The sequence below is a fragment of the Ursus arctos genome, unplaced genomic scaffold, assembly GCF_023065955.2.
Source record: "Ursus arctos isolate Adak ecotype North America unplaced genomic scaffold, UrsArc2.0 scaffold_15, whole genome shotgun sequence".
Classification (NCBI taxonomy): domain Eukaryota; kingdom Metazoa; phylum Chordata; class Mammalia; order Carnivora; family Ursidae; genus Ursus; species Ursus arctos.
The window spans coordinates 4,849,643-4,920,849 of record NW_026622819.1 but is presented as its reverse complement, the minus strand read 5'-3'; the positions used below and the strand labels follow the sequence as shown (position 1 = coordinate 4,920,849).

The following is a 71,207-nucleotide window of genomic DNA, read 5'->3' as shown; positions in this document are numbered from 1 at the left end:
CTGTTCGTATATATGCACCCCTGCTGTTCTGTTTCTCCGGTGCAGCCCTGGGGGGATGCACACACGATTGGTCCAGCTCTGGAGGCAGCTAGAGGCCACAGACTGTGTACATGGTCTTAACAACATCGGGCTGGATGGAAAAAGCAAGAAACAGCCCGAGACCCACAGCCCAACACACACTAATCGTGTAAGAACACAGGCACCCAAAATATCCACCATGTTTTACGGGAGTCTGCAAACAAAAGGTTGTGTATCACTCACAGTGGAGTGTGTGTGTGTGTGTGTGTGTATGAGTGTGTCTGAAGAGTAGGATCGGGGAGGAGGACAGTCAGGGATGAATAAACTCATAGAGCAGGACAGGTGCCTCCGTGAACCAGGGGTAGAGAGAGTGAGTGAGGATCCATGAAGGGGGCTTGGTGTGGGGATCGGGAGAGGCTACAGGGAGTGACGGATGGAGAAGCTCATGTGAGGACCTGTGGAGAGGACAGGTGGGAAGAGGAGAGGCAGTGAGGTCGGGCTAAGTCTTGGTGAAGTCACATCCAGTGAGACAGTGTTGGAGAAAGCTGTGGGTGGGGAGAGACAATTTTGCCTGCTCTTCCCGGCTTTGCCCAGGGGAGGGGGGGGGGGACAAGCATCTCCCAGCGTGGTCTCCGTGGAGACATCTGCCCCAACTATTTGCAGCTCTAATCAGTTTATTTTCTCTCTCTTGCTCTCTTTTTAAATAGAGCAAGGTCCTTAAGTGCAGGCTGACTACTTCATTTTGGGGCTCAGTTGGAGAAAAGTGCTTTGGTGTGGTCCCAATGGCTGGTTCCTCCCCTTTATCTAGTCTCCTCTTCTCCTACAGTAACAAACCCTGGTTTAATTTGGGGCATCAATGAAAGATACACATTTTTAATTTCCATTGCAGCCAGGTTCTGGACAATAAGATGTAAATCAAAGTGGTGTGTCAAGTGTCTGTTGACACTTGACCTATTTTTAAGAGACGGAAAGCATACCCTTCTTTCCTCCCATCTTCTTTCCTGTCATCTGGAATGTGAATGTGATGCCTGGAGCTCAAGCAGCTATTTTGGGCTATAGGGCAATGCACTCAGGATGGTGGGGGAGCTAGACAGAAGGAGCCTGGTCCCTGACATCCACGGGGTCATGATACCAGTCACCCAAATAAACCTCTGGTGGGAACCCCAGGCTTTTAATGCCAGGGACTAAGTCAGAACTTCTGCCAGAGATGACAAATTTTAAGTTGATTTTATGTGAGAGAAAGAAACCTCATGTTTAGTTTCTGTTGTTTGGAGGTTTTCTTTGTATGTAGTGGAACCAAATCCTAGCACCCCTGGGAAAGGTGATTAGGGTGAATGGTGATACATCCTGGTAGCACATGGCACAGGTCTTGATGATTAACTGGTACAGAAGGTGTGAGGAAAAGAGAGAGGTTGAGGTGTGGTGCCCCAGTTTGGGGCTTGGTAGCTGGGAAAGCGGCAGGAGGAGCATGTTAGGGAAGTTCGGTTGATTCTGGGCAGAGATCCTTCAGGCTGTTGGAAGTGGGGCTTAGTATTGAGGGACAGGCCTGGGTAGAGATGGCACCCATGGGTAGGGGAGCCACGATTAGTGAGGTGACCCAGAGGGTGCAGACCGTCAGTGGGTAAGCACTGCCGCCAGCAAGCAGGAGGGGCGAGGAGAGGCGGGATGGGGAGCTGGCATGCCAGGGTGGGAGGGACCGAGACCAGCCGGCCACCTGGCATAGAGCTGGTTGTCGTGCATCCAGTGGTTATTTATATTTTCTGGCAAAACCCCAGAGCTGAGGGAACTGTAGAGAGAAGAGGTGGGGACTGCAAAGCATAGAGAGCGGCAGTAGAAAGGTCCTGGGTGCAGATGGGTAGGGATGGAGGTGTAGCCCTAAGGGGCCCAGGGTGCCTGGAAGGGGCAAAGGTTGGGCAGAGGACGCATGGGGATGGGAGCAGGTCTAGGAAGGAAGGAGGGAGGGAGGGTGGGTGGAGGTGTTTGGGGTGAGGGTGGGGTCAGAGTTCCAGAGCTTTGCAGTGGACCAGGGTGTGGATACATGAGCTTGGGGCAGTGCCTGACCTCGAGGAGTGTGGGCTCTGGGGACGTCCTCAGGGGGCAGCAGGGCCACAAGGGGCCACGCTTGTGGGTGTCCGTGTGGGGAGATGAGGAAGGAACTTGCAGATCAGGGGCATTTGCAGGGGTGGCATCCCCTCTCTGGGGACTGGAGGCTGGGGATGCTCTTTCGTGGGGCTGCTGTCTGTGACCCTGGGAAGCCAGGGGGTCCTCCAATTCCCACCCACCAACCCCATGTACCAGCAGTGGCGGGTCATACAATGAAAATCAGGTGCCTGCTCACTTTTCAGACCTTACCTTATGGGCCTCAGTACATCATAAGGGAGATAAAGGTGCAGCTCTGGTTATAGCGTGGTCGGCACTAGAGCCCTCCCACCCCGCCGCAGCTCCATCCTGCACGGTGAGAGGGGTTCACACCCTCAAGCCCCTCAGCTTTGTGAATTGCAGTTGGAAAGATGCTGGCTTCATGGGCTGTTACTGAAGCAGCTGCAGAAGAAACAGTGACCAATAAAAGCACGTACCCTGTTCTCTCTTCTGTGTCCCAAACGGGGCTGCTGCTCCCTTCCGTTTCCTGCCTCGGTTTCTCGGCTCCTCCCTTCCCTAGAGCCCCAGCATCATCTTCACCCACCTGGCTGACTTAGACCTTCCGTCTGGGTCTCAGTACGGCCTTGGCACCTCCCTGGCTGGGCCTGTGGCCTGGTGGCTTTCCAGCTGGACCTGTGCCCCTACGGTCACGGCGTGCCCCTACGGTCACGGCATGCTCATGCCGAGCCAGCCCGGGTCACACCAGGTACTGATTCCGTGTGCCCTTGCTTTCGGGGCGGGGCCAGCATCTTCTCCCGCAGGGCTGCCGAGGGCTCTGCACGCGCTCGCTGCGGCCACCTGGACCTGAGTGGGAACTCCCGGCCGGGCTCTTGTTAACAAGAGCGTTATTGACATGTGACTCACACACCACACAAGTCTCTCACTCCATGTACGATTCCTCGGTGTGATGGACAGGGCTCTGTGTCAGCCTGGCTGGGTTACCACGTCCAGAGAGGAGGTGAAGGATTATCCTGGGTGTGTCTGTGAGGGTAATTTTGGGATGAGATTAACATCTACATTGATTGAGCAAAGCAGGTCCCTTAAAATGTATCTCTTTCCTTAGATACATGTATCCTCCTGGCTCTGAGTCTCCGGAGAACCCTGACTAATACAAGCGGTCTTTGGTATATTCACCAAGTTGTACGACCATCACCAATTTTAGAACGTTTTCTTCAGCCCAAATGAAGTGCCGTAGCTTAATCATTTATCTCCCCAGGTCCCCCCTTCCCCAGAGCCCGGTGAGCACTGATCTACTTGCGGTCTCTTTGGATTTGCTCCTTCTGGACCTCTGATATAATTAGAACTGCCTGATACGGGGTCTTTCATGACCTTCACTGAGCTTAGTGTCAAGGCCCATGCATGTTACAGTGGGCATCAATACCTCGCTGCCCTTTATCGATGAATAATACTCCATTGAATGGACAGACCACATGTTTTATCCATTCATCATTTGGTGGACGTGTGGGTTGCCCACACCTGTTAGCTATCATGAATGGTGCTGGGAAGTTTCTGCACGGACGTATGTCTTCATTTCCCTCGGCTGTATCTCTGCATAGTTTAATTACCTTCTTATAACTCTAACCCTGGAGATACTCTGGGGCCATGACTGGAGGCTAGGCTGCTTTCTTGCTGCAAAGCCACAGCTGTTTCTCACGCTCCGCCCAATGCAGTGCCATGTCTTGGCCACCTTGTCGCTCTGGGAACCACCGCTTTCCCACTCAGGGCTGTGTCTACACTATTTGCCTGGAGAATTGAAATCCAGACAGGCTAATCCAAAGACCAGAGACCAGAGGGTCTCCTGCACCCGTGACAGGCGGGGGTGGAGGGACGCTCTTCATCACCTATGGCTGCATAACAAATTATCCCAAACCTTTGTGGCTTTAAGCAACACCTAAGCAAGACCCTGCTTTGCTGGGTCCTCTGCTGCCATCATGGTGTTGAGGCCTCAGTCACGTGGAGCTTCACAGAAGGATTGGCCCCCAACCCTCTCGGTCATTGTTGGTGGGGTCCCCTTCCGAGTGGGCTACCGGCAGGCCGCTGCCTCAGGGTCTTGCCACATGAGTCCGTCCAGCATGGCAGCTCACAGCATCAGAGTCAGAGAGAGGTTGCCAGCAAGACAAAGTCACAACCTTTTGTAATCCAATCATAGAAGTTGACTTCCCTCAACGTGGCCGTGTTCCTGTCATCATCGGGGGAGGGGATGACACATGGCTGTGGACACCAGGAGGTGAGTACCCTCGAGCCATCGCAGAGGCTGCTGCCCTGGAGCTCAGAGCAGTGCCGTTCAACAGAAATGTGACACAAGCCGCCTATGTGTCATTTTAGTTCTTTTTGTAGCCAAGTGAAAGTAGTAAGAATAAGCTGGTAAAATTACCTTTAATGATACATTTTATTTAATCAAATGTATCTAAAATAGAATTCCAACACATAACCAATAAAAATATTGTAGAAATATTTCACATTCCTCTCTCCTTTCCGTACTCACTCTTTGACATTCGGTGCGTATTCTAGACTTTTTAGCCACGTCTTGATTTGGACAGGCCAGGTGAGACTAACAGAGGTTTCCTAGGTCCTCAGAGCCCGGGGGGATCCCTTCCTGGGAGAGCTCCTGCGTGGGGCAGCCATCTGGCCCGGCAGCCTGACCAATACCACTCCACTCACAACTCTCGTCGTCACCACTGTGTGCCCGCAGACCCTTCTTGCCACATTCACGAGAAGTTAAGATTCAGGCCCTAGGAGCACAAGATCCAAAACACATTTGCTGGTTGTTAAAGTAAACCATCCTCCCCTATTAGCACTGTGGGACTTCAGGTGTTTTGAAGTCTTAAGAAGGGATGACTAATTGTTGGAACAGGACTTCTGGGGGAAGGAAATCTCTCTTAGACTCCAGAAATGTTTTGTGTGTTTGTTTGTTTTAGTGAGATGAATTCATATTTTTCTCTTCTTCCAGTTTTCTGTCTTAGGATGTGACCATATGCCATGAACTTGGCAGATGGTGATGTTTCAAAATTAAATACCCAGTTTTCTCTGACTATTGCTGTCCAAGTGAATGGTCCGGTGGACCTCCCATCCCCCTGCCATCTCCCGGAGTGGCCCCGCCCACAGCCACGGCCACTCCCACACCTTCCCGCTGGCTGTCCCCAGCTTGGCACTTGCTCCCTCCCTGAGCAGAGATGCCAGGCTGGCGACAGAATGTGGCAGGATTGTTCCAGAATGTTTCTCTTCTTAAAACCTTCCATTACAGTGATACAATGTGGGGATTTTCCTTCACCACTTAATACCATGTCTGAGTGGCAATTACAGAACAATGAAGACAGATAAAACCTGTCAGTAGACACACATTTTAGTGGGGGAAAAATCCCTTTCAATATTTTGAAAGAAGGATAAACAAGCCTGGAACCAACATACACCCACATAGAGCGCCATCCACACGTCTCCGCTAAGCTGGACCGGGGGAGAGCTTATGGTCGAGTCCTGAGCCAGTGACATTCCCAGGGAAAGCAAGGACACCACAGGTGGGGTGAGGGCTCCGCTCGGTGACCTCATGCCAGGAGCCTGATGGGGTCCGAGGCTCATTACCATCTCTGGTCCTTGAAGTCTCTGGTCAAAGTTGTGGGGGCTTGAGAAGCCTCCCATGTCACCCACATAGAGATGCGTGTCTGGTCGGCGTGTTCCAGAGAAACAGAATCAGCAGCATACGGACACAGAGGATTCGATGTTGCGGTCCTGAGTGTCAATCCCGCAGGGCAGCTAGAGGGAAAGTCAGGCAGGTTTTCTCTGGTGCAGTCTTGAGGCCGAATTGCTTCTCCTTTGGGAAACCTCAGTGTTTGCTCTTGAGGCCTTCAACTGCTTGGATGAGGCCCACCCACGTTATGGAGGGTCATCAGCTTTACTCAAAGTCAACTGATTTCAGTGGTTATCACAGCTAAAAAATACCTTCAGAGCAACACCCAGCGTGGCATCTGGCCGAACAGCTGGGCACCACGGACAAGTTGACACATAAAGATAGGCCACCGCAGTGGACAGACTGCATCTCCAGACCACGGCCTGGAAGGCAAGGTTTCTGATTTCATGTCCTCTGCTGGGAAGCCTTGGGCGAGTCTCTTTGCACAGCCACACCTCCCTTATCCCCAAATGGGGTAATAGTCATACCTTCCTCGGGGGATGTGGAAGGGCTGGTGAGGTGGGGCTGGGGTGGGCTGGCTTTGGGGGGTGGGGTGAGTTATGTGACATGGCTGACAACAGAAGCAAGGATCTGCAAGGATCCTCCCTCCCTGAATTTGGGAAAAGCTGAGGCTGAGGATGCTCAGAGGAATAGGCCTCGAAGATGGAGGACTTGGGGTCCCTGGGGAGATGGCTGGGTGGCAGAGGGCAGAGCTGCAGGCCCTCAGGGGGACCAGCTCCAACCAGGGCCTCTGGGGTCCCTGTCCAGAGACAGTGGAGTCTGGGGCCCACAGTGACCAGTGTGGGGGGGCTGAGTGAGGCCTTGAGTCCGTGAGGACCCCCCAGAGTCTCACGGCCTTGGCTGAGACCCAGTGTCCTGCCCTCACAGCAGACTGGAGGCCCAAGTCAGAATTAAACAGAGTTAAAGACATTTCTGCAGAAGATGGCGGAGGAGTAGGGACCCCTTTTTCAGCCAGTCCCCTGAGTTGAGCTGGATAGGTACCAGACCAGCCTGAACATCCACGGAATCAGCCTGAGACGCAGGAAGATACATCTGGATCTCTACAAATGAACATCTCCAGTGCTGAGTATTGAGGTACGAAGCGGGGAGCCGTGAAACCTCACACAGATATCAGAAGATAAACAGAAGGGGGAGGGAGCCGCCGCATTCGGGCGCTGGGAAGCAGTAGGCACCTGCACGGGGGAGCGGGCGGACTCACGGACTGGCACCCGCGAGAGAGCAGACTGAGACCGTGAGCCGGGGAACGCGCGACCAGACTGAAACAGAGCTCCAGAGCTCCGGGAGGGCTCACTGGAACCAGACTGAGACCAGGAGCTCCGGGAGCGTGTGGGGGTGGCTGGCGGCTGGCGGCTGGCGGTGTTAGAAACACAAAGGATAGAGACGCGCCGGCCCAGGAAGTGAGGGCTGGGACGCCGGGTGTGGGGCGCACAACCCGGGACGCTGCAGGGTTGAGCAGCACCAATAGAAACAGAGTTAAAGTGGCCAGAACATCAACGGTCTGCGATCCCTCTGTCTGAGACAGAGGCTGAGATTCGGCCACTGCTGCTCTGACTCTCAGAAGAGGCACAGCAAACCGCCAGGGAAAGCCGCCAGAGAACAAAAGCCTGGAAATACCGGCTCACAGTGTGCCCACTGCCACCCCCCCTTGTAGGGGACACGGAGACTCTACCCAAACAGGGTTGCCTGAGTATCATTGCGGCAGGCCCCGCCACCAGAAGGCAGGCTGAAAAATCAAGAAGCCCACATCCCTAAGATCCCTATAAAACAAGGGCGCACGGCCCGGGTCCCGGTCAATAATTTGGGCTCCGGACAACCCCGCAACCTCTCCTTATCTGAATGACGAGAAGGAGAAATCCCCCCCAGCAAAGAAAAGACAATGAAAAAGACAAATTATCAGAAATGGAATTCAGAGTAACAATGGTCAAGATGATGTGTAGACTTGAAAAAAATATTAACGAAAATGTTAATGAGAATATAGAATCTCTAAGGGCGGAAATGAGAGAGAATCTGGCAGAAATTAAAAATTCTATGAACCAAATGCAGTCAAAACTAGAGGCTCTGATGGCCATGGTGAATGAGGCAGAACGTATCGGCGAATTGGAGGATGGGTTAGTAGAAGAGAAAGCTAAAATAGAAACTGGGCTCAAAAAAATCCAATCTCAAGAACGTAGGTTACGGGAGATTACTGACTCAATGAAGCATTCCAATGTCAGAATCATCGGCATCCCCGAGGAGGTGGAGAAAAACAGAGGTCTAGAAGAGATATTTGAACAAATTGTAGCTGAAAACTTCACTAATCTAGCAAAGGAAACAAGCATTCATGTCCAAGAGGCAGAGAGGACCCCTCCCAAGCTCAACCACGACAAACCTATGCCATGTCATGTCATACTGCAATTTGCAAATATTAGATCCAAGGATACAGTGTTGAAAGCAGCCAGGGCAAAGAAATTTCTCACGTACCAAGGCAAAGTTATCAGAATTACGTCAGACCTGTCTACACAGACCTGGAATGAGAGAAAGGGTTGGGGGGCATTTTTAAAGCTCTTTCAGAGAAAAACATGCAGCCAAGGATCCTTTATCCAGCAAGGCTGTCATTCAGAATTGATGGAGAAATAAAGACCGTCCAGAATCGCCAGTCATTGACCAATTTCGTAACCACGAAACCAGCCCTACAGGAGATATTACGGGGGGTTCTATAAAAGTGAAAAGGCCCCAAGAGTGATACAGAACAGAAAGTCACAGCCAATACAAACAAAGACTTTACTGGCAACATGGCATCATTAAAATCATACCTCTCAATAATCAGTCTCAATGTAAATGGCCTAAATGCTCCCATAAAACGCCACAGGGTTGCAGATTGGATAAAAAGACATGACCCATCCATTTGCTGTCTACAAGAGACTCATTTTGAACCTAAAGATACATTCAGACTGAAAGTAAAGGGATGGAATACCATCTTTCACACCAATGGACCTCAAAAGAAAGCTGGGGTAGCAATTCTCATATCAGACGGATTGGATTTTAAACTAAAGACTATAGTTAGAGACACAGAAGGTCACTATATTATTCTTAAAGGATGTATCCAACAAGTGGATATGACAATTATAAATATATATGCCCCCAACAGGGGAGCAGCAACATACACAAGCCAACTCTTAACCAGAATAAAGAGACATATAGATAAAAATACACTAATAGTAGGGGACCTCAACACTCCACTATCAGCAATAGACAGAGCACCAGAGCAGAAAACCAACATAGAAACAAGAGCTTTGAATGCCATACTCGACGAGTTGGACCTCATAGATATATATAGAACACTACACACCAGAACCAAAGAATACTCATTCTATTCTAATGCCCATGGAACATTCTCAAGAATAGACCATGCTCTGGGTCACAAAACAGGTCTCAACTGATACCAAAAGACTGAAATTATCCCCTGCATATTCTCAGACCACAACACTTTGAAATTGGAACTCAACCACAAGGAAAAATTTGGAAGAAACTCAAACACTTGGAGACTAAGAACCATCCTGCTCAGGAATGATTCAATAAACCAGGAAATCAAAAATCAATTTAAACAATTTATGGAGACCAATGAGAATGAAAACACAATGGTCCAAAACCTATGGGATACTGCAAAGGCAGTCCTAAGGGGGAAATACATAGCCATCCAAGCCTCACTCAAAAGAATAGAAAAATCTAAAATGCAGTTTTTATATTCTCACCTCAAGAAGCTGGAACAGCAACAGAGGGACAGGCCTAATCCACTCACGAGGAAGCAGTTGACCAAGATTAGAGCAGAAATCAATGAATTAGAAACCAGGAGTACAGTAGAGCAGATCAACAGAACTAGAAGCTGGTTCTTTGAGAGAATTAAAAAATTGACAGACCACTGGCAAGACTTATCCAAAAGAATAGAGAAAGGACCCAAATTAATAAAATTATGAATGAAAAGGGAGAGGTCACAACCAACACCAATGAAATTGGAAGGATTATTAGAAACTTTTATCAACAGCTATATGCCAATAAATTAAGCAATCTGGAAGAGATGGAGGACTTCCTGGAAACCTATAAACTACCAAGACTGAAACAGGAAGAAATTGATTTTTTAAACAGGCCAATTAATTATGAAGAGATTGAAACAGTGATAAACAACCTTCCAAAAAACAAAACTCCAGGACTGGATGGTTTCCCTGGGGAATTCTACCAAACATTCAAAGAAGAAATAATACCTATTCTCCTAAAGCTATTTCAAAAAATAGAAACAGAAGGAAAGCTACCAAACTCATTCTATGAGGCCAATATTACCTTGATCCCCAAACCAGGCAAAGACCCCATCAAAAAGGAAAATTACAGACTGATTTCCCTAATGAATATGGATGCCAAAATTCTCAACAAGATCCTGGCTAATAGAATCCAACAGTACATTAAAAGGATTATCCATCATGACCAAGTGGGATTCATACCTGGGATGCAAGGGTGCTTCAACATTCGCAAATCGATCAGTGTCATAGATTTTATCCAGAAGGAAAAAGCCAAAAATCATATGATTCTCTCAATAGATACAGAAAAAGCATTTGACAAAATACAGCATCCTTTCCTGATTAAAACCCTTCAGAGTGTAAGGATAGAGGGTACAGTCCTCAATCTCATAAAAACCATCTATGAAAAGCCTACAGCAAATATCATTCTCAAAAAAGCTGGAAGTCTTTCCCTTAAGATCAGGAACATGACAAGGATGCCCACTCTCGCAATTACTATTCAACATAGTACTAGAAGTCCTTGCAACAGCAATCAGACAACAAAAAGGGATAAAAGGTATCCAAATCAGCAAAGAAGAAGTCAAACTGTCTCTCTTCACAGATGGCATGATACTCTATATGGAAAACCCAAAAGAATCCACTCCCAAACTATTAGAAGTTATAGAGCAATTCAGTAATGTGGCGGGATACAAAATCAATGCTCAGAAATCAGTTGCATTTCTATACACGAATAATGAGACTGAAGAAAGAGAAATTAGGGAATCCATCCCATTTACAATAGCACCAAAAACCATACGTTACCTTGGAATTAACTTAACCAGAGACGTAAAGGATCTATATTCTAGAAGCTATAAATCACTCTTGAAAGACATTGAGGAAGACACAAAAAGATGGAAAAATATTCCATGCTCATGGATTGGAAGAATTAACATAGTTAAAATGTCCATGCTACCCAGAGGAATCTACACTTTCAATGCTATCCCGATCAAAATACCAAGGACATTTTTCAAAGAACTGGAACAAATAGTCCTTAAATTTGTATGGAACCAGAAAAGGCCCCGAATGGCCAAGGAACTGTTGAAAAGGAAAAACAAAGCTGGGGGCATCACAATGCCGGATTTCGAGCTGTACTACAAAGCTGTGATCACAAAGACAGCATGGTACTGGCACAAAGACACATAGACCAATGGAACAGAATAGAGAACCCAGAAATGGACCCTCGGCTCTTTGGGCAACTAATCTTTGACAAAGCAGGAAAAAAGACAGTCTCTTCAATAAATGGTGCAGGGAAAATTGGACAGCTACATGCAAAAGAATGAAACTTGACCACTCTCTCACACCATACACAAAGATAAACTCCAAATGGATGAAAGACCTCGATGTGAGACAGGAATCCATCAAAATCCTAGAGGAGAGCATAGGCAGCAACCTCTATGACATTGGCCACAGCAACCTTTTTCATGACACATCTCCAAAGGCAAGAGAAACAAAAGATAAAATGAACTTGTGGGACTTCATCAAGATAAAAAGCTTCTGCATAGCCAAGGAAACAGTCAAAAAAACTAAGAGGCAGCCCACGGAATGGGAGAATATATTTGCAAATGACACTACAGATAAAAGACTGGTATCCAAGATCTACAAAGAACTTCTCAAACTCAATACACGAGAATCAAATAAATCATAAAATGGGCAGAAGATATGAACAGACACTTCTCCAATGATGACATACAAATGGTAACAGACACATGAAAAAAATGTTCAAAAACATTAGCCATCAGGGAAATTCAAATCAAAACCACACTAAGATACCACCTTACGCCAGTTAGAATGGCAAAAATTGACAAGGCAGGAAACAGCAATTGCTGGAGGTGATGTGGAGAAAGGGGATCCCTCCTACATTGTTGGCGGGAATGCAAGTTGGTACAGCCACTCTGGAAAACAGTGTGGAGGTCCCTTAAAAAGTTAAAAATTGAGCTACCCTATGATCCAGCCATTGCCCTACTGGGTATTTACCCCAAAGATACAGACGTAGTGAAGAGAAGGGCCATATGCACCCCAATGTTCATAGCAGCATTGTCCACAATAGCTAAGTTGTGGAAGGAGCTGAGATGCCCTTCAACAGATGACTGGATTAAGAAGTTGTGGTCCATTTATACAATGGAATATTACTCAGCTATCAGAAAGAATGATTTCTCAACATTTGCTGCAACATGGACAGCACTGGAGGAGATAATGCTAAGTGAAATAACTCAAGCAGAGAAAGACAACTATCATATGATTTCTCTCATCTATGGAACATAAGAACTAGGAAGATCGGTAGGGGAAGAAAGGGATAAAGAAAGGGGGGTAATCAGAAGGGGGAATGAAGCATGAGAGACTATGGACTCTGAGAAACAAACTGAGGGCTTCAGAGAGGAGGGGGTGGGGGAATGGGATAGACTGGTGATGGGTAGTAAGGAGGGCACGTATTGCATGGTGCACTGGGTGTTATATGCAACTAATGAATCCTCGAACTTTACATCAAAAACCAGGGATGTACTGTATGGTGACTAACATAACATAATAAAAAAACATTAAAAAAAAAGGCATTTCTGCAAACAACTGTATCGGTCTTCCGTGCCCAGGGTCAGGGACTACAATGTCTGCCTGCCTTCACTCAAACGCTACCAATCACCGTGGTGTGCGCTGAATCGTGCAGACCTTGTGGCCTTGTTTGTGGCTTCCTGGGGAGCCCTGTGTCATCGGGACCAGCCCCAGCCAAAGCCGCATGGAGAGGCGGGTGTGTTCCGCCCACGCCACCGCCTCAGGGCCCCCGGCTGAGGGCCTGCACCTGCTCGCTCCTGCCAGGCAAGCCAGTCAGGGACAGGGCTGCCACGCTTGGAAGGAAGGTGGTGAACGCTGGGAAGGCAGGTGACCTACTCACCTTCCTTCTGCGGCCGCACCGACGGCTGGCATCCGCGGGAAATGAGCCCCGCTCCTCTGGCTTCTGGTCCATGCGTCTCTCTCTGAATCCTAGGCTCCCTCACCCGAGCTCCGTCTTCCCTGAGGCCGGCAGGTCCCTGTTCTTCCAGGGGGAGTGAAGCTGTGCCGGCTGTTTCTGCCCTGTTGTAGCATGGAGGCAGACGGGCTGTCCTGTCCTGGGTCCTGGAGGTGGGGGAGACCTGGGGACGCCCTCATCTCTCCCGCCTTCTCATTCAGAGACCTCTTTAACAGCCCTCCCCCCTTCGTGGTCTTCCCAAGACGGGAGCCTCCTGCGTCCCGAGGACATTTCTTCCTGGGCAGCTGCTCACTTCCTCTGAACGTTCTTCCTCACGTCGGCCGGGGGTTATGATGTGTCTCAGTTCAGAGGACACTTGATGCCGGCCAGGAGGATGTCTCTGGCCACGGCCCCGCTGCTGACTGGGGACAAGACCCCAGCTGTGCAGCGAGGGGCGGGAGGTCCCAGCGTCTATCCACGAGCGCGCCGAGGCCGTGCTGTTAGTTCAGCACCAGAGACACTTGATTTTCCTCTCTGCCCAAGCACACGATTAGCAGAGAGCAGAGTTTGGACACACAGGGGTGTCCCCGCGACCAGGGCATGGACCCGATCTGTGTGAGGCTCTGCACGTGCTCTGGAGGGAAAAGCAGCGCACGTGTCCGTGAGTGGAGGGACAGATAAGCACAAGGTGCTCGTCGGACCGCGGCCTGTTCTTCAGCCTCCGAAGGCAGGGGACTCGGACCCACGCCACAGCGTGGACGAACTCGGGGGCATCACGCCGAGTGCAGTAGGCCGGTCACAGAAGGACAGGTCCTGTGTGATTCCACTCGCGTGGGGGACCCCAGAGTGGTCAGCATCAGAGACAACAGACGGTGGCCACCAGGGGCTGGGGAGAGAGAACGGGGAGCTGGGGTTTCGTGGGGACAGACTTGTGGGGCGGGAACAGGGACCCGTTCTGGAGCCGGATGTTGGGGATGGTGGCGATTCATGCTGCTGAACCGGGCGCTGAAAATGGCTAACAGTAAACTTACAGCATACATACTTTGCCACGATCAAATTGAAATTAAATAAAAGGGAAAAAAAATCAGAAGTTAAAGAATAAAACAGAAGAGGAAACCTCACCAGAACGTCACTTCCAAAGCAGGGCAGAAATACTCTCCCTGTGTCCTGCGGCCAGTGGGTGAAGGCGCAGGCCCTCAGGTCCGGTGGCCAGGACACACGGAACAGGCTTCAGCTGGGAAGCAGTGGAACCAGGGCACCAGGGTGTGGAGATGGGGGCTCCCACCCCGCTGCCTGTGTGAGGGGCAGAGCGTCTGGCCCAGGGCTGGCTGGGGGGTTTGTGCCATCCTGGGAGCAGGCCCTGTCAGCCCCTCTCAGGGCTTCCTCAGGGGGCCGTGACCCGATGGGATGCTGGGGGGCTGCACTTTGCTGTGCTTTATTATTTTCCTCGGCACCAGGCATTCCCAGGGCCCACCCTGACCCCAGACCCTCAGCCTCAGCCTGTGTACAGACCAAATTGTTGGCCGCCAAGTTCCGGTGCTGAAGCCCTAACTCCCAGCATGACTGTAAGTGGGGGCGGGGCCTGGTGGGGGTTAGTTCAGGCTAACGTGGGCTCTGAGGCTGGGCCCCTAACCTCGGAGGACACGGGTCCTCCCAGGAAGAGGAAGCCACGGCAGGCACGCGTGCAGGGGACAGTCCGTGTGGGAAACAGGAGAAGGCCGTCCGCATGGGCCGCGGAGCGGCTTCCGCAGAAACCAAGCTGTTCTCTTGATCTCGGCGTCCAGACTCCAGACGATGAGAACATGAAAGTGTGTGTTGCTCATGCCGCCTGGTCGGGGGTGATCTGTTCCGGCAGCCCGAGAAGGCTTCCGGAGACAGCCGCCTTCTGGTGTCTTCCCGCTGGAAGCTTGCTCCCCATCCCGGGCTGGTCTGGAGGGAAGCACGCACCACCCCTAAAGCCTCAGACAGCCGCGTGGGTTCGAGTCAATCACGTCACGTTCTCAGCTCTGCTTCTGGCTCGAGGGCCCTGCTGGGACCAGGCCGGTCTCGCTGCTGCCCGGGCCCAGGGCCCCGTGCACTCCAGCCCTGCTCCCCATCTCCTCTATCAGCCCTGTCCGTGGGACTTGGCTCCCACTCGGAACCCCTGCGGGGTCGGCTGGTGCATCCTCTGTGGTATAACCTGGGCCTCCTGCCTGGGCCCCTGGCCCCGTGTTGAGCCCCACAGTCTCTTGAAATGAGATGCAAAGGTTCTTGTGAATGAGACCCTCGTAGCTTGGACATCACCTCTGTCCCCTCCATCCCTACACCTGCCGGTCTGGTGACCACACCTGCACCTGCTTCCTGCCTGTTGGTGACAGAGCCCTCGGGCCTGCGACCCCAGCGCGGCAGATCCTGGGGGTCCTCGCAGTGGCAGCGTGGCCTCCAGCACCGGTGCCCTCAGCCGCTGTGGCCGAGTACCCTCCAGGGGCTCTGTCCGCACTGCTGTCCCGCAGGAGCCTGCGCTCTCTCCTCCCGGCCCTCTGGCAGCTGCTCCCACAGCTGCTCAGCGTGTCCGTCACACAGCTTGCCCTCCCTCCCCTTTACCGGCGGGGAGTCCTTGGGGTGTCCCGGCCGTCTCTCTGGATGAGACACCTCTGGGGACAGGAATAAGCCAGGGTTCTGGCTCGGGGCCTCCTAACTTCTCTGGATTTGGGGTCTAGAACTTTTCCTTACTGTCTTGCAAGCTCAACCAAGCATTGGAAAGACACGCACCGGGCTTGTTCGGTGTGTTGGAGCGGGAGACGTTCTAGAATGTCACCCCTTCCAGACAGTGCGAGCAGAGAGGCGTGCAGCCTGCACTTCAGTCTCTTCGTGTGGCCCCAGCAATGCAGGCATGGTGGCTGCTCCCCCCGGATCCTCGCAGACCCGTCTACACCACGGCTGCTGGCATCGGTCCAGTAGCCATGAGCGTCTCTGTCGGATGCCATCTCCTTCCTCCGCGAGTTACAGAAGTATCCGCATCACCCAAATCCAGGAGCTCAGGCCGGCACCAGCTCCATTCCAGCCAGCTTGCTCTGCAGGCCCTTGGCCCGAGAAGCTGTCTCCAGCCTTTGCTCTGCCCCGCGTGGAACCCACTCTCCTTCCCAGTGTCTGCACAGCCCACCGCACACCGCACCTGGCTCCCTGCAGCCACGGCCGCACGCGCCCCAGTGACAGGCTTGGGGCCCCCGCAGCTCTGGAGGCGTCCATGGGGAGAAACACCTTGAGTGGACAGGGGGCCCTGGGGGCCCTGGGTCATCAGCTCTCCCTGTGGCTGGCCTGTGCTCAGACACTGGATGACACTGTTGTTCCCTCCGCTGGCCCAAACCTGGACACCGGGACCTCGGGACCTTGGGACCTGGGGAAAGACTTGGGTAAAACGCCCCTGAAGCAAAGGCGCCGTGTCGGCCTCACAGGACCTCTAGACTTGTCACTCAACAGAGGGAAGGAGGTCCTGTTGCTCTGACTTGTGGTGGAAGGACCACGTGGGCCTTTGGGAAATCATCAGAGACAGTCACAGGCAGGCCGAGGTTCCAGGACTGCGCTCTGGAATTACAGGGTGCCCGTGCCACACGGAAAGTGAGTGGGTATTTGTTCACTTCTGATGTTCCCAGACGGCCTCTCCCACCATTCCTGATTCTGGAAACTTCCTAGCAGTGACTCTGAGAAGACACATAGGTTCTTTAGGAGAGCCTCACTCTGTTACCCTCCCTACAAAATGGGTCCTGTTGAGAGGTCGGCAGGACAGAGGGACACGCTGGTCATGGGGCGTGGAGACCGGGGGGGAGGCAGGGACACACCGGTCATGGGGTGTGGAAGCCCAGGGGAAGGGGGGACATGCTGGTCATGGGGTGTGGGGGCCCGTAGAAGGGGGGGACAGGCTGGTCATGGGGTATGGAGACCCAGGGGGAGGAAAGGGACACGCTGGTCATGGGGTGTGGGGGCCGAAGGGGAGAGGGGACATGCCGGTCATGGGGTGTGGAGGCCTGGGGTCAGGCTGTCTGAGCTCAGGGACTGTGGGGCCCTCATTTTCTTCCTGAGCAAGAAGAAACACACTCTGGCTCGTAACTCAGCACTGCTCTACTGCTGACCATGGCAGAGGATTTGGGGTCCCGTCTTCTCCCATTTCCAGGGCCGGGTCTGGATCCTCGGCTGTGGGGAGCACCGAGGTGACCAGAAAGCAGGGCTCGTGCTGACTTGGGCTCTCTCTGCCAGGCACTCTGCTCCAAGCCCCATGGGTCACCTGCTGCCCCTGAGTTAGGCCAACCACCTGCTGTAGGCCCTCCCATTGGCCGCAGGTTTTTTAAAGGTAGGTTAGGGACTTGCTACCAGCCCCCTCCCTGCGCAGGGAGCAGGACAGCCGAGGGGCAGCCTGGGTCCAGGGCGGGGGTGGGCAGAGAGGATGGCTGCCGCCAGCCTGTGGATGCCCTCAGACCGAGCACCGGGACCTCTCACAGGGAGGGGAGCCCCATCCTTCCTGCTGTGCTAGGGAGCCAGGGCTCTGGGGTCAGCCGGGTGGTGAGGCGGGAGCAGGGGATGGAGGGAGGGCCAGCTGCCCTGTCCCAGCAGGGCCTGTGCTCCGATGCGGTTAGCCCTATGCTGTCACGGGGTTCTAGGGAGTCTTCCGTCTGCCCATAATCAGGGATGCACGGGGGGACAGGTGAAATAAACTGCCAGATAAAATATGGGGCACCCAATTAAATTCAAATTTCAGATTAAAGAATTTTCTAGTATCAGTATTTCTCATGCAATATTTACCCTGAAAAGTTACCCACTGTTGTCTGAAATTGAACTTCTAACTGAGCTTCCTGTATTGTCCCCCCCCCACCAAATCTGGCAACCCTTCTGTGGTGGGAAGTGCATCCCTGTAGGAAGCGACGTGGTTCACTAATCCAGGAATCCTTTCTCTTTGAGCTTCTACAGGGCCAGCCCTCACTGCGGCCCCATCAGAACCCCAGGGATTCACTTCCTTGGCCTCTGTTCATTCTGCTCACAGACACTTACTGAGCACCTGTTGTACGTTGGCAACTGGGAGCCCCCGAGGTCCCCGCCAGGGGGGACGCTGTGGCCTCCGGATCAGGTGGGACGATGGGCGGGTGCCAGAGGAGCCGGCGCAGGAGGGCCCTGGGTGTGGGGAGGATGACGAGGGCTGGAAGGGCAGGGCCAGCTAAACACCTGGAAGGTGGCTCATAGCCCAGGACGGTGGGCATGGAAGGAAGCCCACATTCATAGGGAGGCAGACAGCCAGAGAAGTGAAGCTTAGGGAGGCATCTCTGCAAGCCAAGCCCTGCTCTGGGCACTGCGGGTGCACTGTGGACACACCCCCATTCTAGAAGCCCCGGTGAGTGCCGTGAGGAGCACAGCCATCACGAAGGGCCCAGGAGTGGGGCTGGGGTGGAGGGAGATTGTGGTTACAGACGATGTCTGGGGAGGGCCTCGCTGGGCAGTTGAGTTTGATCCAAGGCTTACAGGGAGGGTCCTTGGCACTCGGGCAGCTCACACAGAGGTCACACCCTCCATGGTGGCTTTCTTTATCCGAACTGCTTGCCCAGGTTGGGGCCTGGGGGCTAACCGCTCAGGTGTTCTCGACGCGGGTCCCCGAACCGTCCTTGGGGTCCCCTACCCCCTGCCTTTCTCAGGCTTTTCCTGGAATCAGTCTCCCTTGCATGTTCCTGTGTCCTGGGAGCCCGGCTCGATGACAAGGAGAGCATCACGGACGCGCCTGGCCCTGGGGGCACTTCATGCATGGGCCGGTCTTGTGACTGTCCGGGCCCTTCTCCGAGCCGGCCACGCTGCCAAGGACACGTGTGGAACCTGCGGCTTCGCCCGCGGGCTCTGGTGCCCAGGGGCATTGGTCTCCTGGGGCTGCTCTCACAGGACCACCACTAGGACACGCGTCTGTTATCTCACACTTCTGGAAACCGGAAATCTGAAAGTCAGGACATTGGCAGGACTGTGAGTGCTAGAGGCTCTAGGGAGAAGGCTCGTCCTGCTTGTTCTGGGTTCTAGATGTCACCTGCCCTCCTTGGGCAGGGGCTCCTTCCTGTGTCACTCGGGCTTCTGCTTCTGTCAGCCCATCTCTGACTGAGGCTCTTGCCCCTCTTAAGAAAATCACACTCCGGTCCCACTGGACCCTCCCAGGTAATCCAGGAGCATCTCTAGCTGAAGGTCCTGACCCGATCACACCTGAGAAGTTGCTTTGCCATGGAAGGTCACAGAGTAAGAGGCTCTGGGTTTAGACACCCTCTGGTAGGTCTTCGGGGGTGGTGAATCTGTAGTCACAGTGGCTGGGGCTCCCCCCCAACACTGTGGGCAGGGTGTGCCTGACCCGGGGTACAGGTGTGTCCCCCGGCTTAGCACCGAGCCGTCTGTAAGCTGTCTTCTTACACGCCTGGAATTCCACTGGGGAGAGAGGGGAGGCGGCGACAGACCAATGGCTGCCTGTGTGTAAATGGGCCCTGTGACCGCGGTCTGCAGGCTGGCCTGGGCCTTCGTGGGGGGACCTCCAGGCATCCTCCCCATGCTCTCCACACACCTGTGGGAGGCGCACTCAGGACCGCTACATTCCTGCCGAGGCCGCTGGGGAGCGAGCAGGAAACACCCCCTGCTGGTGCCTTTATTTCCTTGTCCCTGACCCCTACCAGCCGCGGTGAATCCTGGGTCTCCCATCCTTGCTCCCCTTCATTGCCTGGTTCAGCAACAGCATGTAAGTACACCGAATTTCTTTCCTACCCTCCTCACTCAGGCAGACGCCCTCTGGGGGTTCTGTCTCGCCGTTTCCTGTCCCCATCTCCTCTCTCATTGCTCTGACACCTTTTTTTCTCCTTTTCTTTTCTTTCTTCTCTTTTCTTTGCTTTTGCTTTTAGTAAAAAATTACAGGAAATATATGCCGTCCCCCCCCTCCCGAAATGGAAAAAAGAAAAAAAGAAAAGAGAAGCCACGCGAATAGCAGCTTAGGAAGCTCCCGTGGGCACCGAGGGCGCATTCCGAGCGAAGGCTGTGCCTTGAGGCCCATGCAGCCTGCTCCCTGCCAGGGCTCATGTTCCAAAGGCCCCGCTGGGCCCACGTGAAGTGTCGTCCCAGCCGGGCACCCCCAGTGGGAAGCAAGCCTTTGTGGGTGCATCTCCTACTTTGTCCAACGTTTAGAATCATGGGGAAGGAAAGGAAGCTTTTGAAAGAAAGCAAATACAGTTCTCCGTACGAGAGAGGAAGTAATTACAGGGTGAACTCTGGATGGGTATTTCCGCGCAGGTCCTGCTTATGGGGCTGGTTCGTGCCCTGTGTGTGGTTGGGAAATGCCAGTCTCATGTGTCAGGCTTGGAACCGACGGGCCGGCGCCCTCCCACAGGCCCGTCTCACCCGCAGACCCTGCCTTTGCATCAGGTGCGTCCCTATGCCCGGGCCCCAGGGGTGGGCCTGGTCGCTGGGACCACCGGCTCCAGGGGAACCCGTCAGGGCCAAATCCAACCGGGGAGGCACTGCTGCTCCCTCCTTACCTCAGTGACCCAACCACAGGTTAATGACCTCACGTAGTCCTCGGGGCTTCATTTAGCAGCGGCCGGGATCAGCTTGGGGAAGACAAGTCATCAACGTCGCCTAGAGCCACCCACGCATTCCCACATGCCGTTCCGAAGCTATCAGCCCCAGAAAAGGGGGATGCCGAACCTCTCTCCTTCCTTGGTCCCTCTTCCTGACCTCCCTCTAATCAGAATGTTCTCTCTGCCTAGTTAACCCTTCCCCAGGCCTCCCAGGATCGACCGCACAATCAGGCCCAGCAGGTCTATGCACGGGGCCGAGTCCCGCGGCAGCTGAGAACCATGACGGCTACATGAGCAATGGACACGGGGTCCGCAGTGTGGGGGGCACATCCCGTGTGGATTCATCCTGGGAGAAGTCTGGACTCTCTGCTGGTGGAGAGAGGGGAGCGAGTAGCCAAGGCGACCAGGAGCACATAAGGGGAAAGGGGAGAGGGGCCTTTCTCTCTGGGCTGCAGGCTGCGCCATCCTTGGGGGTCCCGGGGCGTGTAAGCCCGGGGTGCCTGGGCCTGTCGAGGGCAGGTTTGCTTCTTAGAGGATGTCAGTGTTTCCTAGCAGTTGTTGGGGATGAATTGATAGGGCTGTTTTTTTCTTCTTGGAGAATTACTTTTTATAGCAAAATTAATGTCCTGCTGCTCTTTCTCCTGATGTTGTCATGTCCCCCAAGATGTCGTCTGTTCACAGCCAGGCGGGTGGCCGGCCGCGGAGGCACTGAGCCAGGACCGTGGGAAGGCATCTGCGGGTCCCCACGGCGGGACGATTGCCCTCCACCGGTGACTCAGGGAACACCTCCCTGCAGGTCTGCGTGACTCAGAGCAGTTTGCTCTGCTGGAGGAAAACCCAGTTAAAGCGAAGGCGCACTTGGGCGGCTGGTGATTCACTCCCCCAAAGGAGTCAGCGTGGGGTTTCACTCCCCCGAAGGAGTCAGCGTGGGGATTCACTCCCCCGAAGGAGTCAGCGTGGGGTTTCACTCCCCCGAAGGAGTCAGCGTGGGGTTTCACTCCCCCGAAGGAGTCAGCGTGGGGATTCACTCCCCCGAAGGAGTCAGCGTGGGGTTTCACTCCCCCGAAGGAGTCAGCGTGGGGATTCACTCCCCCGAAGGAGTCAGCGTGGGGATTCCCAGTGAAATGAGCTGAGTTGCCTTCGGCGGATGTTTACTCAGGCCAAGCTGAACCATGTCGGCCTCTCCCCCTGCTTCCTCCGCAGAGTCTCTCTTGAGGACGCTGTGGGCCCGTGTCCCTCCTATGGCAGGGCCTTGGGCGAACGCACGTGCTGAGTGGGGCAAGACACGGCCAGGCCTGCACCCCAACTCCCACCAGCGCCCAGATGCCGTGGAGATAGCCTCAAGCTTGAGGTTCCATGGCGGAGGCGTGATGCCTCCGGGGGCACAGGCACGGTCAGCCGTCTCCGGAGGAAGTGACCTGGGGATCACTGAGGAGGGAGGGCCTGCCCTGCCAGCATCACGACCTTGGACTTCGGGTCTCCAGAACATGTGGTTTTAATCCGCCCATGTGGTGATCTGTTGTGGCGGCCCCGGGAAACAAACACGGCGGCCAAGGACCCCAAAGAAACCACAACCGAACACCTGGGCAAGGCCCAAACTCCCCTACCAGAACCTTCTCTCCACCACAGAGTTCCACGTCTCCGGGTAGGGGCAGAGCAGGGCAGACATGTGAGGATCGACCGTATAGTCAATTTTTATTGCTGTGTAACTTCCAGCAGTTAAAATACACACACGTATTGTCTCGGAGTTCCATGGCTCAGGAGCCTAGGCCCGGCTCAGCTGGGTCCCCGGCTCGGGATCTCACCAGTTAGCGATCCAGGTGTCAGCTGGGCTGCATTCCTTTCTGGATCCTGGGGTCTCCTTCCAGGTTCAGGCAGTTTCTGGCAGAGTGTCAACCCTTGCACCTGTAGGACTGGGACCCCTGTTTCTTCTTGGGGTCAGCTGGGGCCTCTCTCAGCTCCCAGAGGCCCTTGCGTCCACTGCACATGGCCCCTCATGACTTGGCAGCTTACTTCTCAAGGCCGGCAGAAGAATCTCTCATTTCAGGGAAGGTCTAGACTCCTGGATTCCTTCTTGCCATGTAGCAGGACGTGATCGGAGGTGAGGTCCCATTATCATTACATATTCTACCGGTCTGCCCCCGTCATGGAAGGGACTGTGCAAGAGTGTGACCCTTCAGGCGTGGCTGCCTCAGTGGGAGCATCTTTGCTCCTGGTCTGCTCTCCGTCAGCCTTCAACTTTGTCCAGGTCGCTTCCTTCTACCCCTGGGGCCCACTATCACACCATTGCGACCTCTGCTCCTTACTTAAGAAAGCACCAATATCACTAAAATCTTGGTGCTTAAGTATTTTGGGAGATTTAAGGAGAGAAGCTCAAAGGGGTAGTCTCGGTGAGAGAGCATCAGCTAAGCTCTCAATCCATGAAGGAGGGCCACCGGTCCCAAATCTGGCAGAGTTCCTTCCGGAGGCTTAGAGGGCGAACCCATTGGATGCCTCCACCCTGGCCTCTGGCCTTTCTGTCTGTCTTTGGTATTGACTCATCCTTTCAGCCTCTGCCTCCCTATTCATATCCCCTTCCCTGTGTGTCTATGTCTCAGATCTCCCTGTGCCTTTCTCCTATAAGGACACCTGTCATTGGATTTGAGGCCCAGCAAAGGCTGATCTCATCTTGGGATCCTTACCTTAATTGCATCTGCAAAGACTTTTTTTTTTTTCTTCCCCAGATAAAGTTGTGTCTCCAGGTTCTGGGGCTTAGGACTTGGACATATCTTTTTGGGGACCACTATTCAACCCACGACTATATATGTATTTTTTCCTTCATCCTCTAGGACGACCCCTAGTTCTTGGATGCATCACACACGTGTGCATACGTAGATATATTTTACACTTGCACGGCGACACCACTAGAAGTAACAAGGCCCCCATTTCTGGTCTCAGCTTCATAATATATTAGAGAAGACCCTGGACTCCAAATGTAATGTCTTGCACCTTTAAACACCTTCCGAAAAATGAGGTCTCTGGGTTATAAAGAATCCTTTCACTACTAGAAGTCATTGCAATAACCTCATTTTAAAACCTCCGTGTGCTGGGAAGGAAGTGTTTGAACAGACTCTGAGCTGAGGACTCAGCCGGGGGCAGATGGAACCAAAGTAAATGACAGAGTTATTTCCAGTGATCTCTGAGGCCCTTTCCAGTTCATTTGTTAAATAAATCATTGGCATGAAGATTGGGAGTGGGAGCCTTTGCTTTTATTTCCGACACTTTCTAGAGTAGATTTAGCAAGCTCCAAGCCATTATTTACTAAAAACAGCATTTATCCCCCCATTAGAATGTGGTGGGAAGGTCTGACTCTCGATGCCATGAAGTCCAGGGCTCTGGGGACAGGACAGAGGACACAAGGTCCCCAGCAGGTGACAGCGGGGATCCCAGGGAGGCCCTAATCGCAGAAGAACGAGGGAGGCAGCATGGGATTGCATGGGACTGTATCTCGTTTGGGAAGGCAATATGTTTTGTGGAAAAGCAACACCGAAAAACGTGGAAACTGAGTCAAGTGAAAAGAAAAGCCCTGAAGCAATGAGCATCGGATTTCATAAATCAGGCGCGCTCCTGCGTGCGTGTGTGCGTGTGCACGCGCGTGGGAATTTGGTAGAAGTTAGAAGTCCTGTCACAGGAAGCGTGATCTGCATTACTTCAAAGGGGCAAACTCTGGAAAGTCGTAGCCAGAAATATTCCCTGAAGGCAGAGACTTAAAAGTTGTTTTAGGATTGACTTAATGTAATGTTTTAGTGACACTGGAAACCAATTGACCGCGTTTAAGTAAAATCAGATTAGAAAAATCAATTCACTCTTTTCACGCCAGTTTCCTAGCTCTCAGCTTGGCTAGTGCTGCCTGGGAAGTCCACCTCGCGGCCCCACCTACAGAGAGGATACGAGAAGGTAGTTCTAAAAGGTCTCTGAGAAATTAAAAGCGTGGCAACTGTAGAAACAGGAAAAAAACCCGGAATGGTTCCTACGGGAACGTTTATTCATGCTGTGTAGAGTTATTTAATTGGTTTAACCTTCAAGATGATTTATTAGAAAACCTTTCATGGCCCTCCCAAAAATCTTTTTGTAAAAAATGCTCTGGGAGGGACGCCTGCGTGGCTCAGTCAGCGAAGCGTCTGTCTTCAACTCAAGTCATGATCTCAGGGCCCTGGGATCGAGCTCCACATCGGGCTCCCTGCTCCGTGGGGAGTCTGCTTCTCCCTCTCTCTCTGCCTCCCCCCCACCACACCACTTGTGCTCTCTCTCTCTCTGACAAATAAATAAATAAAATCTTTTTAAAAAAGTATTATTGGGCGCCTGGGTGGCTCAGTCGGTTAAGCAACTGCCTTTGGCTCAGGTCATGATCTCAGGGTCCTGGGATCGAGCCCTGCATCGGGCTCCCCGCTCAGCGGAGAGTCTGCTTCTCCCTCTCCCTTTGCCCCCCCCTCCTGCTCGTGCTCTTTCTCTTGCTCTTTCTCAAATAAATAAATAAATCTTAAAAAAATAAGAAATAAATAAAAATGCTCTGGGATTAATTTAAACAAACAAAAAGTTATACTTTTAAAACCCCCGCATCCTGACCCTGTTTCCTCTCTGCTGGCCAGTCCCTGCGTGGTTGTCCAGGATCCCGACACGGGCAGGCTAAGCAGACTAAACACCATCCGTCTGATAAAACACTCTGCTTTGGCAAACAGATTCTGTGTCTATCCACCTCAGTGTCTCTACCACTCCCCACTGTCTAAGGAAACATAACTTGTTCCATCAACAGGTTGCCTTTACTCTGGCAGGAGTAGAAGAACTCTTTAAGACCAACACGTAAAGGGACAAACAAAGCAGAGGTCAAGCACATGCATTTTGAGTGTGGTTTTTTTTTTTTTTTAAGATTTCATTTCTTTATTTGAGAGAGAGACGGTGGGGTACGAGCAGGGGTGGGGGGCAGGGGGAGAGGGAGAGAAGCAGACTCCCCGCTGAGCATGGGGAATGGAGCCCGACGTGAGGTTCCATCCCAGGACCCTGAGATCATGACCTGAGCCGAGATCAAGAGTTGGACGCTTAACCGACTGAACCACCCAGGCGCCCCCATTTTGTGCTTTTTGATCAGGCCCTACCTACTGACTCAGAAACCACACCTTAAATTCTTAGTGTTAGGGTCCAGCTGCCATCCTGTTGGGTTTTTAACTTCTGCCTTAAGAAAACTAGGTCCCTGGACAGAGACTACCCAAGCCACTGCCATCAACTCCTCCACCCAGCTGAGCGTCGTGCGACGGGGACAGTGGGCGATGGGTCACGTACTCATCTCCATTGCCCAAGAGAAATTCACAGCCAACGCCCTCTAGAAATTCACAGCCAACGCCGGTGACCTCCCCGGCCTTAGCCCAAAGGCATGAAACGAACGACCTCAAGTAGATTTCAACTCGCTGCTCAAGCTGCCGGCTTGATCAGGCCAGATGCCACTCACTGTTACCTCTAAAATAACAGGTTGGGGATCAGTTCCAGGCCGGGCACGGGCTTCGTGCTCCCACACGCCGCCTGTCTGGTCATCTCCGCCCTCGACAGCGGACACTCGCTGCCTACGTTTAGGTAAGAAAGTGGCAGCGGAGTGTCTCGGAGACTACGTACGTTCCTTAACCACGTGTGAGAAGAGGCAGAGGGGGGACTCAAGGCTGTTGGACCCCAGAGCCCTACTCAATACTAGAACAGTCACACGTTCAGATCTGAAAAGGAGGATGTGCTCTTGATGGAAAATGATTTCAAATATGGACACAAAGGCTGGGAAATTTCTCTGATAAACAGTTTAAAATGAAAACCAGAAGCCAGTTTATATACTAGTGTGAAAAATTAGCTGTAGTACCTTTTAAACAGATTGAACATAGGGTGTGTGAAAATTGTCACTTTCTGGAATTGCTACCCTGTAACGGTTTTTCAGAGGGGTCTCTCCGTAATTCAGCATTAGTTTGGGCTACAGGATTGTGCTAAGCACACAATCTCAACTTTAATGGGACTCTTTGGCAAACATGTTCAACAATCTTTATAATGCAAACGCAGCTAGAGGAGAAATCTGCGTCACAGTGACGCTTAATCAGATGCAGCTCAGTTACATTTCATTGATTTTTACAGAGAATACTCGTGACTCAAAGTTCGGATTTAGCAAACCACAAATAAACCAAAGCACAGAAGATCAGAGGGCAGCACATGACAGGAAACCACCGGCGATGGGCCACGCTAGGTAATGCACATGGAGACCCAGACACATTGCAACATATACCGAACATAGACCGTGCAAGGGCTTCGACGAACATTCTATGGAAAGATATTTATTGGTTTTAAAGTTTTGCTTTTCTGAATCGTGTTTTTTTTCCCCTGAGGACAGTGCCTCTAGATTATTTGACTCATGCATTCACCCTCTTCTGAAAGTCAAAATTTCTCCCCTGTTTCCTTCCCCTCCGTTTGAGGACCACAGAATCGGACAACTTTAGAGCAAGCATACAGCAAAGCTCCAGTGTGAATTGTGAGGACAGTCTGAAAGTCTACCAGAGCCCAAGATGTGTAGATTGGAACCCTGCTACGGTCACGATGGAGACAACGAGCATGAAACCAAGTCATGTTGGTGGAGCAGGTGGACAGGAATACAGCGAAGCTTATCCAGCCACAGTCGTTCTGCTGTTGCTCCGTTATAGACCTTATCAAGATCTATCGATATAAAGCGATGTCTACAAAGCAGACAGCCACTTAATTTATCTCCAGTAGAAGAAATGAGGAAGCAGCCTCTCTCTCTCTTTACTCTGTAGGAGAAGCAGGGTCAGTCTGCAGCGGGAAGCAATGCAGATATTTACTCCTCAACACATACTGCCTTACTGACCCCAGACGGTGACCTTGGAACCTGACTCCCTCTCCGGGCACTCTGCTATTTGTCTAGCCCTGTTATGACCTTGACATTAAACCTTGCTTCCCTTTGTATCTACACTCTCTTCAAGTACTCTGCCTTGATTATGTCTCTTTGCCAGCATACTTTGTTCCTTTGTTTTCTTCTGGAGCCAAGGGAACATCGCTTATTGCCTCCCTGGATGTCCACAGTGTTTGTTTGGCCTTTGCAGCTCATTGGCCACATCCCGTGGGTCAGACGGATCCCGGGGCTGGGTGACCCTCTCTACTACGTAAACAGGAGGTTGCAAAAATCAGAAAGATAGGGTGGAGCATAACGTAAAACTAAGGAAAGCCGCAGATTATATTAGTGACTTTGGAGGGCAAGAGCACTGATGATGATCGCGTGGGCTGAGCTCCAAGCCATGGCTCCCCAGAGCACTGGGGAGTGCAAACTGCTTTCTCACCAACTTGTTTTTCTTTTGTGATGGATCCCTCTGGGTGCTTCCCAACCAGCTGGGAAGGCCTATGGCTCAAGGGCAACCCAACAGCGAGCTCAAAAGTCTGTCTTGAATGTGGGCCATGCGAATTGCCTCATGGTCCGTGGGAAGCATCAGAAAGCACCAGCAAGATGCTGGCCTTGGCTTCGCCCCTCCAGTTGACTTTGGAAATGCCACACAACCCGTCTGGGCTCGTTTCCTGTCCTGCAGAGTGTCTGAAGGTAGACTAAGTAACTTCCCAGATTCTTCTCTGCAGTTGGGAAGTTAAGTTCTGTCCCTTTGGAAAACAAATTCCATTAAATTTTTGCACGCTGTCAGAAGGATTCAGATAAAACATTGAAATATAATTCTAGAGAAGGGGCCAGCCCCACTTGCCAGGTTAGGCTGTAAGTTTAGCCTGTGTCCTGTCTCCTGAAATCAGATCTATACAGAGGGTCCCTGCAGGTGAGAGTGGCAAGGAGCTGCCCAGGCATCCCCTCCAGGGCCAGCGTGGACGAACATCACGTCCTCTACAAGGGAATCCCTCCCCCACTTCTGCACCTGCCCTTCTTCCCTCTTGCTCAGCCATCGCTCATGGAGTCTGCCCTGGCTACCCGTCAGGGAACCTCTGGGCTCGGACGAAGTGTACAAGTTCTGCAGTGCAGTCTAGCAGCTAGCTGTCTCTGGTCACCACTCATTTGTTGGTGGTTCCTGAGTATTACTCTTTTTTTTTTTTTTTAAAGAAAGTACTTATTTATTTGACAGAGAGAGAGCGCACAAGCAGGGGAAGGGGCAGGCAGAGGGAGAAACCGACTTCCCGCTGAGCAGGGAGCCCGACGTGGGGCTCGATCTCAAGACCCTGGGATCATGACCTGAGCCAAAGGCAGATGCTTAACTGACTGAGCCACCCAGGTGCCCCTCCTGTGTGTTATTCTTGTCTTTTAAATTCCTCTAGGGAAGGAGACATGTCTAAAACTTGTCGCTTCCCTATGTCAGAGTGAGTGGAGAGCTGGCCAGTAAGTCTGGCCGACTGACTTACGTAGGGGACTGCGGGCAGAACACCAGCGTGTGATCGCAAGTTAATTCTATTTGAATTATTGTAATTATTCAATTGGAGCCTTTATTCAAATGAGTTCTAATTAAAGCCCATTGTTTAACGTAGTGTTCCCCATATTTGAAAAGCGACACACAAAGTTCATGTGACAATTTCTGGATTTCCCAAGCACTTTCCCTCACGGCTTAGGTCAGTTCTCACACGAATCCCAAGAAACCGAGGCTTGAGCAGGTGGTCACCGGCCAAGTCACACAGATACAGGGGGCACCTGTCCTTCGATGGGGTCTTTGTCACTAAGTCCTCAGATTGCCCTCTCAAAAAAGAAGGTTGGATATTGACAGATGGAGTGAACTTGGGGGCTAAAACATTGGGGCCTAAACCCTGTTTTTTTTTTTTTCCCCTGAGTAATGGATTTTAGAGACTGTGAGTTTTCTAGGGCATACGTGTGTGTGTGTATGTCTCTGTGTGTGTGTGTCTGTCTGTCTGTGTGTGTGTGTCTGTCTCTGTGTGTGTCTGTGTGTGTGCGACTGTGTGTCTGTCTGTGTCTGTGTGTGTGTCTGTGTGTGTGTGCATGTGGGTGGAACTTGAAGAGCCAGTGGCCTGTGGTGGGGGGACACCCGAGGACAGCAGTGGGGGCCCAGTAAAACCTCTGTGTGTGCAGAAGAGGCATGCATGAGCTTGGACTTTTTCCTTCCTCCAGTTCTGTAGCCCCTGGCAGACATGAATGTCTGCACCCCGTCCAGTCATCCCCCTGCTGTCTGTCTGAAGAGGGATGGCATTCTTGGCCTATGTGGAAAGGTGACCCCCCCCCACCCCGGCCACTTGCTGGGTCTGCAGCAAGCCTCCCTCCCAGCCTGGACCCCGAGGCAGGCAGGCCCCTCATGCAGGGTCAGTGGGACAGAGCCATGGCCGGGCTCCCCTGTTTGGCCAACACGGACCTGTTTGCTTATGATGCTTCCAGCCGCTGAAAAGGGAGTTCTTCCAAGTTCAAGTCAAAGCGATAGTCACATTTTCAACTATTCTCCACTGCTTTGAAAATGAGACAGTCTTACCCATTTAAGTGAAAAATGGCATTTCTTTCACTAAAGAATATTTCTTCTACCACTTCCAGTTTCTGACAAACCTAACGGAAATCACATGCAAAGGAAATCAAATTCAGGGTGTGCGGAGGCCTTGAGATTGGGCTGGGTCTCTCCCCTCCCCCCGTCGCTGTTGGCAGTGACCGAGCCCACCCGCAGGGCGTCACGAACCCCCTGGCTGCACCTCAGGGGGGGCACACCCAGAAACAGCTGCGGACACGTTCTCCCATCAGCGAGCAGCCCGTCCGGGAGCGACCGGCTCCGGAGATCGGCCGCGGACGGTTCCACACACGTTCCATACGGGTGTGTATATACTCTCTGTATATCCCCATGCATCCGTACGGTTCGAAAATGAGAGCTGCTTTACATTTTACGTCAGAAGAGGGAAACATCTGGAAAGAAGTAAGCTCAGGTGCTTTCCCAGCAAGCTGCTTCTGTCCTCTATCTTTGGAACCCACAGCATCATCCCGTGACAAGCAGCCTGGGGGCCCAAGACCATGCGCTAAATGTCAGGTTTCCAGGATGGAGAATTCCACTTGGGAGGATCAGATGAAGGGATGGTTTCAGTTCTCCGTCATCGAGTTTCGTGACTATTATCACGCAGAAGGAACGTGCTCAGGCAGCCATGCTCCGCTGTACACGCCATCCGGTCTGGACAGAGCTGCGTGCGCACTGGGGGCACGTGAGAAAGCGGTTAGAAAGTAAATAAATAAAAGTAGCAGGAAAGGGTAGATTTGGTGAATGGCTGGTCGTACTGGGAGCTGACCCCTGTCCTCTGAGGCCAGGTCTCTTGGACCTCTGAGAACCCTGGACAAGTGAAGAGGTCCCCGAGTTGGCCAAAACTGCCCAAAGAATTTTATGTAATCAGCAAAGATTTCTTTTCCCTCGTAGTGGGAAAATATAACGGGCAGCATCCGAGTTTGGCCAAACCCACCCTTCATGCTTCCTGTTACCTTCTGATGGCCTCCCCGGGGGCTGCTGGGGACCATGTTAACGCACTGCATTTTTGCAAAGACTGTGGGTTCCTAAGACTCATTTTTTTGTAACTTGCTGGAGAATGTTGTCATGGTATTTGGAATATTGAATTGTAAAGACAGAAGACATGTGTTAAAGGGAAAGCTACCCCCAGTGACTGGATTCTTGAGGCCGTGTGTCAGGTATGCATGGTTTTATTTAAAATGTGTCCAATAAGGTTTTCCACCTGGGATGAACATTTCACCTCTTCCCACGTATTGTTATAAACAGTGTTTCCTCACTTCATGGAGTTTCTTAGAAAGTTCTAAGTAACTTAACAGAAGAGAAAAATGAAAGTGTGGGCGATGGAATAACGGGGAGTTGCTATCACAGCGAGGGCGCTCACGCATCACGCAGCCCAGCCCCCGGGACACACAAGTGACAGGAGGGTGAGGGAACAGACCCGGTCATGCAAGTCCTCGGACCATCCCTTGGTGTCCTTTGGCAGCTGGCATCCCCTGTCACTAGCACGGAGAGTAAAATGAGTCCGATGACTTCAGGGAACAGGAAATTGTCTCTTGCTTGTGGTGGTGGGTCGACCAGCTGGGAGGAGACAGGAACACGAATGCAGTGTCGTCGGAGTGTTTCCGAATACCGAGGAGGCTGTCCCTGTGCGGACCCCAGGGAGCCCGTGGCGGCCCCCGCCGCCCTGCCTTCTGCCCCGGGCACTGCCCCGCCGGTGGACAGCAGCTCACCGCACGTCGGCAGACAGAGCGCGCTTTCACCGAGGGGGCGGTTGCTGTGTTAAATCACAAGAACCTGGCACTATGAAATTTGTGTTTTCAGGAGCCAAAGGTCATAGCACGAATGAGGTCTACATGTCGTCACACGGGGCCACAGAAAGACACGTCTCCAAGTTATGGCGACCTGCCAGGGAGAGAAACAGAGACACAGAGCACAGCGATGCAGGGTGCTCCTAGGACGTGGGGACCGTGCCGTGCACAGTAAGTGGGTCGAGCGGCAGGCACTGGGGCTCCTGCCTGCTCTTTGGAGCTGCTGTCTGGGAAGAAGCCATGGGCAGTGTGAGGGGGCGGGCGGAGGGGCAGGCGGGCTGGGGAATGTCACCATCTCAACAGTGGTTCTAAAGTGACTTAGAGATGGCCACTCATTTACAATCGAAACCTAATCCCGAACAGCGTTGGCTCCCTCGTTCTCCCTGTCAACACATCTGTTCATAAATAACTTAAACGTCTCCTTGGCATTCAGGATTCAGTTCCGGCTGCAGTAGAAAAGGGTGAGGATGCTCGGCGTGGAGGAGGAGATGTTGGGAACTCGTGTGTGTGGACAGGTGGCTGGAGCGTCTCCCACATGTCGGGCACGTCAGCCGTCGGACACGGGCGGGGTGACCCAGCCGTACTTTTCATGCGTCTTCACCAAACTCCTAAAGGTAGCTTCGGCTTCCTTGCGGCTGAAGGACTTTTTTGATTTGCCGGCCTTTCTGCAGATCCGCCCCTGTGGGAGAGGGAAAGAAAAACCAGGTTAGAACCCCCTAGACGGGCGCCAAGCAGAGCAGGGGCACCGGGCTGGCGGGGAGGGAGGGGTGCAGCCTGGCTTCCTCCGACGCCTCGTCCCTGGGCCTGGGAAGCACCTGCTTGACAGCCCCCCGCTCCCCGCAGCCCGGGAGGGAGGGCCGGCTGTCCCAGGAGAGCATCCGCCATCCACAGAGACATCGGGGTGTCCCCGGGGCAAAGAGGCTCCCACGGCCTCTCCCTCCCACGGAGGGCGCTGCGCTGTGACTTCCCGCCCTCCCCCACAACAGCAGAGACAGAGACACATCTCAGTTAGATATGCACATTTATATTTTCACACACACATTTCAAAACTCTTAAAATTCAAGCCCAGGAACAATGGGTGAGTTTCTTGTAATTCATGTCACGGGGAACCACTTCATGGGAAGACGGGGGAAGCCATTCTCAAGGAGGAGGGAGGCTGTCCGGGAGCCCCAGGAGGGAGCAAAGGTGAGGGGCCGGCGCTCCCTCACACAATCGGGGGAGAGGAGTAGGGGTCCAGGCCCACCCCCCTCGCCGGGAGCAGGTGTTTCTGGCTGGAAAGATGGGACATGTGCGTCTGCAGGGGACGGGAGTGTCTAATCCATCCTGGAATGGACACAGAAGGCTCTAGATCATGAGGAAGCGGGAACCCAAAGGCACTACTGATGTGACCGTGTCTCAGGCCAGGCCCTCCTTTCCAGAAAGCCGTGGGAATGAGGTTAATTGGCAACTGAGGGGAGGAGCAGACTGAAGGCAGGAGGAGCTCGGGCAGTGCTGCAGCCTCAGTCCGTGAGGGCTACCGAGGCTCCTACTACCCAGCCCGGCCGTGATGCCGGAGGCCTCCTGATAAGCAGGCACTCCGCAGCCTCTCCGCACCCTCCTTAGCCCCTCCTGGGGGATCTGCGTGTCTTCCTGAGCGTCTCCTGCACGCGTTTTGCAGATTGGGGGGGAGCTACCCCAGAAAGCCCTGGCTGAGTTTTGCCACCAGCAAGCACACGCACCATCGCCAGCAGTCTCCTGCTTGTACCCCCTCACTAACAAGTCCCCCCGAACGGGCCCTCTGCATTCCCAGCACGTAGCGGCTTTGTTACGGCGCACCTGTGGGCCTGAACCCGAGCCAGGCCTCACCTCCAGTGGCCTGGCTGGTGCTTCCTTGGACAGGCATCTAGGGTGGCAGCCACCTGTGTGATGACGGGCAGGCGAGGGCTGCCCAATCTCAGCCGGCTCAGATAACCCACGGACACTGCTGGGGGGAGACAGCCGCACCAGCCTTGCCATCCACGGGGAAAACGGCACCCGACCACTAAAACTGGGAATGGAAGACTGTTTTGTGTTCTTAAATTCTGGACATATGGTTCAACATCTGTCCTTTCAACACGGGAGACTGAGACCCATGCCCAGGGAAGGAGCCGGAAGTCCCGAGTTACAGCTGTGTCCTGCCCCCTCTGGACATCTTTCTGGCCGATGAAGGGCAATGCCACCTCATTGGAACTGCTGCTCGGTTCACATCAAATGCACTGCTAAAGGGCCAAAGGAAGACTGGAAGAGAAGACAGGAGATTGCCATTTACCGACTTCCAGAAACTTCCACATGCCTCTCCAGGATATGATTCCTAGTTTTAATTTTAGAACTTCCCACTTTGCTTATGTGGTACAGATATACTTGACAAAAAGGGACCACGAAGAGCTAATACATTTATAATTATCATCCTGATGGGTTGAGATCAGTTGAAAGTTGTTTCATTAAACACAAGCTCATTCATCTTTGCAGGGATGCCAGCATCAATCTCTACATCAAGGGACAGCAAATATCAGGCTATCTTCTTTTGTATAAAATGCAAATTCCAGCCATCTCTATCATTCTCTATAACTCTGGAAGTTTGTGGTATGGTTTGATAATTCTGAACTGAAAACAGCCAGACAAACACAAGCTCATGATAATCTTGGAATATTCTGTCGCTTTTGGCGTGAACACATACTTTGCCTGTTCTTTGTGAAAGTCCCAACTATTACAAAAAACAGACAAAACCCCAAATGAACAGACCACTCTTTGTTTCCCTTTCTTCCCAGGAAATATTATGAACATAAAGCCCCAGCACTCAGTCAATGCAGCACCCAGGAGACAGAGCCTGCTCTAAGCCCGCCGGAGATCCCTGGGTCTTCGCTGCCCTCAGCTGCCCATGAAGACCTTTCCCCTCCTCTGCTGTCTCTGGCATTTTAGTTTATAGTTAACAGATTTATTTTCACAGACTGCCTGTCTTCCTCTGATTGGCTGTTTAAACATCACCCAGGGAAACACTGAGCTCAGAAAGCACCGCTTACACTGGCTGGCCCCGCCAGGGTGGCTGAGCCATGTTTGCTGAGATGCTCTCCAGGTGCTCACTGTACCGAGAAGGGGGGATGCTCCATCTGTCCAGGGCCCCTGACGTTCAAGGCCATTCTGACGTTGAACCGGCTCCATTTTCCCCTCCAGGCGCAGTCTCCTGCAACATGGACTGTGGGGAAACCTTGGTCTAACTGCTCTGACCCTCTGCACTTTCCTCTGTAAAGCGGGGACAGTATTCGTTGCCCAGCATCATTATGAATGTCACATAAGATACTGATCTTAAAAGCACTTCGGAAAATGTAAATTGCATTACAGTTAATTGAGAACGTTTTTTCTCATTGTCATGACATTCATATTTCGTCCTTGTCTGTTTCCATTTAACTGATCACCAAAGAGTCTTTTCTGGAGGGTTTCCTAGAATAACTCTTGTTTCTCCTAAAATACCTCTACTTGTATTTAATGTGAAAAGACCCGGATGTGACAATGTACTCAACCCACTGTGAAAGCTTTGTGTGGTCAGTAAAAGTTTAGATGAGTAGACACCCTCTCTCTCCTGAGCCCCAGACAGTAAACACATAGTTATGAGCAACCAGAGGATTTTTCCCTAACGACCTTAAAAATCGCACCATAACGCTAATGCGGAACAGGGCTAACAAGAGTACGGTTCTCTAGGGCTGTGTTTGTCAAACAAAACCATTAATTGGTACTTTGGTTTGACTTTTTTGGGGGGTCTCATAGCTTTTTGGGGGCCAATCACAATAATTTAACACAAAAAATTCTATACAGCTACACATTTCTACACTTTTCTACACAGCTAATCCAATTCCAAACTCAGGTCCTCAGTTCAATCCCCTGATCTTATGTGGCTTCCATGACCCCAATGTGCACACTGAGTTTCCTTCGTTCATTCATTCGTTCATTCATTCATTCATTTATTATGTCGGGTGCAGGGTCTAGAAAGACAAAGTGATACTGGTCCCTGCCTGTAGATACTTGGAGCCCATCACGGCCTGGGTCGCTGAGACAGAAGGCGCACATCGGGGCTGCTCAGCCTCAGTCCTGTCGGCATCATGGGCCAGGTCCTTCTCTGTTGGGGGTGTCCTGTGAACTGCAGGATGTTAAGCCACATTGCTGTCCTCCACCCACTAAATGCAGCACCCCCCCCCCCCGAGTTATGACACCTAAATTGTCTCCAGACACTGCCAAATGTCCCCTCAGGGGTAAAATCACCCCCTTTGAGAATGGCTGGCGTACAGAATAAAGATGGCACAGAGCAAGGAGGAGTCCATTCGTTACCTATTCGTTTAGCAGAGCATTACTACAAGTCTTTCCCAAGTTAGGAACTGCTGGTTACTGGGACTGCAGGGCTTTCTAAGGTGGAAATGATTCTGGTCCTCATACAGCTCAGAGCGGAGAATGGGCTCCACCACTGGGTTGGGGGGAGGGGAGAAGCAGCACTGGTTGTCTGTGCATCAAGAATGGCTTCTATGTCTCATGACACTTGAGTTGAGCCTTGATATATGGCAGGTGCTTACCAGGCCATGGCGGCAGGCATAAGGGGTCCTAGAGCAGAAGGTGAAACAGTTGGCTATATTCAGAGAACAATGGAAAAGACACTTGGTGAATCTGGGGCATGGAGTCTGTGTGTGTGTGTGTGTGTGTGTGTGTGTGTGTGTGTGTGTCTTGGGGTGAGAGTGCAGAATTCAACAGACCTAGCTTCGAACAAATCCCTGCTCCAACGCTTCCTGGCTGTGTGACCTTGGGTGAGTTACTTAACCTCCCTGAATCTCAATTTCCTCACCTGTAAAATAAACATAAAAACCGTACGATGTGACACTGGATTTTTAGAAGGATTTAATATATAAAATACGTAAGATGCTTGGCACAGTGCCATGCCAGGTTGGACACAATAAGTGGGGCTTTTTAGTTTTGGAATGATCACAGAACATCTCACCCTTTCACAAAGTCAGCTTCATTCTGGCCTCTTGAAAACACACACACGCACACACACACGATTTCTGTCGTGTGGATAATATGACTTGGTTTATTCTGTCACGGAATGTCTTCAGGCAAATCCAGTATTTTGCATTTATATGGCTCATTTCCCAGCTTTTTCAATAATGTCTATTTTAACAGGTTGAGATAAATACACTATATGTCTATATTTCTATATTTCTCCCTTGATTAGATTTTTTTCTTACTACTTTACTTTTCTTTGGAAACCTACTTTTGTGGCATTTCTGTGTTTCATTTTCCCATGAATTATAGGCTTCTGCTGTTTTAAAAATAGAGTTTCCAGACTCCTCATGCGAAGTTTCGGGGTTCTTTCACTCATTTCCTGGGCTGAATTACAGAGCGGCTACTTGTTTTCAAAGTCTCTGAACATGTAATTGTGAGTCTAAAAGCGCTCACAATCCCTCACCCCTCCAACACAGGTTTCTAACCCGTGCTGTGCTGGGTCAGCCTCGCTCCCTAACGCGGCTCTCTGCAGGAGAAACTCGGAGCACAGAAGGTGCTGGGCGTGGGGAAGATGGGGAGGCACCCTTATGGGATCTTTGAAAGGAGCTCCGCCTAGAAAGGCAGCCATGATCTCGCCCCTCTTTAAGGCCTAACGTGCAAAGCCAATCAACTTACAAAGTTCTAGAGCATAGATAAGACCCTACAACAGATGAGGCAGCTTCAAAGAAATGTTTCCAAAGCCCAACACTTACACGGAGCTGCTGGCCAGCGAGGGAGGGACTTGAGCTGGATCCCGTCCAACGAGGCATCAAACAGAAGCTGGGAGCGGAAACGCACTGCTTTGATTCCGCAGCACTTCCCACGGGTCTGAGAATGTGTGTGCGCTGAGTATGCGTGTTGGCATAGGCATGCCTGTGCACGCATGTGCTCACACGTGGACATCAGAGTGTGTGCACACATGTGCACACATGGATATGTGAGTGTGTGCAGGCGTGTGTGTGCCCACTCCCGAGTACATATGTGTGCACAAGCATGTGTATTTGTATGTGCACGAGTGTGCACACGGATGCTCATGTGTGTGTAGTGACTCCTGTGTGCATGTGTGCGCGCGTGTGTGTGGCTGTGGTGGTGACGTTCAAACTGCAAGGAGGGCTATGAGGGTCCCTGCGGTGAAATGGCCTCTGACGGAAGCCAACAGTAACTGAGGGAAGCCCCAGGCTGCATAAGCCCGTTTGCCGGGTGGTCAGTTTACAGTGGGATACCCCCGCCTGCCGGGAGCCTGCCCAGCACCAGCCAAGGCAGGGAGGGGAGCACCGAGGGGCTGGGAGGGCAGAACGGGAAGGTGCAAAACGATGTGGTCCTGCCAACACCTGGGGCTGGACTGCTTTTTGGCTGTGGGGGCGGAACTGTGTGCTGTAGGATGCTCAGCAGCGTCCCTGGCCTCAGCCCAGCAGATGCCATAGCAGCCCCATGCCAGTCGTGATAATGTCTCCACAATGGCCAAGTGTGCTCTGGGCTGAGCAGGGAGCATGCTGGGCGAGCGCACACGGGTGCACTTACCATGGGCTCAAGGTTAGACAGGCAGGGAAGACTGCCTGGAGGGGGTGCTCAGGGGGTGGACTCAAAGGACAAGTTGGGGAGTGTGTGTCCAGGTGCTCCTGGAAGGACAGAGAGAGAGGTGGCAGGGACAGGAAGCATATTCGTTCCTGGGGCTCCTGTAACAGAATGCCAAGCCAGGGGACTTAAATCTACAGAAATGTATTTTCTCACAGTTCTGGAGGCCAGAAGTCTGGGATCAAGGCGCCAGCAGGGCTGTTTCTGGGCGTTTTAGGAGAGAATTTGTGCCATGCCTCCCCTAGCTTCTGGTGGCTTATTGGCCCTCTTCAGCACCCCTGCTTTGCAGACACATCATCCTGATCTCTGCCTTCATGTTCACGTGGCTTTCTCCCTCTGGGTCTCTCTGTTTCCAAACTTCCCTCTTCTTAACAAGACACTGACTACTGCATTAGGGCCCGTCCTAAGCCAGCATGACCTCATCTTAACTTTACATCTGCTAAGATCCTTCATCCAAAGGAGGACACATTCATAGGTGGGGGCGGTGGTCAGCACTTCAATACATGTTGGGGGACACAATGCTTCTCACTCCAGAGGTAAGCATGATAGATCCTCAACCACCGTCCTGCCGCTTCTGGCCCTCTCCCATGGGTGGCAAATCATTGAGTCAGGTTTTCTTTTGGGATGGGTCATTTGGGAGGTGGCTAGCTGGTCAGGTGTGAGATGTTGGCCAATTAGAGAAGAACCTATCCTGTGGCTAAAGAGGCCTGGGGCACTCTGGGTTTCTGATTCAGAAGGAAACAGCTTTCCAGGATCAGATCCTGAGTCCCTTTCAGTTGCCTGGGTTTGGGATGTGTATTGGAAATGGAGCACCCAGGGCAGGAGGGGGGTGCTGGTGGACGTAGTGTTTAGGGCTCTCTCATCATGGAGTCCAAATGATAGACATGGGGAGGGTCCCCAGGGGGAGAGTGGAAGAAGGGGGCACAGCCACTAGACCTCGAGTGACCTGCTTTCCCTGTCTCCATACCTGAGTCCCATGCACAGTGACACCTACTGTGGGGGTGAGCCTTTGGAGAAGGAAAACCAGGAACTGGCCCGTGTGCAGCAGTGAGATCCCTGGTGCAAGTGGGGCATGGTGATGGTGGAGCCAGTGCCACCCTGTCTTAGCACATGCCCCAGGAGAGGGAGAGGAGAGTGGGCGGGGGGGGGGGGGGTCAGGCGAGAGGAGAAGCAAGGAGCTAAGGGTGCAATGGGTGGGGACAGGCAAGGGGGTGTCAGGAATGCCATGGCTGGCAGTTGGCACACAGGTGCCCGGTGAGTGCCAGAAAACCACCCACGGTGTGTGTGATGCTTCCTTGATTTTTAATGAAATTGGAACTTTAAAAACTCTTCTTGGCCTTATACTTTAGCAGTCTCGGCACATCGACACAAAACAAGCCTGGGTCTTAAGTACAGCTTGGCTATAAAAAAGTCCCGAGGAAATAACCTGTATTTCCCAAAGCTTTATAAAATGCCCACCACCCAACAGATCTCGTGCAGGGTTGCTGAAGGCACCAGATGAGACCAGGTGAGGGGGACGCACAAGGGCTTAACCCAGGAGCCTGAGTGGCAGAGGCAGGGGTGAATGAATGAATGAGCACTTTTGGCCAGAGTCAAGCTCCCTGTCCCGGCAGGATCACTGACCGGCTTTCCCATGGCATTGACTCTCACCAGGGCAAAGTTCCAGAATATCACCCAGGATACAAATCCACTTCACTCAAGAAGGACTGTTTACTTACTCGAACATTCTAGAATTTTCCATCGAATAATCTTAGGTAGCCTATTCTCTACTAGAGTCTCTAATATTTTCCCAATGACTAGGTAATAAAAGTACTCAGATATTTTCTCTCAAATTTGTGAACATTTCAGGATGTCAAAGCCAGCATCAGTTTTATATAAACTCGGATAATATTCAGTAGGAATGAAACTGGAGCTACCTTATTTAATATGATCATAAACCATCCTCAAGCCACTGGCAGCACCAAAGGCATGGTTCATGGGTATTTTTGATGCAAAACACAAGCATCTCTTTTCTCTGCACTTTAAAGAAAGTGAGAGAATCTTTTTTTGAGACAGTCTTTTCCTGGAAGAAGCAAGCAGAGAAAAAGAAACTTTTCGCTAAAAATTTAAATTACTTCAGATAATCATTTCAAAAAAAATTGAAAAATTTGAAATGATTCAAAATCATTAAAAAAAAAAAAAACCACCTTACGCTTCTGCTTAAGCAGCTGGGTCCCCGTGGGTTTCATTACCGGCACCAGAACACGGTAAGTGCCAGCTAGATGTACTTAGTAAAGGCAGTCATAGTGGCTGTGCGCCAGACATCCTTCTCGGGACGGGGTTTGAACACACGCCTTAAACCCTCCGTGAAAGCCCACCAGGGAGGCTTTGCTATAATCAACCCTGACTTTCAGATGAATAGGCAGACACAGAGAGGTCAAGTAATGTGCTCAGAGTCACACAGGATTCCAGCGCAGTACTGGAGCCTAAGGCCAGGCCAGCTCTCAGAAACAAGGAGAACGGCTGCAGGTGCAAGAAAAGGAAAACGAGATACTGACCATCTACTCCATAAAATGGTACCCAGCCTGACCTTCTTCCCATTGGACACAGGATGCGCTGAGGTCGCTGAACCCCCTCTATCTACCTGCACCCGCTTTAACGTGGGGCTCCGGGTCTGCCAGCTCATAGTTACCACGGTTTGTTTAAACCCCGAGCTGATCAGTGCCCTGGACCTGCCCATTCTTCCCGCCACACTGTGGACCTTGGTCCCCTCCTCGACTCTGGTTCCTATGTGATCTGAGCAGGTGGGCCTTCCTCAGTGAGACACCCATCCACTCACGGTCCCTGTCCCTCAAGACGGCTGGCAATGTCTAGTTTCCATTTTTGCTGGACAGAGAATGCAGAGGGAGCTCGATGATGGGCCAAGCCAAGGACACGGTGCTCCATTTTCAAGGCTGAAGGATTTGTTCAGCACAAAACAGCCACTCCTTCAGGGCCTCTGACTTATGAGCTAAATCCAGCTGCCTGCGTGTGGGGCTCTGGCGAAGTCCCAGGAGCACACCTCTGTCCCTGCTGTCACCGGATGTTCCACACACTGGCACATCCCCATTCACGTGGATCTCTCTCCCGTGGACCTGGCTCCGTGGGGATGAGCGTGCGTGTTGACTGTATCAGCCTCTGCAACCCCGGCCTTCTTTCGGATGATCGTTTGGCATCATTCTACCCTGCGTGAATGACTGGCAGGAAACGTGGCACTCTCCTACCAGCTTGACCTCCCAGGTCAGCATCCAGGCCACCCATCACCCCCACACACTGGACCTTCCTTAGGGCACCTATTTCCCCTTCCTCCTGGAACACGGTTTGAAAAGGGTGAGGATCAACACTATTCCCCCAGTGCCCACTGGTGTTTCAGTCCACCTGTTCACTCCCAGTGGCTCAGTCCTCACTGCACCCTCCTTTCTGGGGGCCGGGACCCCACTCACGCTGACTTGTGGCCACCCACCAGCTCCACATGCCCCAGTGCCCGGAGCTGCCTCTGTCCGCCCGCAGCCTTGGTTTAAGGAGCCTGTCGGCTGCTCCACAAGAGGATGAGGAGGGACGCACTGGGGGTGGGGGGAGCTTGGTGGGAGAGGCCGGATCGTCCTCTCTTCCAGGGAGGGCAGGGCCCGCGGGCAGCTGGGAATCAGCAGAACTGGCAATCCCAGCGAGGTGAGATGCCCACTCTGCTCGTCTCGTGCCTTCTGTCCCACAGAAGCCAGGGCTGCTGGCAAGGGTCACTCACTCCTGCAGCTTCACCGCATGAGAGTGAGAGGTGACCCACCTCCGGCCAGGGGTCTGCTTGGTGTTCTGACCCTCCGTAACCAGCAACACCCTCCACCCACTCCTGCCGCTCAGCATTGCGTGGAAGCGAGCTCTCTTCACAGACAATAGTGACAGTGACATGCCACTGCAGGGACCTCCAAAGATATGAGGGAGACCAAGAATGTCACTGGAAAATGTGACAGGAGCCATCACTCGGCATTCACCCGTCAAAACAGGGGGCAGCTGTGTTCCGCTCTCTGGCCCTGCTGGCAGGAGCTTCGTGAGTCTGACAAAATAATCCCAAACTGGGTTGTTCTGGAAAAACTACATCAAGAAGTAACACAAGGCTTTCACAGGAACCAAGGGAACATACGCTTTTCCTCTCGAGATGGTTTCCAGTTTCAGGAGGCACGCGTGTCTTTGCGATGCGTGGTGGCCCCTTGTAGCTCTGAGTCCCTGGAGCTGGGGTCACTGGACTCGGGGCAAGAGCCATTTCTACCTGCGTCTAGGTCAGGAGCGGGCCCTCCCGCCCTGTGCACGGCACCCCGTCATTGGTGGCTGCTAGCGTCCAGCGGAGACAGCTGTGGTTTGCCTTTATGGGTCCGAGGCACGTTTTCCTGCCGAGGACACAGCAAGCAGACGGCCTCACTAGCCCGACATGACTGAAGATTACTCCAAGTCGTGAAGGCAGCAGTACGGGGACCCCCAGGACGAGCCTGTGCATGCCGGGGCATGTGTGCCCTCTGTCGCACGCTCAGGATGTGTGATGTAGGAGCGGGTTCTGTGCACGTGGGGATGCTGCCCGCCCCCCGGGTTTCTGCCTCCTGGGACCACGGGTGACGCGTCCTCGCAGAGGGGCCGTGCACACAGCGCCCAAGCACAGCAATGCCAGCTCGGCCGCCCGCCACCCACCGCCCCGATGGAGTCTTCCTATGGGCTGCTTTCCCCTGGGGCGAAGCTGGCCCTCCCAGCGCTAGAGAACTTCTAATACGCAAACACCTTAGAGTGAGTCAGCTGGAACCTTGCGTTTGCCTGAGAACACATTTTGCTTGTTTTGTGCACCGGCTGCTCACGAGGGGCTGAGGTGCCAGGGTGGCAGCCACAGGAGGCACCGCCCCCTCACCTCCTGGCCACCGTCAGACCGCACGCTGCGCGGAGAAGGGAAGGGTGCGGGACACCAGCTCCCCTGAGCTCTCCAGATACTCCCCCAGCTCCTGAGCAACACCTGAGGCGCTCTGCCAGCCTGACTCCCGAGGACCGGGAGTGTTCCGAGCCATGTCCGTCCATGCTGGGTGACGAGCTTTCACCCTAACTCAAGCAGTCCTAATGCACGGACTTAAAAAATGCACAGCATTTTCATACATCACACCTTCTGGAGGGTCTGGAGGTAAAACCCAGCACCCATGACAGAGGCAGGTTCTGGAAAGCCTGTGCATTTCTGCACGGTGGAAGTGAATCCAGCTGACGTTAGCTTTTGTCCCCATGGCTGGACTCTATGCTTCTTGCATTGCAGTCCCTCCCCCACCCGACCTCCTCTGGCTCCCCGCCGGCTCCCACCCCTCCATTAACCCTGACCCCTGCCTTCCTACCCCCCACCCTGCGCTGAACACTGGTCTCTCCTTAAATTAAGAGCTCTGAGCATTTAGAATCCACTGGCGGTGTGCTATGCATAACAGGTTAAAGGAAAGGATTCAAACCATTTTAGGGCTACACACCATCAACCCACCTTTCCATATCTGCTGGCATTATGCAGGCGACAGTCCCAATACACACGGTTTCTACTTGCAAGAAAACACAGGGCAAAGATATGGCATAAAACAGCTAAGTGTTGAGAAAGCAGCGAGTAGGGATCTTGATGGAAAATGCAGCGTTCTGTTGTCATAAAATAGTCCTAAGACCGCACTCAAGAACAGAAGTTGGTTCTAAATTCAAATTTCTAGGCTCTGGTTCAGCTTAGAAGACCGAGGGACTGATTTTGGCTGACCTAATAAAAATTAAAAAGTGATTTTCTATAAGCAACTAGGATGGCTATTATTACTTTGAGGTCATTACTTTGGGGATGTTCTGATTTCCATTTTTTTATTGGTATAGTGGTGTTGCCACAGGATCTTTTCTTTCTGACTAGGTAAAAATTATAATAAGTGAAGAATTCAAACAGTCATTATTTATACATTACTGGGGATCTTCAAACAGTACCCACTTCATAACACCACATAGGTAAATCTTGTGCCAGTCCCTGTCCTGAGGGCTTGCCATGTACAGACGCACTCAGTCCTCAGCAGGGAGGAACTTCTATGACGTCCCTTATGATGGGGAAACTGAGGCTGAGTTCAATTGCCAAGGTCACAGAGCAGGTAGGCGGTGGAACTGGATTGTGAACTCATGAAGTTGGGTCCCAGTGTCCACGCTCCCAGACACTCTGCTGTGCTTGAGGTAGCAACAACAGGTGATGGGAATATAAATACGGGGTGCCCACTGTAGCGGCCCACACCCAGAACGTGCCTAGATCATGGGTAGGTTTGCATGATATTGGTGCATTTGATAATCATATTTAAACACTAAATCGATTTTTAGGCAATATATCCAATTGTGTCAGTCCCTTGTGGAGAAACAAAGGTCACTTTATTTACTTGTAAGAGACTGTCAAGTCCTTTCCTAGGCCCACCCGACCCGAACCCCACACCCAATCGGGATTACACTCATTTTCTCTTTTTCCCAAAGTTTCCTCCTCTGTATGAGGGCGCTGAGCTTTGGGGCCGGAGGAGGAGGTCTTTCTCTTCTTCCAGTTCCTTCCGTGGTGACCCTCGCTTCCTGCGCACGTGGGGGTGGGGCTTGTCTCTAATCCGAACCCAGCTGGACGCTGAGCGGCAGCTGCAGAAACCGGGGGATGCGCGATGCGCGGGGCACATCCTTGCTGTGGAGTGAGCATGGGAAAGCACCAGCGGCAGGGGTGGCGCGTCTGTGGCATCGCCAGGCTCACTCAGGCGCTACGCGAGGGTCACCTCTGTTCTACAGCACTGGTAAAGGAAACACTTCTCACAGCGGGATCACAGTCCTTGTGAAGCTTGCCACAGTTTCTACATCATTTTCAAATGACCTTTCTCTTTTGCATCCGGCCCCTTGGTGAGGCAGACAGAACCCCTGTTCCGTTCCCCAATGCAGGAGCGGAGATGCAGGCTGGCCACTGGGGAACGTGGCCACCACATGGAGAAGTGCTGGGACACAGTCTGACTCCTACACGTTCCCTCCAAGTTATCCAGCGCACGAAAGGAGCAGCTTCCTGGACTTGACCAAGCCCCACAGATTTGGGGAATTCTAGTAATGGGACCAAAATGAACCTCTAACTTATACAGGTCTGAATTTAGGGTATGAGGTTGAGCTGCAAACTGCTTGTCACTACGTGTCATGACGAAGACCCGAGGCTCTGGCCTCTCCACTCATGGTCCTGGGTACCCGCGTCCTCACCTCCAGCCTTGCGCAATACATACCCAGCATCCAGCGGGGGCGCGCGCGTGCTTCCTAAGGGGCGAATGACACATCTGTAAGAATGATCAACGTTGACCTCGAGGCTACTTCACGTCCCGGCTAGAATTCCAAAACAAAGGTAGTACACACAGGTTGCCACCTCCCAGCACGGGTCCTGCGTGGTCTTCTACACACGTTAGCTCATCTACGCCTCACCCATGACGTACCCTCGTCGCAGTTTTGCAAATGATCGGGTGGAGAATGAAGAGACAAGTGACTTCTCGGTGGCAGTAGAAATGGTAAATGACAGTGTCCCTCCACATCCCCAGCCTAGTTCTGGAATAGGCCGGAACCCCATGATGCAAAATCCTGGGAAATGGTGCCTTCTACAAACTGTGATTGGACAGTCACCAGACAAACCAGCATCCCGTCCGGCTCTAAGAACTGTCCATAGCTCTGCGTAAGCCGGGACATCCCGACCTCCCCCGATGTGGACTGCCCCGTTCCCACCACACCACCCCCGGCCTGCACTTGCCCTTAGGAAGAGCCTAAGAACCAGGGCTCCGCGCCGGACAGGTAACCCCACAGATGCACAGACGGTGGCGGCTGGCACTGCCGGTTAGACCCCGCGTCCCCCCCTGGCGCTAGCAGGCTCGAAACTTCAGCCCGCACTCAACTTCCAGCACAGCTTTCCAGGAAGTGTCATGAATAAGGTGAACACATTCAGAAAACTGGCATTTCAAAGTCAAATCTCTCCTGTTTACTGAAAACAGCTCCTGCGATGTGTTGTCGTGTTTGCAGTCAAAACGTCTGTGGGGGTGGGTCACGGGGCACGCTAATGAGGTGCCGAGGGAGTTAGGAGCACACCCCCCAAAGCCCGTTCCCGGAGACACGACAGTTGACCCCAGGTAGATTCTGCAGGGATGTTTTAAATGGTGGAAGAACAGTTTTTCAAATGAATCTTCCTGGCTTTGTTATTTCATATTTATGTTGGCTCGTGTTAAGATCAAATATACAAAAATCAAGCTTCTTCTGTCTTCGTATTTGAACTGGCAAAAATAATAGTTTTCTCTGGTTTTGTCCGTCTGCCTCTCACGGTATTGAGAGTTTTTCTGTGCCACCGGGATGGAGTATTCCGCTGACCTCATTACTTGTAGATGGTACCACTGCCTACACGGAAAATCCTAAAGGCTTAGCTATTTTTTTTAAACCACTTTATTGAGGTATGATTGACATACAAAAAGCTGCGCGTATTTACTGGGTACAGCTTGATGAGTGAAGACGTGGCTATTTTTGATGAACTCAACGTGGTGGACAGGTTAGTGCTCTACAAACAGCTGTGTGCTTCCCCACTCCCACCATCAGCTTGTGGCCCCGTGGCCAGTACTGGCCAGTGGACCAAGGCGGAAGTGACGCATGTCCTTCTGGGTGGGGCCATTAGGAGCGGATGTGCTGGCCCATCCACATCCCCTGTCCCTGGGAGCTCAGGCGCCACGTGCTCCAGATGGAGAAGCCACAAGATGGAAAGGGGCACCGAGCCACGTCAGACCATGTGCAGGAAGTATGTGTTCACGGGGTCATGCTGGATTTCAGGGGATGCTCTGCCACAGGAAGTAAATCACCACTGTGTGCAAAACTCTGGATGAGTAATTGAAAAAAACTTACATGGAACATTAATGATTCATAAAAAGCAAAGGAGAGCAAAGAAGAGGGCTTGTCCTATCTGATGTTAGACTAGGAGGCCATTCCTTAAGGCAGTCCGGTATTCGTCTGGGGGCAGGCAGTTAGGGAGTCAGATTTACATGGGCACTTGTCACAGGATAAAATGGCAAAAAATCAAATCAAATCAAATCAAATCAAATCAAAGGCAGTGGAAAAGGGCCAGGTGGATCGGTAGACAGGGACAAAGAAACGCGCTCACTACAGAGAGGCAAAGGAAGTGGGACTTCCACCTAACAGCATGCACGAAGACAATGGGCTAAATTTAAATGCAAAGGCAAGGTTGCAAAGCCAATGGAAGAAAATAGAAGGGCATATCTCATGATCTAATGGTCTTCACATACAAATATTACCATGAAAAGATGGAGAAAGGAACAACGTCAAAAGTGGAGGGTTTTTTTTTTAAATAAAAGATGAGAGAGAGTAAGGGAAAGAAAATGCATCTATTAGAAGAAAATATTTACAATGTCTAAAACCCACACAAGAAATTGTATCTGGAAAACAGAGAATTCCAAGAAAAAGCCAGATAACCAGAAAATGCAAAGTAAAGTAGGGCAAAAAATAAAGAATCTGAACTGACAAGTCCAGGGGGCAATGTCCAAATGTACCGGTTATAAGAGAAGTACTCTTTAAAACAGAGGTAAGGGGCGCCTGGGTGGCACAGCGGTTAAGCGTCTGCCTTCGGCTCAGGGCGTGATCCCAGGGTCCTGGGATCGAGCCCCACATCAGGCTCCTCCGCTATGAGCCTGCTTCTTCCTCTCCCAGTCCCCCTGCTTGTGTTCCCTCTCTCGCTGGCTGTCTCTATCTCTATCGAATAAATAAATAAATCTTTAAAAAAAAAGATTTTAAAACAGAGGTAAGATACCACTTGTTACCTGTTGAGGGCAAGACTCAGGATGGAGGATAACACGGAGGGTTTTCGAGGAAGTGCGTGGACTGGCCAGGGAAGCCATTCTGGAAGATTCTGGCAAGCCCTAGAGAAGGTCAGCATGCACAGGCCTGATGTCAGCGAGTCACGTCTGGGCATCGCTCCCAGGAAAGTCTGCACGTGTGTTCCTAAGGCCAGGCTAAGGAGGTGAGCTGTGGCTGTTACGTGGTACCACGAGCCAGAGGATGCTGGGGTCTTCCCCAGAGAACAGATGTGTGAGAGTGGTCGATGACCACCTTCACGTGAGTATTTCTGGCTGGCAGGATCACAGAGCTTTCGGTCTCTACTTTGTAAATTCCAGTATTGCACACGTTTTGTATAGTAAGCATGTCTATAATCAGAAAAAGCTCTTAGGAGCTCTGAAGTCAGAATAAATACACAACGTTACATTGCTGTGCGTTATCACTCAACCTACGCTTTTTCTGGTCCTTTGATGAAATATAGAACCACTGATGTTCACAGCAAGAATCCCAAATCATGATGATAAAGACTATAATATTATAGAACTGGCTCATCGCAGGGCCTGACTCGTGTGGACCATCTGGAGAAGGAAAAGGCCCGTTTCCAGAACCGCCCTCTGGGCAGGGCAGGTGCTCTGAGGGGCCCGTCCAGGTCACTACACCATCCCCCATCTCAGAAGAACCTTTGTGTATCTGGACCTGATGCCGGTACACAGTTACCGACCTGCAACTCAGCCCCCACTCAGACATCTCGCTCGTCACCGGTGCTCATGGCCTCTGACAGCCACTGACCGACGCAGGGTCTGGCCTGAGTCTCTATGACGTCTCTTGTTTTCACTTTCACTGCAGAAGGGCATCTGATTCCAACTCGATAAATGCTGTTAAATTGAACTGCATTAGAGAAACCCACTTTCCTAAGAAACCATTATAATCGAGAAGGCAGGTCAAAGTCAACAGAAACAGAGAAAATCAGTTTCTTTGTCATTTAATTGCTTTGTTTGGCTAAACGCATGTAGTGGAAGGAAAAAACCCTACAGACCATTTTAATTATGATATTGTGAAAGTCAGGGATATCATCCTGAAATTAAAATGTGAACATCTAAGTGTATACTGTTTGAATAAGAAAATTACATAAACACTTTAATATGCCTTTTTATTTTATAAAAAGCTTTGGATTATATATATTAAGGACCCAGTCTTTTGATATTTTGCTGGGCTCTGATATTCGTGACGTTAATGGAAAAGCCCTCTGCTCATGGAACCCGTGGGATCAGCGGGCCTCCGTGGTCAGCCGTGGGAATGATGCCGGGTGTCTTGTGCCAGCTGTGAGTCCGGACTCAGAAATAAGGCGCTGTAGGGAAGGCTCAGACCGCGCTGCTGCCCCCTTCAATGCTGGTGCCTGAGCCAGTCCCCTTGCTCCAGAGTCCAAAGTTCTGGGAAGACGAGACAGGAAGGATTTTATAAGGGTGGACTTCAGCTCCGCAAGGAGTCCAAGGAAGCTGGGGGAGAGGGCCATGTCTCCGCACGTCAATTCTGTTAGCTCTGCTGGGGAATCCTCCTGGAGGGGGGCCCTGCCTCTTCTGGTCTTGGCAGCAGGCCAGTGGAGAGATAGGGGCATATTTTGGTGGATTCCTCCACTTTGAATAAAATAGGAAAGCATGCGAAGTGCAAACTGCCCTCCCCATAAACTCTACGACGGACACGGTATATCACCAAAAGCAGCCAAGGGCTTGTTTCAAACAATTTGCTCAATAAAATTAACAACTAAGAGTCGTTTGATGATGCAACTATAATGTGAATGAGTAAAATTACTCTAAAAACGGAATCGAGGGTTTTCAGAAAGCATCCTACTTTCGGGTTTGACGAGGACCTCTACAATGATAAAAGTAACTTTTGATTAAAAAATACATCCTGTTGGGTGTTTCAGCATAAAAATTAATTGGCTTAAAACATATTCACTCTACTTTCAACCTTTGGGGATCCACTACTATGGAGTTCCAGGATCACCGACTCTCAAGTGGGTGTTTGAAATAACCATCAACCTTCTGGTCCTCCTGAATTATCTGCACCCCCTATTATTCACCCAACGTCCTCTTTTTCTGAAGCCCCAGATGAACGCATGTGCTGGGGCGCCCCTTTTCCTGCCCACCTGCCCCCAGGGCTGAGCTGACCAGGCTTCCCTGAGGCACACATAGACACACAGAAACACGAGCCAGAGAGGAGCCACAGAATGGGGGACAGTCAGGTGAGGGCAAGTTTGTTGAGACAGCAAGGGCTGGAGAGAGAGGGGAGAACTTGGGACACACGGGGCCGGGGCGGAGTGGCATGGGAGCAAGGGTGTGGTGTCTATGGAGACTGCAAACCTGCAAGTGGGGCCAAACAAATAGGGCCGGCAAGAAAGGGGGGCTGGGGGAGAGCCCCAGAGGAGGGATGGGGCCCCTGTTCCCCAGCTGGATAAAAGCATGGGGAGAAGAGTCCCTACAGGTGGGAAGGAAAAGGTAAGCATGGAAAAATAAAGACAATCAAGGGGACCCTGGGTGGCACAGTTGGTTAAGCAACTGACTCTTGATCTCAGCTCAGGTTTTGATCTCAGGCAGGGTCATGAGTTCAAGCCCTGTGTTGGGCTCCATGCTGGGCGTGAAGCCTGCTTAAGTTAAAAAAATAAAGGCAATCATGATTATCAGGAAAAAGTAGAAAAGAAAGACGTTCTGGGAAAGCCAAGAAAAACAATGCACTCTGGAAAAGCTGGAGCTCATGAGGAGGGACGTGCGGTTACAGGAGCCCCGTGGAGCCCAGTTATCACACGCGAGACCCGGAGACAGCGCGGCCCCAGCACCAGGCCCCTGACAACCAGGGAGGTGAGACTGCAAGTTCACGGCACAGTTGACACTCATGTGTGCTTTGAAAGAAAGGCTCTGTTTTGGGCTCAGTTGTGTCCTCAATATTTATATGTTGATGTCCTAACCCCCAGGGCCTCAGAATCTAACTATATTTGGAGACAGAAACTTTTCAGAGGTGATTAAGGTAAAACAAAGCCATCTGCTTGGGTCCCAGTCCAATTTGACAGGTGTCCTTGTAAGAGGAGATCAGGACACAGACCCGCACTGGGGGACACCCAGGTGAGGACACAGGGAGAAGAGGGCATTGACAGCCAAGGAGAGAGGCCTCAGGGGAAAACAACCTGGCTACACCTCGATCTCTGACTTCCACCTTCCAGATTTGTGAGAAAATAAATGTCTGTGTTTAAGCCACCCGTCTGTGGTATCTTGTGATCCCAGCGGCCTTCAATAATAATAGGGGCTAATACAGGCTCCAACCAGAAAAGTCACAGCTGAATGGAAGGAGGGGACAAAGCGGAAGAGGGAGGGAGAGAGGGAGGGAGGGAGGGACAGAGGGAGGGAGGAGGAAGGTACAGAGAGGGAGGAGGAGATAGGGAGGAAGGGAGGGAGGGAGTGGGAGAGAGGGAGAGAAAAGGAAGGAGAAAGAAGGAGGGGGAGACAGGGAGGGAGGGAGAAAGAGAGAAGGGAGAGGGAGGGGGGGAGGGGGAAGAGATAGGGAGATGGAGGGAGAGAAAAAGGAACAGGGAGGGAGGGAGAGAAAGGGAGAGGTAGGGCAGGAGACAGGGCCATGGGATACAGGGAGGGAGAGAGGTGGAGGGAAGGAAGGAGGGAGGGACAGAGGGAGGGAGAGAGAGGGAGAGAATGAATTTACAGAGTGGCACAGAAACCTCCAATCAGGATGAGGCCAGGAAGAAATGAAGGAAAAGACCTGCGGACAAGTTCTTCAAATCTCACCCTTCACATTAAGACTGTTGGACAAAAGGAACAGCCACCGGAACAGGATGGATGAACGGGGATGGGGAGCAGGGTCCCTCACTGTCTCCTGCAGCCCACACCCTGGCCTCTGTCAGGTGTCCCCCTCAAGTGTCTTCTGGCCAGTAGGATGATGACATTTCAAGGGCACGTGATTCAAAACAAAAACAATAAAACCAATTCTCATTTCCTGAAGCACCATGACCTCTAAACGTGGTGCTGAGAGAAGAAAAGACAACTCAAGTCATGTGGGATGCACAGGATGCTGGGGCGACATTATTTTGGTACTCGGTGTCAACCAGCGAATGCCTTTGGATCGAGGGTCATTTTGTTGCAAAAAATGTCCACTTTCCGACACTGCAATTACAGGGCGCTCAACACCCGTAATCTTCCTTCGACGATTCACCATCTTGCAGTACCTGAAGGTCCTCGCCGCAGTCTCTCTACGATAGCTGTGCAGCGACTCCCAGCTGCGGGCTGGGCCATCTCCCGGGCTCCACGGGCCCCCTGGAGCCCCACCAACGTGCTCCTCCTATGGGGAGGTGCTCCCCTGGGAGGAGCGTCCGCAGGCTGGGAGACACGGCAGGGATCTCTGGAGGAAGCGTGTGCCCAGCAAGTGGGGAGCAGAATGTTCTGGGGTTAGCACAGGGAAGGGAGCACTCAGCCAGAGCTGGGGCAGGGGGAGAGCAGAGGCTGCACGGAGGAGGTGAGGTGGAGATGGGCCTGCACGGATGCTGGGGTTCCTTCCGACAGGAGACTGGGCCTTGGGGTGCTAAAGGGGAAGCCAAATTCCTCCCTGGGGCAGCTCACTGAGTCCTCCCAGGGATGCCAAGTGGACTCTGGTTCCAGTGTGTGAGGAGAAAGTGCGGAGCTGAAAGGACACGCAGACCCACTGCAAAGACACTGAGCTGGGTCTCCCTAATATAGTCCCTTAGTCAGGGTGCTCACCACCTTCCAGCCTCCCTGCTGTCCAGGGACCTGAGCAGGTGGGGAGGGAGCAGGGGAGAGGACGGGGGAGAGGAGTGGAAGATATGGGAGTGGAGGGGGGGGCAGGGGAGCAGAGGGGAGGATGGGGGAGCAAATGGGGAGGATGAGGGAGTAGAGGGGAGGATGGGGGAGCATAGGAGAGAATGAGGGAACAGTGGGGAGGATGGGGGAAGCAGAGGGGAGGATGGGGAGCCTAAGGGAAGACCAAGGAGGAGAAGGGAGGAGAGGGGAGCAGAGGGAAGAACGGAGAGCAGAGGCAAGGCTACCCTAGGGCCTGAACAGCAGAGGGCAACAGCTGGCAATGAGCGGGGAGGGGATAAACACAGCAGTGGCTTAGATGAATGCTCTGCACAGGAGGAGAAAGAGTGTTTGAAGTTGGGGAAATGATGAGTCAAGTTTCCATTTTCACTGAAGCCCGATGGGGATTAAGTCGGGAAGTCTGAGTGGGCATCATGTGGTACAGGGGGACCTAACTGGTGGGGAGACCGGGTCTTGGGTTCCTGTGCTGATTCCCAAGCAGGAGGAGCTGGCTCCTGTCCTCCAGCTGTGACCTCCACCCTCGCCCTGAGTGGGAGCTGCTGGGTCCTGGGGGAGCTGCCTGGGAGCACGGAGAAGCCCCTCAGAGAGCCCTCCAGAGCGCTGGTGGTAAGGGGAGTGCAACGTCCCCCACCGCCTTCGGGCTCCAGAGCACCTCTCCTTCAAGGCAGTGGAGGCCCAGGCTGAGAACACTGGGTCGTGGGACAGCAATTTGGTGAGTTCCATTTTGCTAATTCCCTGGTTTTCTGTTATGAACTTAAAATACTCGTTCTTCTGTAGACATAATCTCAGCACTGCTGCTACTCCACCTTGCCCTGAAATCCCGGCAGGAGTGTGTGTAAAGAGTCGGCTAAGAAACGAAGCAGGCGTTACATGGAGTCAGCTACTTCCGATGACGGTGGCCTTACAGACAGAGAATATGTGTGCTGGAAAGTTCCACTGGAATGGACTAGGAGCTATTTCTCATTTCTTTGCCACTGATGGGACAATGACTTACCACTCCGACCTTGGAATTTAGGATTTTGGAATTTTGTCTGGTGCAGGATTTCAAATCTCTTGCAGAATTCGATTTAAATGGCAAAGAAATGCCAATGTTATCCAGCTCAATCAACGTCAGTGAGATCTTTGTTTACAGGTGAGTGCGTTCGCTGCGCCTACTTTTCCCAACCCTGCTTAATGAGGTGATTCTACAAATTAAAAAAAAAAAAAAAAAAAAAAAAAAACCCTTAGAATATTCTGGGGAAAAAACTTCAGTTTAAACTCACAGCACAAATGCTAAGCTTTAGCTTGGGCTTTGGGAACTCTTTGGCTCAAGGCCCAGCTCCTGGTCCCTTGTGGCCTGACCGGGGCCTGAAGCCCACGGAGTGTGGGATGGGGTAGTGGCCACACCGCAAGCCAACGATGTCTGACATCTGCACCAGCATGGAGACATGGAAGGGCGTCCCTCCTGAGGCAAACACCACCCTCATCTTCATCTAAGCGGTCCTTTCTTGTCCCTGTAGGCATTCCCAAACCCCCATTCTTTCCCCAGACTTTCTTCAGATTACCCTGTTAGGAGTTCAACACATGGCACATGTGTAAGGTTCGCAAGAAATAGGTTTTAAAGGTTTTGTTTATCCAACCTGAGTGATACGTTCTAGAATATTCTGAACTATTCTCTAAAATGCAATCTACCCATAAATACTGTGACTTACTGAATCTGAAGAAGAGCAGAAAGTTGCGAAATCAAGGAGCTGAAAGGAGATTAAGGACAAGAAAACTGGGTACACAGCAGCAGTACTCCGTGGGGCCATGCAGACCAGATCCCATGAGAAGGCAGGATGATGCGGACCGGCCAATAAATGGACGATGGAGAGAGTCATACTTCTGAAAGAAAGGTGACTGCAGGAAAAGTCTCCCTTCTTGTCGCTCTCTCAAGCCATGCCTGACTCCTCAGACCAGTTACCATCACTGCATCCTTCCTTGTAAGAGCAAACACACTACAAAATAACAGTCTTCCCGGTAGATTTAAGAGCCGGAAACCTCAGAAGCATTTCCCTGCTGCAGAGATCTTCACATTTCCCTGAACCCTCTGGGGCAACTTAATTTCACAGCACAGAGTGGAAGTTTCCATTGAACCTATGGGGGCGGGCCCACGGGGATTTGGGATGAGGCCCATTCTGTCCTGAGTGCACGCTAAGGGAAGGCAGTCCTTTCTTCCTCAGGTCCTGTTGTCAGCTGCTTCTGCCCAGCCCTTCACAGAGGACCACCTTCTCCCGAATTAGTGGTCTCTCAAACTTGGATCTTTGACAACTCCTTCGTGATGGGGCTACAGAAACGAGACTATACGGAGGGAGGAAGAAGTGCCCTGGAATTCTGAGTCCCTAGTTCCTACTTGAGAAGTGGTGGTCTGGTTCAATCACGTTACCAGTGAGAGCTCTGGAAAACAGGCACTTGCCTGGCCCCTCCTGGTTGCCGGCCCATCGTCCTCTTCATGCCGGAATCCTTCCCTGTCTTGGACTTCCAGAAAGCCGTGCCCGTGGAAGTGCTCTGGAAATGGTAAAGCTGCCAACAATGCTCTGGGATGGGGTCTGTCTTGTGCCCGCTGGCCCGCCCCAGACACCGCCCTGGGCCAGCCCCTGCTGGCAGAACCCTCACGCTTTTCTCCCGCACTCACGTCTCTCAGAGCCATCTCCATCCTTGGTACACCTCCTCCCACACCCGGGTGTGTGCGCCTTTCCTGGCTGGATGCTGTCCAAGACGCAGTTCTGAAGTGGCACCCTCTGTCCCTTTTGCCACAGGCCTTAAAGGTTCAACAGTGTCGCCTGCTCTCGTGCAGTTTACAGCCCGTCGAGGGCAAAACCATCCAGTGCTGAGTAACAGCTGGCACACAGCCTGCTGGGCTGTCCTTCCAGCGAAGCCTGGAGAGCCCTATGGCTTCTCTGAATGGGAGGCCAGCAAGCCTCTGAGACTCAGGGGTGTGTGGTTGGGGCCAAGGGGCGGACTGAGGTCCTTCCACATTTTTCTTAGGATCAGGCAACTGATGTGATCTCAACCAAAAGAGTCGATGATGGGAGAGAAAGAGAAATATACGGAAATGTGAAAGATCAGTCTGGGCAACGGTGGGTAGAAGTGTTTCTGTTTGCCGGCTATGATGGAGAACACGGTCCATACCGAGAGGCAGTTATGGCCACACCCACCGAAGCCCATCTGCCGATTTAGATATTACAGACTCTGTTTTCACGTACAAGAGAACACCCCTTCTTAGACCGACGTGCGCAGCAGGCTGAGAAACACGGGGCGGGGGAAGAACACTCATGCCTCTAATGACCTCAGAGGCTGGGTTTCAGATCCCAGTGTGGCTCAACTACAGGAAAATCATCAAGAGTACAATGGAAACAGCGCATAAACCCTGTTTATGAGCTGTGTGCATCCCCTCTCCTCACGAGAATGTTGCTCCTACCCACTGGAGTCTTAGGGGTCACAAGGATCCTGGAGACATCCGGGTGCTCTCCTACCCAATGCCGGAAGACTTACCCTGGTTTTAACACTCAGGGCCCTAGCTGGGTAGTGAGAATGTGAGGCAGACACGGGTGTTCACTGTTGATTGGCTTCTGACCGTCACAACGTCACATATTTGCTCCCGGATGTTTCTGAGGAAATTCAAATCCGGTGGGTTGAACGTTTCACCTAGGTTTCCCTTGAACTGCACTAAAAGCAAGGCCTTTCCTGAAGGTGTTTGAGGAAGGCAAAGGATGCCTGACCACAGTGAAATTCTCTGTGCACGGTACAGAGGCGATCCAGCTGACCTGTGGCCTTTTACACAATTTTAAATTTTATTTCTGAGTCGGGTCTTCATCTTGAGACAAAATGGTAACCCAAGTGTTCCAGTGTCTATCATATTCCATAATGAAGAGAGCATCTCAATATTTAACGGCTAACGAAAACATTTGGTGTGCACTGAGATGTGATGAAATAAATGTATTAAATAACGTTCTCGTGTGTAACTTTGTAATTTAGCAGCAGCCAAGAAAATTAAGCTGATATAAAAATACTGATAACAAATAGAATTCTTAAGAGAGCAAAGTCATAAAGGTGAACGACAACCCTCAGATCTGTGGCAATAAACGGTCACGGTTATGATCAGAAATCAGCTCCTCACGGAGCCCGATGACTCGAGGATGGAAAGCCAACAGATGCCAGGACAAGAGCTCACAGTGAGCCCACAGTGTCAGGCTATCCTGAGATTTTGGGGAATATTTGTAAGATCATGGGCAAGGGTGAAACAATTTGAGCCACCCGGATGTCAATATTGCCCTGAAATGCCAACAGTTACGTAAGCAGATCCCTGCGTGTAATAGATTTGAATGTGAGTCTAATTCTGGGTCTTTGGTGAGACTTCTCTTGCATGTTTATTTCACTACATATTCAACTTCTGCGGAAGAAGGACCAGCTACTGATCACCTCCTCCGTGGGCGGCGCTTGTGTACGTCATTTCCTTTGGGCGTCACAATTCACCTGTGAAACGAGGTGACACTTCTTATCTTCAGGTGGGGCACCTGAGGCTTGAGGAGGGGGCTACCTGCCCAGCAGCGAAACAGGCTGGAGAGACGGACAGTATGGGAGCCCTGCGTTTGCCTCGCTGTCCGTGACTTTACCCCCACTCCACCCAACAGGGTGATGGTAGAACTGACATATACGCTGAACTCCTCAACCTCATCCCCAGTGTTCTGTACAGAAGCTGCATGATAAGCTTCCAGAGCTTTCCCAAGACAGCCATGGACACTGAGAGCCACGTGCTCTCTGGAGTTCTTAACCTGGGGCCATGCACGCATCCCCAACGGTATAAGGGTACATAAACTTGGATGGGAAAAATGACTTTGTTTTCACTACCTCCTAACTGCAGTCCAGCATTTCATTTAATTATGATCGAAGGCAACAAACCACAGCAGCGTTAGCAATGCCTTGACGTTGTCACCAACAGAAAACCAGATTTTTTTTTGACAAAATCACATTACAGTTGGTGTAGATATCTTGAAATGACATTACTACGTCCAATTAGAGGAGTTGTCAGACCTGTCCCTAGATCTCAATATTAAATATGTTAATAAAGATGTGCTTCTTAATATCCTGTTTTAGTCTAACACTTTAAAACTGTGATAAATGTATTTCAGTATAATTGATTTCCTTTGAAAGTCTGTGAATTTTATTTTGGTGCATTAAAAAAATTATTCCGAGGGGGCGGTCCACAGGCCTCCCCAGATGCCAAGGGGGCATACAGTCCTCTAGGTGGCCTCGTCAGAGTCAGAGGTGGCAGGAAGGGGCTCGGAGGTCTCTGGTTCCTCTTAGACGCATCTGGGAGAATAGTTAACAAGACACCTTTATCTCTCCTGATCAAGAGAAGGCAGAGGCCAGGGTTCCTCCTTCAGCGAAATTACTTTAAAAAATCATCCTGGGGTGCCTGGGTGGCACAGCGGTTAAGCGTCTGCCTTCGGCTCAGGGCTTGATCCGGGCGTTATGGGATCGAGCCCCACATCAGGCTCCTCTGCTATGAGCCTGCTTCTTCCTCTCCCACTCCCCTTGCTTGTGTTCCCTCTCTCTCTGGCTGTCTCTATCCTGTCGAATAAATAAATAAAATCTTTTAAAATAAATAAATAAATAAATAAATAAATAAATAAATAAATAATCACCCTAATTCAATCCAGCAGAGTTCAAACTCGCTTTTTATTAGATCTATTTTATTTAGGAATGATAATAATTTCCTTTAAGCTTTATATACCCTCACTGGTGGATCCTGCAGTTAGAGAAACCGTCTCCCATGAGCCAAGATGATGATGTTTCACAATATACTTTGTACAAGTGATCAAGGAATAAAGGAGCAGATCTGTGAGGGGTGGGGTGGCCCTCAGAGGTGGCCCCAGAGTGGCCCTCCTCTGTGCTAATTCAGGCTGGTGGAGGGCACTTCCCCAGGACCCTAACCCAGTGGGCTCTGCTCTCCCCAGGCGGGACTGCAGGGGCTCCCAGCCCAGAGGAGTGTTCTCTGCCTGTGAATGCACTGCCACAGAGAAGCCTCCGTGCACAAAGGGAGATGAAAGCAATTATTATTTGAGTACTTTTAAAAGTTACATTTTAAAGGCTTATAATATGCAACTAGTTACAAAGAATTTAAGCTTGTAACAAATTCAATTCCAAGTTTCCTCCATAATATTTCTACTTTTCCCTGGCTGGGAAGCAGAGTGAAGTAGGGTATGTCATTATCCTGAAAGACCTCAATACAGATTAATCCTTGCAGAAATTACTATTTATTTGGTACCATTACATCCAATTTCTTTTTTTTTTTTTTAAGATTTTATTTATTTGACGGAGAAAGAGACAGCCAGTGAGAGAGGGAACACAAGCAGGGGGAGTGGGAGAGGAAGAAGCAGGCTCCCAGCGGAGGAGCCCGATGTGGGGCTCGATCCCAGAACGCCGGGATCACACCCTGAGCCGAAGGCAGACGCCCAACGACTGAGCCACCCAGGCGCCCCCATTACATCCAGTTTCTGACTGGTGTCTCCTGGGAAGCAAAACGGGCATCCAGCCTGACACTCAAAATTCACCCCAATTCATGTGTCAGCAAAACAAAAATAACTGTTTTCATAATTATGTGTACAACGCATCCAAATTTATAAAATAGTAATAGCTGCTTTTTATCATAACCAATATATAATCAATTCTATAACTCCATATTCTGATTTTTGGAAATGTCTGCTTTTCAAGATCAAAAAACAGGAAGCACCATCTTAACATTTTTTCTGGAAATTCTTCCTCCCATTCCCAAGTGAGCTGAGTACATCTCAACTTAAAGTGTACACTAATCCATTCTAACATAGTATTTCCCTACCTCTCTCATCAAAGAACTTTCAAAAAAAAAAAAAAAACAAAACCAAAAAACTCAGGACTGCCTGCCAAATATTGATAGAGAATTAGTATTTATCTTACAGAAATTATTTTTACAGTAGTAATTTCTTCAATCTGAATTGTTTCACCAATGTAGCAATTATATTCAAAAAGCATTTCTTTCTCGAGGTTTTCAGAAATTTTAAAGTGCCTCTGCCTTTCGTGGAGAGAAGAAATAAAGCAACAATAATTATCTTTCTCCTACGGTTCTGAAAGATGTAAAACATTCTTCTAGTTCACACAATGTGTACAATGAGCTTATTTGGACCAATAGGTAATTCAGTAGATTCAATGCGCACATTATCCCTTCCCTCGGGGATCAGTTCTGAGTATTGTAGCAAAACCTAGCACAGCATCCCTGCAAAGCGTCTCTAAGGTGCATAGGGACCTATGAGGAACAAGCCGACTGCATGGGCTTCGTGGCTGGGTGGCTTCCCCGTTGCCAACGCAGCAGCTCCTGACACCTGGTGGGGGCTCTGGACGGCCTGATGACGACTTAGCTCTGCCCTTCACTAGCCATCTGCCCGGGGCACAGATGCGCCCTCAGTGAGCTTGTTTGTGCCTCTGTGAAATGGGAATAACAATAGCACTCGACTCACAGGCTGTTGCAAGGATCAAATCGAATGGCGCACACCAAGCACTTCGCACAGCAGCCTGTCCATAGTAGGTACCCAGTCCACAGTCACAATCTTCTGCAACCAGAGACAAGGGAAGGGAGTGGGGCATCTGCTCAGATCAGCAAGCTGCATGACCAACAACTTACTAGGAATGACACGATGTGTCGGGTGTTGTGCAATGGGAGGGGCAATACAGTTGTCATAGGTAAATGCAGTCTAGCAGGGTAAGGGCAGAAAGGAGTGTCTTCCGGAAAATGTGAGGTCGTGCAGAAAAGGGCGTTTCGCAGGAGCTGCAGCACCCAGGATGCCTGGGCCTCGCCGGGTGAGTGTGGGGGAGGGGGCCGGCCTGTGAGCGAAGGGCTTGGAGCAGCTGGTGCAGGACGGACCTCCGGGGGTGTCACAGCAGGTGGGGAGGGCCACCATGCATGGGCCACACTCAGGGGCTTGTGGGGTATTCCATGAGGGTCATAATGAAGGATTCGAGAGAGCCAGGAGGAGCCAGAAGGGCGGCAGCAGGGGGAACAGAAGGGGACAGAGAGTCGGGATGGGGCTCTGCAGGAGGCCAAGCAGGAGACCACAAACATCTAATGAGGCAGGAGAGCAGGTCGAGAAGGAAAGCAGGTGGGAAAACATGAAAGGAAGAGCCCCCATTTATTCTGCTCCCTGCCCCATGCCCAGGCTTGCTGGGTGGGGAAGGGGCATGTCCGGTGACCTCTCTCGGCTCCCACAGCCATGCCTGGCCTTCCACTTCCAATCCTTTGCCATCTGGTGGATCCTAAATCGGCTTCCTCCCCAGTGTTCTCAATCTTGGGTCCTGGGTCCTCCTACACCACTGACTCCCCCTTGCCTCACCAAAGTGGGGGGCAGGGAGCCGGCCAGGAGGAGGGCAGGGATGACACACGGGATGGCAGAGGGTCACCGAGGGAACGCCATGGGCACCGTGGCTGCGGGGGCCACAGCATGGTAGGCCCTCAGCAGTTGGGTGCCGAAGGAAGGAATGAATGGACAATGAATGAATGACGGTGATGAGGCAGAATTAGAGAACAATTAACCCTTATTGTAGTTTGCTGACTCGCTGGGTAGGAAAGCGCGGAGGTTCCTGGAAACACTTCTGCCGTTACAAAGACTCCTTTGTGTGTTTTGGGAATGTCTGATCTTCCCGTTTCTTGGCAATGAAGGAACATTCAGAAACACAGGCTAGCCCCGAATGCTGGGGTCCCACCCACCTGTAAGGAGAATGCTCCCTCTGCGAACATCACGCAGAAGGTTTGAAGACCCTGCTGACCCCGGGACCTCACCTCTCCCAAGTCCGCAGCACACACATGGGCCACTGCCAGGGGTCGGGTCCACGGGTACTCAACAGATGGGCGCTTATCCACGCAGGTCTGACTGGAGCGACCCCGGCACCCTGAAGACAATATGAATGGGTTTCTCATTGTCCCTACCGGATACTTCTCTGTGGCAGGCACTTTATGTGTGTCTTAGGCACCACTCTGTGCCCCGTAAATGTGTAGTAAAGAGTAGTCAGTAGCACTCAATACCTGTGCCATAGGAACTGGTTCGTTCCTACTAGTTATCTCTGGGTATCCGAGCTCTCGAGCCCTCACAGCTGTGTCTAACGGGTCAGTGAACTCTCTTGAGCACGTTCCCTTCTCCAGGCCCCACGCTCCCCCACGGTCCAGGGAGGAAGGACTTCGTTTTATGATGGCCTCCTCTACAAAAGGAGGGCTTCCAGGGGGCTCCGCCAGGGTTGACCCAGAACAGCCAGTCCACTAAGGCGGGAGGAGGGAAGGTGAAAAGTCGATTACCTCCACCACCGTGTGAAGTTCCTGTTGTGGCTGCTGGTGGGGAAATGTACGTGGAAAGGGGACAAGTCCTGGTCCACGGTGGCTTGTTCAACTCCGGCCACACATTAGACTCACACAGGAGTGTTTCCAAGCCTCTACCAGGGCCTGATCCTAGACCCATGAAGTCTGACTCTCTGAGCGTTGGGCCCCAGCATTGGAATAATTTCAACCCTTCCAGGGTGTCTAATTTACTGGGGGCTGAGAACCACTGGCAGAGAGGAAAGAACTTACACCTGCTACCTTCCGTCCTTCTCACTTCCCCGTTACCTTATTAACCCAGCAAAGATCTCACTTTCAGATCTGAAATACAGCTCCAAGAACCCACTGTTAGTGGCTGCTTGAAAACAAAACAACAAAACAAACATGAAAGCCATTTTGCTGGTTTCTTCGCTGTCCCCAAAGTGGTACTGCTGGGTCTGCCTTCCTTGTGAACATGGATTCATACACGCCTCTTCCCAGGGAAGAAAAAGGGCAGAACTCTCGGCTTTCAAATGAACTTTGAATTATTGTTATTTACTGGCATTTTCCATTAACAAACAACCCCCCCCAAAAAAACTATGCTGTCCTTTAACAAGAGAAACAAATCTCTCACATCCCTTCATCTGAATCAGAAAAATAACCAGAAACGCATTGACATTCTTGTCTCGCAAATTCAGATTCTCAAAAGTCCACAACTCAGGGTAAAGTGAATCGCTGCTATTATTAACCTTACCATCAGCCACCGGCTGTGCGCACTCGCCAGGGAGCGAGCTGTGGGAGCCCGCCAACTTGGCATGGGACTATTTTTAGGAATCAGAGTCCTGTCTGTGTCCTCCTGCCCGTCCTACTTGCTATCAGAACAAGCTATTTTTTCTTCAAACAGTCAAGCACATGGCCACCTCAAGCTGCAGAGTCATCCTGGGTGGGCAATTATCTCTGTCACCTACACTTGGCGCAGGACAAAATGACAGAGTGACTCATAAGAACTCCCCGCCAATGCGTCCTCCTCGGTGAACCCACGGTTTTACCCACCCCCTGGTCATCACTGTTGACGCTCTACACCCCCCTCCCCCACCGCTTCCCCCTACAGGGCTGCCAGCTCCGTTCCACGTTGGCCCTCCTGCGCCCTCCTCAGTGTGGTCCTGTGTTCACAGGAACTGGCTTCATTCACATTACTTTGCAAACCTGCAAAAGCCTCTAGAGACGTGAGGTTGAATTAGTTACAAAATCCCTGTTTGGGCTTGTTCTGGGCTATAGTGTGGCCCCACACAATTCCTGTGTTGCGTCCTCGTCCCCTGTGCATTGGAATGTGACTGTATTTGGAGACAGGGTCTTTACAGATGTAATCAATTTAAGCTGATGTCGTTAGGGTGGGCCCTCATCCAAGACGACTGGTGTCCTTATGAAATTAGGACACAGATGCGCACAGAGGGGGGACAAGCCTGTGAAGACACAGGAAAAAGACAGCCGTCTCTCAGCTACAGAGTGTGGCCTGGGGACGGGTTCTCCCTCACAGCCTCGCAGGAGCCCCGCCCTGCTGACACCTGATTTCAGACGTCTGCCTTCCAGAACTGAAACGGCGGGTTTCTGGTGTTTAAACCGCCCAGCAGCCCCAGTGGACGAATACAGGGCTTCAAAACGTGTGTCAGTTATGACAGCTTGGAAGCCAATACACTTTGGGACCCGAAAGGCTGGTCATCTTCATCCCCTTTTCTGATCCGACCCGGAGATACTACAGTCATAAACAAAACGCTGTTCCCAGGCCTGGTACTTTGCAAGAAGTTCTGAAGGAGGCGGCATTTGTGTGTGTGCACGTGTGCGTGCACACAGTTGTCAGCGACACTCGTGTGCAGAGCGTCTGAAGTCCTAGGGTCGAGCTCAAGAGATGCACCGTATCATCAAACGGCTGATTTGCAGAGCCCGTTACTTTTCTACCACATTCTGACACCTGCCAGCTTCCTTTATCCAAAGATCCCAGAGACTAACTCCGGGAGGCAGACACAACTGTCCTGGAATCGCTCACCAGTCTGGAGTTCAAACACTAAGATCTGAAGGTGTTTCAGTCCTGCTGTTCTCATTCTTCTGCTGATGCCCGACTGGGTATCTGCTCTCTGCAGACACACACGGTTATCACGCGGGTCACAGTGAGCAGACCACTGCTCGAAGACAGCCAGCAGCTTAGGCGGCCCCTGCGCTGACTCTGCCCTTCCTGACCGGTGGCATGACTGTGGCTCCGTTTCCAGAGCCTTGCCACTCATTGCTCGAATTAGAACAAGACATATTGATTTCACCTGACTGTGCGGAGCTACAGTTCCCTCACCTGTACAGAGACCATCGGAAGGGGGGCACCGAGCAAGGTGAAGCAGTGCTTGCGTGGCTAGCCTGGGACTCGGCACGGAGCACGCCGCAGCGAGCAGCGGCAACGTCTGCCTGCTGGCCTGCGTCGTGTGGTTGGCTCTGAGAAAACAGAGGAGGAGTGAGGAACAGTCTTTCCAGTGCCATCTGGTTCCCTGCCCCTGGCAATGTCTCACTAACTGAAAAGGGGACACTCAGGACGTACAGTGATGTGAAAACAGAACTCTGAGTTAGAGAACCCCTCAAACGGCTTTTGGGGACCCTTCTGCTCCAACAACTGCTAGTAAAGGGTCTCTGTGCAGTCATTCCATGATCCCAGGCTCCAAACCCGGTGTATAAGCCAGTGAACCCTGCAGCACTTACCGGGCCTCCAAGCTTCTAGAGCCTGTTCTCTACAAACGGAGTCCGTGCGTGGGCCCACCTAGTAGGTGCAAACACTGTACTCACGCTGCAACTGACCGAACTTTCCAGACCAACATCTTACCGCTTCTGAATGTCGAAAATCCTACCCTAGAGTTATGGATCTTCTTTTGGTTTGGTAAATGATAAGGGATATAAATAATAGTCTAAAGTTTTAACATTTTCACCAGTTCATTTTAAAAGTACGGGAATTTTTCATTCAATTGCAGGAAACCAAAAGAATTACCAAAAATATCTCCATGTGGTCGAAAGAAGGATCAGTAACAGACAATAAACAGGCAAAGCAGGTGCACCACTAGGTCCACACCGAATGCATCCTACAGCCATGCCCATGAATTTCACTTAAAACAACCACAACCCATAAAGCAGGACAGAGAGATGAGTAACGTGGGCCGAACAGGTAAAGTTCTCACGGAATGACTGAATTTATCATAGCACGTGATAACCCCAAACCTTTTATTCTGTGCACAAAGCTGTTAAGGAAATCTTTTGTTAGTATTACCCATGAAACCTTTAAAAGTATTTCACGATTTTTCTGAAGGCACAGAAACAAAATCAATTTAGTATTTCCGCAATTCAGAAAGTTAAGCTGAGCAGGTATGCAAGAGGAAAACAAGCCTTTCTTAACTTTGTCGCTTAAGAAAAATGAATCCTAAAAAAGAAATGCTAACAGATGGAGGAACTGAACTAGGAGAGAATGATTCTTTCTTTTAAACTAATTATTGGTTTGGTAGCAGTCCCGGTTCTCTTTGAATACCTAATCAGGTACTTTGATTCCTTTCCCAAAGCCTATTACCTTTAACTACGGAAATAATTTGGTAACTACGGCGCGTGCACTGAACAATCCGTAGGCCGGGATTTCTTAAAAGGAAATGCTCAGGTCCCTGAAACACTATTAGAGTCCTTTTGCGCACAGAATCTTGAAGCGTTATGACTTCATTTCTCTTATTCTCACGTTGCGTTCTGAGGAGGTTACGTGTATCCCACACCAGTGTCTTTTGGGTGTTGAAGTCAGTGCAGACTGAACTGGTGTTTTCATAAGTTGCTGTTCTTGCCTTCAGTTCAGATCTTCTATACACTAGAATTCAGAACAGTTGATAATACAATATGCTTGGTGGAGGCCCCTGAGAGTTCGATTAAGTGAGATTTTGAAAATAATAAATAAAAATGTTGATAATTACTTTCAACGCCGAAGTCTCTAACTTGCAAACTGTGCAAGACTCTCAATTTCAATTATTCAGGAAGGACTATAGACCCAACGACCTGCTTATTTTAAGAGAAGTGCACAGGCATGCATGCAACTGTTATGCCCAGTGTTAATTTAAACATGGAAACCATTTAATTTACAAAGATGTATCTCTTTTTAAGAAAGTTCCTCATTTCCCATTTGAAATCTTTATTTTCCTACGTCTTTCAAAATGCAGGCTGTGATCCAAGGGACCTCTAGGATATCTTCCAAACCTAAGATGTCATGATTCTGAGGCTCTATAAGGCAAAACGACATTCCTCTTCCCCTGGTCCCCAAAGTCATCTCACTGTGGAGAATGAAGGACGGGAAGACACTGTTCCAGAGAGTTCTGATTAGCAATGATTTAAGAAACAGGTAACAAAGGCATTTTGCAGAATAGTCTTCCACTTCATTTGTATAAATCCTGTTCAAAAAATGAACTGAAGTGCCCCCACCCATCCCTGCGACTCGTATTAAAGTTCAGGCACCTTACATCAGAGCCAGCATTGAACGGAAAGAATTCGGAATGAACCTCTCATGTTAAAGCATTAAAGCTCTCTCAGTTAAAGATGTCTTTCCAGAGCTGTCAGAGCCATCCTCTCCCTAACTCAAGAAGTAAGTGGAACCTGAATCCCAGAAAAGATAGACTGGCAGGATGATTACATGGTAACAACAGACTCTGGTCAAGAATGAAGTCCTCCTCCATAGGAGTTAGGATCCTATTTGAGAGGAATCCCAGGGGCTCCACCTCCAGTGAACTCGGCAGAACAAGCGTGATTTGATCAGTGTGAAAGACCCTGCAGTAAAAGCGACAGAGGCAGGTGACAGGGGACTGATAGCTTCCGATAACGCTGGCCACAGAACGATTAAATCGAGAGGTTATTCAGGGTCTTCTCCATAAATCTACAAATGCCCATATCAAAATATGATTTTATTAACTGTTTACTATTGATTCAAGAAAATATCACCCAACTCGAGCAGGATCAAGAGCACACAGTGTGGAAAGACAAAACCACCATGCCCCTGTCTGCAGCCAGGTGGGAACACATTTCAGAAGATCCATTCATTCTTGGCTCTCAGGTTCCCTGGGTTTCTTTTGGTAAAGCTGCCATCTGGTGCAGTAGGCAAGAAGACTCAGGCTTCCAGCTCCCCCCCCCCCCATTTCACCACTAGTTAAAAATCTTTAGCCCTGATAGAGGATTGAACTCCTGGAGGCATGAGGAAACCCAGGGAAGAAACAGATCTGAGAGAGCCCAGGACCAGAGGTGATGGTTCTGGAAGGGGGGCAGGTGGCATTTCCTTGACAGAGTCTGGCCTTGTCACTTAAGGAACCACTCAAACCACACCTCTGCTTCTCCAGTGAAATTTCTCAAGAGCACAATTTTCACCTTTGCCCTAGATGCTGCTGAGAAAGAGCTAGCAGAGCAGGGGGCAGATTCTCCAGCAGGCCGGGCCTCCGCACAGCACCCCGGGCCTCCGCACAGCACCCCACCTGCACAGCACCCACCGGAGATGTTGGGGAGGAGACGTGTGTGTGTGTGTGTGTGTGTGTGTGTGTGTGTGTGTGTGTACACTCAATCGGGGAGAGAGGTGATAAACCCACTTGGGCATTCAGACCCTGAGGTACATGTCAAGTTCCACCCGCAGGAGATTATGGGGGTCCGAAATGGGGCGAAGCAGATGAGGGGGAAGGGAGGATGGGAGAGGCGAGCAGAGGGGTAAACTAAGGGGGGCTGGGAAGGAGGAAAGGGAGAGAGGAGCAGGGGATGGGAGGAGATGGTGGAGGGCAAAGGAGGCGAGAGAGAGGAGGATGGGGGGTGGAGAAGGCCAGAAAGGACAGAGGCTGGAGGGATGGGGCGCTAGGGAAGACGGGGAGGGCTCAGGCGCCCAGGGAACCGAGGAGAAAGGGGGCGGAGGGCCGGGGGAACGCCGGACAGTAAGCGAACTGTCGCCGAGACACGGAGCGCGAGCGCGCGCGACGACCCGCGCAGACCCGAGACCCGGTGGGACGGCGGTGGGGGGAGGAAGGCGCTCCGGGACTGGGCCCGAGGCGCCCGGCGCGTCGCCCCGTCGGAGGCGGGTCTGGAGGGGGCCGCCCGGAGCCCCGCGCCCCCGCCCTCCCCGCGGGCCGGCCCGCCTTACCTGGCCCTTGACCAGGCTGGCGGCGAACTGGCGCATGACGGCCTCCACGGTGTAGGCGCTGGACCAGCCGCGCGGCGTGAGCAGCTCCATGCAGATGGCGCCGCCGTCCAGCACGTAGCCGTTCTCCAGGCGCGGGCTGAGCACCCGCATGAAGGGCGGCGAGAAGGGGAAGTTGTCGGGGAAGGTGAGGTTGAGCAGGATGAACTCCGTGTTGGTCTCCTTCATGTCCTGCCACAGCACCGAGTCCTTGTCCACCTGGTGCAGCTTCACGTTCCAGTCGAAGAGGCTCTCGTCCACCAGCTCCACGGAGATGAAGCGGTCGCTGAGGCGCGCGATGTCCTGCAGCTCCTTCATGAGCCGCCGGCTGCGCACCTGCGTGCAGTGCTGCTGGCGCGCCGCGGGCACCAGGCTGCCGCCCGCCGCCGCCGCCGCCGCCGCCGCCGCCGGGCTCGGCCCCGCCCTGGCGCCCGCCGCCCGCTCCCGGGGGCCCCCGGCGCCCGCCGCCCCCGCCGCCCCCGCGGCCGGCTGCGGCGGCTTGTCGCGCGGGGCCAGCTCCGCCGCGCGCTTGCCCTTGCCCTTGCCGGGCCCGGGGCTCGCGTCGCCCGCGCCCCCGGGGGGGTGCTGCTGCTGCTGCTTGTGGCCGCCGCTCTTGGCGCCGCCCTTGCCGCGCAGCGACGCGCTCTGCTGGCCGCCGCCGCCGCGGTGGTTGTGGTGGTGCTTGGGGTCCTCGGTGTCCCGGTTGTGCAGGCGGATGAGCCCGATTTTGCGGAGCAGCGTGGCCATTTTAGGCTCGGCGCCGGTGGGGGGCTCCCCTCGGCTCCTGCCCCCGGAGCCCGAGAGCCGGGGCGCGGGGGGCGCGGGGCGGCGGCGACGGACGAGCGCTCAGCGGGGCGCGGCGCGGGCCACCCCCGGCGCCGGCGGCCGTGGCGCAGCCGAGTGGGCAGCACGCGCGCTCGCCGGCCGCTGTGTCGCCGCTGTCATATGACGGGGCCCGCTCCGGCTCGGGTTCCGGCCGCCTGGCGAGGGCAGGCGTGCAGCGGACGCGGCGCGGCTGGCCGTCTCCCGGCCGGTCCCTGGGCGCAGCCCCGGGAGCCCGGTGTCCGCGGTCCTTTGTGCGCGGCAGCAGCCGGGCTGGCCTCGAGTCCGAGCGCCGCGCCGGGGCGCGCAGAACCGCCCGCAGCGCCCCGGAGGCAGCGAGGTGGCCGCGGGCTCGCGCCGTGCGCGCCCGCCGGGCCGTGCCGCGCTGGCGGCTACCGCGGGGCCCCAGCCGCTGCCTCTCGCGTCGCCGCCGCTGCGGCTGCTGACATTGCAGAGGCGGCTGCTCCGTCTGAGCCGAGCGCGGCGCGGAGGGGGCGGCCCTGCCGGCCGTGGAGAAGGGGGGGGCGCGGGGCGGAGCCGCGGGCTTGCCTGCGCCGTGCCGCCCCCGCCGCCCGCCCGCCGCCCGGCTCCCGCGGCGACACGCCACGGCCACTGGGGGGAGACAGCGGCGCGCGGCGAGCTGGCCGGGCGCCGGATGCGGGGTAGCCACGCGGGGCCGAACCGCCTGCAGAAGCTGGAGGAGGCTGGGGACCCGCAAGAGAAGGGGCATGCGCGCGCACTAATGAGGGTCGCAGAGGCTCGGGGTCCTTCGGTCAGGGATCCGGGCTCCCTGCGGCGCCCGGCCAGAGCCTCCGACCTCCCTTAACCTCATTAGAGCAATCCGGAGGGGAAGGGGTGTCTGGAAAGGGTAGAAAGCAACCCGTTTATTGATTCCCTGGGACTAGATGGTGCCCAATGTCCCACACAGCAGTCCTGGGTCGGCGGAGGCCCGAGACTAGGGGACAAGCAGCGGGGACGCTTGCATAAAGACTGATGGAGTAATCAGGGCCTGGCGGGGAGGATGCGGGAAGCGTGCCCGCCGCAAAGCCCCTAAAGAATAGCCCCCTCGAGTCACGACTTTAAGGGGTGAACGTTACACGAATTCGCCCCCTCAGTCCCGGCTCCCCTCCTGTCCAACATGCGAGACGGTCCCTGCGTTCAGGAAACGGAGAAGGGGACAGCCGAGCATTGCTTTTCCAGTCGTTCCTAAAACTGCCTGGGAAACCGCATCCAGCGCCGCGCCGATGAGTGCTCAGGGCGCAGGGCTAGCCCCTCTGCGCCCCTCCCCCCGCGCCCAGTCCCCTGAACCCGCGGCTGACCTCGGGATCGCCAGAGGAGGGGCAGGGGGACTTCCTCCAACCTGGACCCTTCCATCCCTCTTCATCCTTTCTGCCTTTAACCCATTGAAACTTATTTTTTATCTGGTGAAATTTCAAGCAAAAAGCTTGTTCAGTGCTCCAGAAGCCGGAACAACCTGAGGACCGATGAAGCTCGGAGGTTGCAGGAAGCGCGCTGCCACTCACATTCCAGCGTGTGGACAAATGGTGCAACGGTGAGAGGCGTGTCCCTCTCCTTGAAATACTGGAGAAATTACCCCATAAACCTCAATGCCTA

General features: G+C 52.2%; 1 protein-coding gene across 1 annotated transcript; it reads right to left on the bottom strand.

Annotated features, from left to right (window-relative positions):
- Positions 1-31,293: 31,293 nt before the first annotated feature.
- Positions 31,294-69,630, bottom strand: UBE2QL1 (ubiquitin conjugating enzyme E2 Q family like 1). The gene is made up of 2 exons (XM_026506595.4): positions 68,736-69,630; positions 31,294-32,606 (listed from the first exon to the last, which is right to left on the bottom strand). Exons 1-2 carry the CDS (start codon positions 69,516-69,518, stop codon positions 32,475-32,477), a joined length of 915 nt encoding a protein of 304 aa, XP_026362380.3. The 5' UTR covers positions 69,519-69,630; the 3' UTR covers positions 31,294-32,474.
- Positions 69,631-71,207: the final 1,577 nt, after the last annotated feature.

Bases quoted from the DNA above. Each gene is read 5' to 3' on its own strand.
- UBE2QL1 (XM_026506595.4), bottom strand. From the start codon at position 69,518: ATGGCCACGCTGCTCCGCAAAATCGGGCTCATCCGCCTGCACAACCGG. The intron at 32,607-68,735 runs GTAAGGCGGGCC...CCTCTCCCACAG, and splicing joins CCAGCCTGGTCAAGGGCCAG to GGGCGGATCTGCAGAAAGGC.